Source organism: Urocitellus parryii, chromosome 14 (genome assembly GCF_045843805.1).
Source record: "Urocitellus parryii isolate mUroPar1 chromosome 14, mUroPar1.hap1, whole genome shotgun sequence".
Classification (NCBI taxonomy): Eukaryota; Metazoa; Chordata; class Mammalia; order Rodentia; family Sciuridae; genus Urocitellus; species Urocitellus parryii.
In genome coordinates, this window is record NC_135544.1 from 63,625,187 (window position 1) to 63,697,275 (window position 72,089).

General features: G+C 38.2%; 2 pseudogenes; both read left to right on the forward strand.

Annotated features, from left to right (window-relative positions):
• The first annotated feature begins 224 nt into the window (after nucleotides 1-224).
• LOC144250091 (thyroid receptor-interacting protein 11 pseudogene) lies at nucleotides 225-32,020 on the forward strand (annotated as a pseudogene).
• Nucleotides 32,021-42,787: 10,767 nt separating this feature from the next.
• Nucleotides 42,788-72,089, forward strand: part of LOC144250092 (thyroid receptor-interacting protein 11 pseudogene) — a 31,850-nt pseudogene continuing 2,548 nt past the window's right edge.

Sequence of the window (72,089 nt, forward strand, 5' to 3'; positions counted from 1 at the left end):
CTGGATGCCAGTCCCTGGTCAAAGCGCAGGACAGGCTTCTGAGTTTACAGGCAGGAAGGGATGATTAGTGTTGGTGGAGCCCCAGGAACCCCGCGCTCTGAGGAATTCTGAGCGCTTGGGTCATAATCGACCCCGGCAACGCCGGAGGACGTTCGGGGCAGAGAAGTGGATGGTGATGGACGCGCTTCTCAGAGCTGGTCCGATGGATCACTGAAGTGGCCACGATGTGGTCCTGGTTTGGAGGCCTGGGCTCAGGCTTGGGCCACTTCTTGGGTCAGGTGGGGAGCAGCTTGGCTTTCCTCACCGGCCAGAGCTCCACCTTCAACAGGGAAATGCTTCTGGATGACTTAGGAGACCCAGAAGCAGCTTTACATCATTGTTCGAGAAAGGAAATGGAAACTACTGATTCCACACTAAGATGTGAGAATGAAGGACCGAAAAAGTGCTGTACTGACCTGGAAGAAAAGCATGAAGCATCAGAGCTACAAATAAACCATCAGTCTGTAAGTTCCCAGAATCAACTGCCACAGAAAGAGGTAGAGATCAGCCATCCTAAAGCAGGACAGATTGTACTGCAAGATCAAATGTTCCAACTACAGGCAGCTGCTCAATCAGTACGCTCGGGAGCTTGTGGTGTACCAACAACAACTGCACCGGCTCCGTTCGGTTCCCTGGTCGGTAGTCATTTTTCAGCCTTTCGTGATGATGACACGGACTTTAGTGACATAATTTTATCACAACAAGAAACAAACGGATTACCAACTGAAGTTGCAAAACATGAATCTGAAGTTGGCCACTCGAGGCAGATTGCTGAGGCTCAGGGAACGCACCATTCTGACTCAAGTGAAATCTGCAAAGTACTAAATACTATCAAGACTCTTCAACCAAACCAAAGTCCAGACATATATGATCATCAGCATGAAATTTCAGTTTGGGAGCAGAGTTCTACTGTGGCAGAAAAGGGAAGAACCCTTCCTCAGCATTCAGCAGTGGAAGAAGTGTTCAGGCTTCAACGAGCCCTGGCTGATGCGGAGAAGGAAATCGTGAGACTAAATGGTTTAAACCAGGATAACCGTCTTGCTGAAGACAATCTGAAACTTAAAATGCATGTTGAAGCTCTAGAAAAAGAGAAGTCATCATTGAGTCAAGAAAAAGAGGAACTTCAGATGTCACTGTCAAAACTGAGCCGTGACTATCAAGTCATGAAAAACAGAGCTTCAACGGACATGAATTTGAATGTACAATTACTAGACTTAAAACTTCACTTGAAGGCAAAGGAGGAAGAACTGAATCAGACTATCAATGAAAAGAAAATGCTGATGGCTGAGTTAGAAGAACTGGATCATCGGAATCGGGAAGCTACAGAGCACATGATTTTGATACAAGATGAGCTATCAAAACAACAAAATGAAGGAGACCTTGTCATCAAGAAGTTGGAACAAGATCTAGATGATGAAAAAAAGAGAGTTCATCAACTTGAGGATGAGCAAATGAACATATCCCAAGAGCTGCATGTGCAGAAGGAGAAGTTAACTGAGAATGCACGGAGCCTCAGTGATTTGCGTTTAACCAAGCAGAAGCTTGAAGGAAAAGTAGAAGATTTAGTAGATCAGCTAAATCAGTCACAAAAAAATAGTTCAAACATCCAGCAGGAAAACCTTGGGCTTAAGGATCACATTAGACAACTTGAAGAGGAGCTGTCTGGGTTTAAGAGTAAGTATCGAACCTCTCTGAATGAAGACTCTAACAGTCATTGTAAGGATGACATGCCTAAAGAACGAGAAGCTGAAGCTAGCAACCTTTCTGAAGAGGAACAGCTCAATGAAAACTTAACGAAAGTTGCTGTTGAACTCAAGACGGAAAATGAAATGTTGATTTTAGCACGTGACGATGTAAGGCGTAAGTTGGAAGAATCTATTGCTGCTTACAATCAAATCTCTCAAGAAAAAGACACTATCACGGAGACTCTCAAAAGAGACAAAGAAGAGACTGAAGCCAAACTGCACCAGGCAGAAAAAAGACTGTTGGAAGAAGCAAATAATCACAGGCAGACTATTCAGGAACTCTCCAATGCACATGATTGGAATACCTCGGCCTTAAAGCTGAAACACGAATGTGCAGTTCAACTCAATCAAGAGAAGGACTTTGAAATAGCAGGACTCAAAAAGAATATTGAGCAAATGACTGCTGATGAAAAAGAAACTGAGGAAATTTTGGCATCTTATATAGAAGAAGAGGAGCGATTGACACAAGTCATAAATGAGAAAGAAGTTTTTATTGAAAAACTCGAAGAAAAAATTTCACAACTACAAAAGGATTTACATAAGTGTTCTCAGGCCTTAAGAGAAAATGAAACTTTAAGGCAATCCGTTGAAAGAAAGGACAAAAGTCTTACCTACATGAGAGCAGAAAACAACTATCTGCGAGTAGAACTGGAAATACTTACGGAACAGCACAATCAAGCTGCACCAGTGGCTGAGCCTGAAGCTCTTGATGCTATCACAGAACTAGAATTGGAGGTATCTCAACTGAACATAGTCAAAAATCATCTGGAAGATGAAATTCAAGACCATCTGAATATAATTGAAAATCAAAACCAGCATAAAATGCAACTACTTCAGTCTTTACAGGAGCAGAAGGAGGAAATGCATGAATTTAAGTACAAGTATGAGCAGATGAATGCTGCGCATAGCCAGTTAATTTTAGAAAGAGAGGAGGAAATTAAGAACTTGCAGAAAACTATTGAAGAACTAAAAGCCCAGTTGCCTGGAGAGAGAGGAGACGCTCAAACACTGAATTCTGATATTTTTCAAGAGACCAAAGTAAAAATCCTAAGAGAAAACGAGGTTCAACACTTCCAAGAAGAAGAGAAAGCTCTGCATTCTGCTGAACTAGCCAAAGAAAAACAGTCAATAGCTGAATGGAAGAACAAGGCCGAAAAGCTAGAAGGAGAAGTAACATCACTGCAGGAACGTTTGGATCAAGCGAATGCTCTGTGGGATTCTGCTTCCAGGCTGAGAGAAGACTTAGATCTCAAGGAAGAGCAGATGGCAGAACTGAAAAAACAAAACGAGCTCCGAAAAGAAATGCTGGACCACGCACAACAGAAATTGTCGACTTTGGTCAACAGCGCAGAAGGAAAAGTGGACAAAGTCCTCATGCGAAACCTTCTAATCGCTCATTTCCAGATAACAAAAGGCAAACGTCGTCGTGAAGTATTGCAGTTGATGGGGAGCATCCTGGACGTTCCAAAGGACGAAATGGAGCACTTGTTGAATAAAGATTATGGTGGTGTCAGAAAGTGGATGAGGAGTTGCCTTGGAGGGGCTTCAACAAGTGTCCCCAGCACACCTCCGAAACCAAATCAACAACCCCAACCCGTGCTTCATAGTTCTTTTTCAGAACCCCTTTACCAGGAAATGTTAAAGATGGAGCCAAATTAAGAGCTGGCAGAAGCACCAACGGGAATCCACTCTTGGTCCCACGTTCTGCAGCGGTGCCTCTTAGTAACCTCGCTGGAGTTGGACTTGGTGGACCTGGGCGTCCTCTTTTCACACCCACTGCAGATTTCATGCCCACCTTTACACCGTCGCCAGTGTCCCTGCACAACAGGGCCAGAGCTGTACTCCAGGATCTTCTAAATATTTAGCATTATTCTAAAGAAGCCATAACCCTTTTTGATGTTTTACAGCATGGCCTTTTGAAAAAGCACGCATGTGCTTGTAGACAAAAAGAGAAAGCAAAACAGCTGGTATATGTAAGTGTATAGCTACTAGGTATTTTATTTTATTTCTTTAGTTGTTGTTGTTGTTGTGATTTTTTGCTATAGTACTTTTTAAAAAATTTGTTTTGTTTTTTGTAGCACTTTTTGTTTATAGAATTTTGTTCCAATGTAGCAGATAATCATCACCAGTTATCAATTCTGATGTACTTTTGTGAGCCACTGTACAGAGCAGCCTTCTTGAACCACTAGTTCCAACCTCACTTAATGGCATTAAGATAAAAACGATACATGCAATCACAGGAAACGAGAGAAATCCAACCCATAAGAAGGATGTCTCAGATTTAGAGTACATGAAAACCAAATATAATGTTGCAAAACGTTGAGAATATTTAGTTTATCCAAGATAACATTGTACAACTACCAAGCGAAAATTCCAATGGGGAGGACCTAAACAGGAAGCTTAGTGGATAAATTCTAAGATGCTTTGAATCCAAATTCTATGACCCCTATCCATTTTGCTGATTTCCATTTCTCTACGAAAGTCACTTCACATTAATTCAGTTTTCCAGATGATAAATATGTCCAGAAGGAAGAGTATTTTTATGAGGCAACCCCGAAGTGGGATCACATGATCCATTGCCAATGGAAAAGTTAATTAGTAAGAATGTATCATTAAATATCTGGACTGCTTATCTACCTACTATTGGGGGCTCTACAATCGTTCTTATAAACACATTTTATAAAACATTTGATCAAAACAAGTTGGGGAGAGAAATAAGCTGACAACAGTTTTTGGAAGATGAAAAGCTTTACAACAGGAGTAGTTATAACCTTTTGATAAATTAAGGTAAAAGATGAATCAAAAGTTTCTAGCTTAAGTAGGTGAAATCCGAGAAGCGAAAAAGCAGATTGCATAGCACATACTTCTCTGACACCCGTAGTTTCTAAAACCATTCAGAACGTTTTTATTAAAATTAATTTAAACAAAATTTAATATGTTTTTAAATATAAATTATACTATCATTTAATATAAATTAATCTAATTTAAATCAATCTAATTTAAATTAATTTTATTAGTAGTATTATTTAAATTTCTTTTATTAATACGATGGTTTGATTTAAATTTATTTTATTAATTGATATTGCTTATTAACTTATGTTAAATTATAGTATGATTTATATTTAAAAATTCATTAAATTTTATTTAAATTAATACAATTTAACAAAGTAAATTTAACATAATATAGATTGAATTATTTAATATTGACTATATAATTTAATATAAATGTCAATAAAGTTAATTTTAATAAAAATGCTCTTAGTTGTTTTGGAAATTACAGGTGGCAGTGAAGTATTAGCAATGTTATCTTCTTTTTTCTCCTCTTTGATTTTACCTAACTTAAGCTAGAACCTTTTGGTTTATCTTTTGCTTTACTTTACAAAAATAAAAAAAAGGAAGAAAAACACCTAGTAGCTACACACATATCAGCTTTTCCTTTCTTATTTCTAAATTTCACCTTAACATTTACATTATTTTACCAAAATTAAGATGCCATCAGTTGTTAGGCATGAACAAAATCACTGAAACAACAACTGGAGGACGCATCCCAAAGGCACATTGGCCAAGTATTCAAAACATATAAATGTCTGAGAACCGATGAGCTCTGATAGTAAAGTTTCCCACCTATGAAAAGTTTCCCAATGCTATGGAAAATGATGACATTTCTCTTTTTGTGTTTTTTAAGCTGAGAACCAACCTAAGGTATGTTATCAGAAATTGTATGTAACTCAAGTCTTTAAATTTCTTATTTTTCCTGTACTGCAGACAAAGAGGCTCACAATTCCTTGAGCTCTACTAGCATTTCAGTGACAGGAAAAAATTCAATGATGCATAGTTGTTTATTTGCATTCAATGTCTATCAATCTTACATACTTTGGGAAGGGTCACAAGCCACGGCCCTTATGCCTCCTGCTCTATTTCAAAGCCTCCAGCATCAGTTGCAACAATTCTAGGAAACACTGGGAATACTCTATGGTACAAAATGCACAATTACTTTTATTTGAAAGCATCTCTAAGACATGAGTCATTAGGTGACTTTCTTGTTCTAAGTAAATTTACTGAATTATTATTAAGTGATAACACGGTAAGCCAAAATGAAAAATGAAAGCATATGCTTCAAATCAGAGCAAGGAAGAAATAAGAAGGTATGATGTGTGGTAAAAATACACGAACATGCAAATATTATCCAGCCTTCTTACGTCAAATGTCCTCTCTTTTATTTATTTATTTTTTGGAGGTTACATTCTTGCATGATATGCATGGAACAACTTTTGGGGGGATACGATCAGAAATTCAGCACTAAAATCTGCCTTCCTGTAACATCACACGGCTTACTCCCGAGAAGAATATCAAAGTATATATTTGGCTTCGACTTGCCAAATTACTTGGAATCTTATTCCAGTAGACTTCACACGGTTGGGAAAAGCAGAGTTCAGATTTGTCATGAGAGATTTTTATATATTCTGCTCACTCCATTGTGTCTAGGTGAGCCTTTGGGTTTCAATGCCTGGAAACACACTTCTTATATTTCAGAATTGAAGAGCTCTTGGAAACGGCGACCTCACTGCATTCTTGAGAAAAATATGTTATACAGGTACTCAGAAAATTACAAAGATTAATCTAGATCCAAGGTTTTTTTAAGACAAGGGGTTTAATGGAGAACACAGCAAGATAGCCTTAGAAATTTCATACTCCCTGCATTCTTAGGAAAAGCTGCTATATTGTAAAGAATAACACCAAACAGAAAAGTTCCTAAGAAAATATTGTGCTTTCAGTTTCCTTGTCTCATAAATTTTATTAAAGTTTCATTAAAGACCCTGTATTTGCTAGCCTTTTTATTAAATACTTTTTTGAGATATTCTATTAATGTCTATGACTGGATTTTACTTGGTCTCACATGAATGTCGCTCCCTGTGACAAAGGGTACATGGGAGGCAGGCAGGATCAGCCTGTCCTCTCCGAGGCACCAGCTGTCCGAACCAGGCTCTGACAGAGGTAGTGAAGGGCACTAGCGTCTCCTGGACTGAGCGAGAGGGTAAGTATCTGAGTGATATTAATTGTGTATAAATGCCACATTTTTTTTTTATGCATTCATCTACTAAGTTGTTTCCACAATTTAGCTAATGTGAATTTTGCTGCTATAAACATTGATGCGGCTGTGTCCCTGTAGTATGCAGTTTTTAAGTCCTTTGGGTATAGACCAAAAAGAGGGATAGCTAGGTCAAATGGTGGTTCTATTCCCAAATTTCCAAGGAATTGCCGCCAAACTGCTTTCCACCGCCAGTGTAGGAGTGTACATTTTTCCTGAAATCCTCACCAACACTTACTGTTGTTGTCTTCATCATAGCTGCCATTTTCAAAAATCGCTGACATTCTAACTGGAGGGAGGTGCAATTAAACCCCTATCTCTCACCATGCACAAAACTCCACTCAAATGAATCAAGGACCTAGGAATAAAACCAGAGACCTTGCATGTAACAGAAGAAAAAGTAGGCCCTAATTCCAATCATATGGGATTAGTCCCAAAATTCCTTAATGAGACTCCTATAGCACAAGAATTAAAACCAAGTATCAATAAATGAGATAGATTCAAACTAAAAAAGTTTCTTCTCCACAAAACAAACAATCTGGGAGGTGAATAGGGATCCTACATCTTGGGAGAAAAGTTTTGCCCCATCACACATCAGATAGAGCACTAATCTCTAGGGTATAGAAAGAACTCACAAATCTAAATACACACACACACACACACACACACACAAATAAATAAATAAATGAATGAATGAACGAACGAACGAATAAATAAATAAATAAAATAAAATAAAATAACCCATTCAATAAATGGGCCACGGACCTGAACAGACACTTCTCCCAAGATGATATAAAATTAATCAACAAATTTATGCAAATATGCTCATCATCACTAGCACTTAGAGAAGTGAAAATCAAAACTACACTAAGATTTGAGGTTCAATCTTAAAGGCTGAAAATGAGCATGTTTCACCTCTCTTTCTCCTTCTACCACCAAATCCTCATAGAAGTTAGAAAAGGACATTTGAAATGCTCAGTGATCCAAAATAAGAATGAGAATTTCAAGGACTGAACACAAAAATAGATTATGAAAGAGTAGATCAAGTTGAAAAGACAAAAGCAAACATAGAACGTGCAAGGAAACAGTTCACTTGCAGAAGCTGAGAGGTAACAGGCTGCTTCATGCTTTCAGTATTACATACCAGGGATCACAGAGCACAGGACAACAATAAGATAGTTATCTGGGGTACCACACCGTGGGGTACATAGAGCAAAAACATGGGAAACCCTGCAGAATAAAAGGCATCAACTGAACATCCCTCTCTCAGAACCCAAACAAGGAACCACCAACAAGCAGGGGGGAGGGATAGAGAAGAGCTGTGTAATGCACTTAAGAAGCCTGACTGAGGAGCTATACCAAGAAGTTGTACCATGCACACAAAACTACATATCATGTTCAAACACACAGGCTACAGCCACCAAAATTTACCATGCCCTAGACCACAATGAAAACGCCAGCCAATTCCGTAAAGGTGTTATCACACAGGCTGCAATTCCTTGTGCATCTAAAATTAGAAGAATTTTGACTCCTCAAAAAAAAAAAAAAAAAAAAAAATTCCATATACAATGAAATTAGGGCCATAGAAACAATTCCAAATAATTGTTAGATTAAAGCAAAAATCAAGATGGAATTAAATTAAAATACTATAATGGCAGAAGCAACAGGGATTTTAGATATATGTATTTGAAAAGAGATTGAAATCAAACGGCATATGCTTTTAACATAAAAACATAAGAAAATACCTGGATACTGGATAAAATAATGTAAATGTTAAGGCAAAATTTAGAAAAAAACAAAGGAAAAGCTGATGTGTGTAGCTACTGGGTGTTTTGTCTTCCCATTTTTATCTTGGTAAATTAAGATAAAAGATAAACAAAAGTTTCTAGCTTAAGTTAGGCAAAATGAGAGAGCAGACAAAAGTAGAATATATAGCTAATATTTCTCTGATACCTGTAGTTTCTAAAACCACTAAGTGGATTTTTATTAAAATTAATCTTATTAATATTTTTATTATATAGTTCATATTAAATGATTTAATCTATATTAAATGTTATTTAAATTGACTTTGTTAAATTGTATTAATTTAAATGAAATTTAATGAATTTTTAGTATACCGATTTTAAGTCCTTTAGTTATAAACCAATGAGTGGGACAGCTGGGTCAAATGGTGCTTCCGATCCCAGTTTTCCGAGGAATTTTCATACTGCTTTTCAGACTGGCTGCATCAATTTGCAGTGCCACCAGCAATGTATACGTGTACCTTTTCCCCCCACATCCTCACCAACATTTACTGTTGCTTATATTCTTGATGATTGCCATTCTGATTGAAGTGAGATGAAATCTTAGAGTAGTTTTGATTTGCATCTCTCTCATTACTAGTGAAGTTGAACATTTTTTCATATATTTATTGACTGATTGTATTGCTTCTTCTGTGAAGTGTCTGTTCAATACCTTGCCCTTTACATTAAAATATATATATATATATATATATATATATATATATATATATATATATTGTTTATTGCTGGCAAAAATAGAGTATCATTGAATAGTTCCAAAGTTTAGAGACTTCTAAAAAAGTGGCTTTTATAGACTTTCATGAGTTGAAAACTAGTTGTATTTCTAATAGGGTGGAGCTCAGTAATCACTATGTTGCCATCAAGAAAGCCCGGCAGATGTTTGCCCAGTGGAATGAAAGAAAAAAAAAAAAAAAAAAAAACAGAATTGAGAACATCATCCAGGCAAATCAGTAGGCAACTGATTCTAGTTCGAGGCAGACAATTAATCTGTTGACGAATCTACTTTCACAGTTTGTACATAACATTTATGGACTATTATTTTAAATTCTATTTTAAAAATATTTATTATTTAGCCTTTAGTGGACACAACATCTTTATTTTATTTTATTTTTTTTTTTATGTAGTGCTGAGGATCAAACCCCATGCCTCACGCATGCTAGGTGAACGAGCTACTACTTGAGCCATAGACCCAACACTCTCTTAAAGAAATTCTTATTTCCACCTTGCTTCTTTATGATAATGAGAATTCAAATTTATGGGTAATATATCATTCACTGAACAACTTCTCAGTCCAAATCAATCCTTCTACTACTGTATTGTCACTGGAGTGTTATGTTAATCTTCCTACAAACGTGTGCGGAACATTTCATTGATTATGCCAATTCTTAAAGATACAAATGTGCCGAGCCCTAATATCCAGAGTACACAAAGAACTCAAAAAGTAAACATTAAGAAAACAAACAACCCAATCAACAAATGGGCCAAGGACCTGAACAGACACTTCTCAGAGAAGGATACACAATTAATCAAAAAATACACGGAAAAAAATGCTCACCATCTCTAGCAATCAGAGAAATGCAAATTAAAACCACTCTAAGATACCAAATCAGTCCAGTAAGAATGGCAGCCATTAGGAAGTCAAACAACAACAAGTGCTGGCAAGGATGTGGGGGGAAAAGGTACACTTGTACATTGCTGGTGCGACTGCAAATTGGTGCAGCCAATTTGGAAAGCATTATGGAGGTTCCTGGGAAAGCTGGGAATGGAACCACCATTCGACCCAGCTATTCCCCTTCTCGGACTATTCCCAAAGACCTAAAAAGAGCATGCTATAGGGATACAGCTACATCAAGGTTCACAGCAGCACAATTCACAATAGCTAGAATGTGGAACCAACCTAGATGCCAGTCAATAGATGAATGGATAAGAAAATGTGGCATTTGTACACAATGGAATATTACTCAGCACTAAAAAATAACAAAACCATGGCATTTGCAGGGAAATGGATGGCATTAGAGGAGATTATGCTAAGTGAAGTTAGCCAATCCCTAGGAAAGAAATGCTGAATGTCTTCTTTCATATAAGGAGGGGGACTCAAAACAGAGCAGGCTGGAAGAGCATGAAAAGAAGACTACCAATTAGAAGGGACAAGAGGTGGGAGGGAATGGGAGAGAGAAGGGGAATTTCATGGAAATGGAAGGATACCCTCATTGTTACACACAATTACATAGAAGAGGATGTGAGGGGAAAGGGGGGAAAAAAGGAGAGAAATGAATTACAGTAGCTGGGGTAGAGAGAGATTATGGGAGGGGAGGGGACAGAAGGGGGGATAGGGAGGGAATAGGAAAGGCAGCAGAATATAACAGACACTAGTATGGCAGTATGTATAAACCTGCACGTACAGCCAATGTGATCCTGCAAACTGTACACGTGGTAAAAATAAGAATTCATACCCCACTTGAATCAAATGTATGAAATATGATATGTCAAGATCATTGTAATTTTTTCTTAAGCAACCAATAAAAATTTAAAAAAAGAAACGAGACAAGGCCCATATTAAAGAGATTTAAAAATTCTACTGAAATCTATAAGAAAATGTTTGAATGAATCATGAGGTATTAAAAGAAGTACAAACTTAATATCTTGCATAGAATTTATCACCCTATGTTTATAGACTCAAAAAGCTTTCCTTACTTTAACCTTCAACTGTGTTTTAACAAAGCCACATTATTCAGGGCTCTCTACTTCTGGCTTTATTCTTTCTTACTTAGTCTTTTCCCCCATATGAGATCCTCACCACCACAGTCGTCAATGGCTGACCTTGCATTATATTTCAAGGATCACTCTATGTAACATCTTCTCCATTGACTGACTGTATTCAATTGCACTTCATAGCAGGAAATGTATATAACACAGCTTTATGTTGTTCACAATATCTACCACAATACCTTGTACTTTTTGGGCACTGAATATATGTATAAGGATACACTTATGATTACTGGATCCTTTTTGTCACGTGTGCTCGCGAATGAGCCAGGGTTTTCCCTCCATATCCCCCATAGTTTCCAGGAATATTCCAAACATATTGAGAAGAAGAGAAATGCTTTTATTTGGACGGTCAGTTTCGAATACACTAGGTAGGTATCTCTCTCAGATAGAAATACAAAATGACAAACAGCTGTGGTCAGAGTGAACCATGCTAGAAGACCGAATCTGAGTGATCAGAAATGCCTTTCAGCAGGAGGAGCAACAACCACTGGAACCAGATTCAAGCCAAATGGGATAGGTCTTACACTGAAAAAGGATCATTATTTGTGATTTAAAACAATAAACAAACACAGAACACCTAAAGAGAAGGAGGCACCCTGCTATAATTTGGATCTGGAATGTTGCCCAAAGGTCATGTGTTGAAAGCTTGGACCCCAATCCACCAGCATTCAGAACGGACTCTACAGAAAGGTGAATTGAATCCTGAGCTCTAACCTCGTCTGTGGATCAATCCACTGATGGGTTCATGATTGGACAGGACTATCGGGAGTTGGTCAAAACTGTGGGCGGTAGGGCCTAGTTGGAGGGTAGGCCACTGGAGTTGATTCCCTGGAAGGGTACATCATATTCCTCAGTCCTCTCTTCCCCTCACCATTTCCCTGATCTCCATGAGTTGAGAAGCTCTGTTTTGAAGCCAGGCTCTCTGCCATGGTAATCTGCCTCACTTCAGGCCACAGCAATGGAGCCTGAAATTGAACCAAAATAAATATTTACTCATTTAATTTTCTCAGGTATGTTGTCAAAGTGATGAAAAAGTCTTCTAACACACACACACACACACACACACACACACACAGGAGGAATGGTCTAAAGGGAGAAAAGGACACTTGGTATTGTTGATGCCTTCTTCAACAGTAGACACAGCTGGGGTACAGCGTGGATTCTCACTTCAGCAGATGCTAAAAGGGGCTTAAATTTTTATTTTAGTCTTTTATGAGGAGACATTGACTAACACAGGCCTGACTTCTCTCTCAGATTTGGAGATGAATAAGAAGGACCAAGAAGATTTCCTTTTCTAGCACAGGACACAAATGCAGTCACTAGTTTCTGATAGCAATCTGAGTAATTATGTCTACTTGCTCTATCTTGAAGGCAAGAGACATTATGAGGTGATTCATATGATCCTCAGAATCTATTTAACCATTAATTTTCCAAAAATTCTTCCTTTTTTTTAAATTTTATTTCTGCCACCTTGGGGTTTTGTTTCCTGAACAGACATATAGAAAGAACAGCTCAAGGAAAAGAGTCTCCTGAATATGGGCTCTGGGAAGAGAGTAATGGGAGCAAACCCAAACCCCTTCTAAAGGGTAATAAGGAAAATGATCCTAAAGGAAACAAAAAGGCAAATATGAACAAAGTGGCAGCAGGCTCCATTTGTTGGCCACTTTCTCTGCACCAGCCATCAGGTGAGAACTACACACACTATGTTCTCATTTACTGTTCAACTCATGCTTGTGAGAGAGGTTTCATAAATGCATTCTGTCAGTTTAGCTCCAAAATTGCTTTGGTCCCAACTGGTCTGTCTGTTACAGCCCACGTGCTTCCTCTCTTTGCTTTGTCCCCAACTCTACAAAACTGCCTCCTCATTAACTTGTTGGAATTTAAACACCTTGGAAAGCAGGGCCTTATCTTAACTCCTTCTGATCCTTAGAGGTATGGGAATTACATTTAGGATTGTTACTCCATAGTAGAAAATTTCTCAACTTTCTATTTCGCTCTGTACTCTTGAAACCTGGATTATATTTGGCACTGATAAACAACCATAGGTGAAGTGAACATCAACCTATTGGCTCTAAAACAAATTTTTCTTAAGTGAAATTTAAGCGGAATTTTTGAGCACTTAAATAAACTTCAATCAGAATCAACAAGGACCAAATAATATTAAAATGAACTCGAAAATGTATAGATTAACAGCAAAAGTTTACTTTTGGAAAGGGTAAAGATGGTTCTTTAGTGAAATTTAATCCGTATTATAATTTGAATTCTGAGACTGATTAAGACTCTGTGATGGTTAATTTTATATGTTAACTCGTCTGGGCTACGATGCCCAGATACTTGGCCAACTTTTATTCTGGGTGTGTCTGTGCTGGTGTTATGGGGTGAGATTTACTTTTGAATCGGGGACTTTTAGTTAAATAGATTCCATTCTCTAATGTGGAGCGAGACCTCACCTCGTCAACTGAATGCAACTGAATGGGACAAAAAGCCCACCTCTCCCAGACAAGAGGGAACTGTCCAGTGAACTACCTTTGGATTTCATCTACAACATTGATTCTTCCTGGCTCCACAGCACACTGCCTTGGGACTCAAACTGGGACACTTTCCTGGATCTCTAGCTCCTCCCAGCCAACCCTGCCCAATCCTGTGAGCCAATAGCTGACAGGCAAGTGCAGGGAAGAAGCAGAGGCCCTGCAGGGGGTGAGTGTGCTACTGGATGCCAGTCCCTGGTCAAAGCGCAGGACAGGCTTCTGAGTTTACAGGCAGGAAGGGATGATTAGTGTTGGTGGAGCCCCAGGAACCCCGCGCTCTGAGGAATTCTGAGCGCTTGGGTCATAATCGACCCCGGCAACGCCGGAGGACGTTCGGGGCAGAGAAGTGGATGGTGATGGACGCGCTTCTCAGAGCTGGTCCGATGGATCACTGAAGTGGCCACGATGTGGTCCTGGTTTGGAGGCCTGGGCTCAGGCTTGGGCCACTTCTTGGGTCAGGTGGGGAGCAGCTTGGCTTTCCTCACCGGCCAGAGCTCCACCTTCAACAGGGAAATGCTTCTGGATGACTTAGGAGACCCAGAAGCAGCTTTACATCATTGTTCGAGAAAGGAAATGGAAACTACTGATTCCACACTAAGATGTGAGAATGAAGGACCGAAAAAGTGCTGTACTGACCTGGAAGAAAAGCATGAAGCATCAGAGCTACAAATAAACCATCAGTCTGTAAGTTCCCAGAATCAACTGCCACAGAAAGAGGTAGAGATCAGCCATCCTAAAGCAGGACAGATTGTACTGCAAGATCAAATGTTCCAACTACAGGCAGCTGCTCAATCAGTACGCTCGGGAGCTTGTGGTGTACCAACAACAACTGCACCGGCTCCGTTCGGTCCCCTGGTCGGTAGTCATTTTTCAGCCTTTCGTGATGATGACACGGACTTTAGTGACATAATTTTATCACAACAAGAAACAAACGGATTACCAACTGAAGTTGCAAAACATGAATCTGAAGTTGGCCACTCGAGGCAGATTGCTGAGGCTCAGGGAACGCACCATTCTGACTCAAGTGAAATCTGCAAAGTACTAAATACTATCAAGACTCTTCAACCAAACCAAAGTCCAGACATATATGATCATCAGCATGAAATTTCAGTTTGGGAGCAGAGTTCTACTGTGGCAGAAAAGGGAAGAACCCTTCCTCAGCATTCAGCAGTGGAAGAAGTGTTCAGGCTTCAACGAGCCCTGGCTGATGCGGAGAAGGAAATCGTGAGACTAAATGGTTTAAACCAGGATAACCGTCTTGCTGAAGACAATCTGAAACTTAAAATGCATGTTGAAGCTCTAGAAAAAGAGAAGTCATCATTGAGTCAAGAAAAAGAGGAACTTCAGATGTCACTGTCAAAACTGAGCCGTGACTATCAAGTCATGAAAAACAGAGCTTCAACGGACATGAATTTGAATGTACAATTACTAGACTTAAAACTTCACTTGAAGGCAAAGGAGGAAGAACTGAATCAGACTATCAATGAAAAGAAAATGCTGATGGCTGAGTTAGAAGAACTGGATCATCGGAATCGGGAAGCTACAGAGCACATGATTTTGATACAAGATGAGCTATCAAAACAACAAAATGAAGGAGACCTTGTCATCAAGAAGTTGGAACAAGATCTAGATGATGAAAAAAAGAGAGTTCATCAACTTGAGGATGAGCAAATGAACATATCCCAAGAGCTGCATGTGCAGAAGGAGAAGTTAACTGAGAATGCACGGAGCCTCAGTGATTTGCATTTAACCAAGCAGAAGCTTGAAGGAAAAGTAGAAGATTTAGTAGATCAGCTAAATCAGTCACAAAAAAATAGTTCAAACATCCAGCAGGAAAACCTTGGGCTTAAGGATCACATTAGACAACTTGAAGAGGAGCTGTCTGGGTTTAAGAGTAAGTATCGAACCTCTCTGAATGAAGACTCTAACAGTCATTGTAAGGATGACATGCCTAAAGAACGAGAAGCTGAAGCTAGCAACCTAAGTCAAAATCTTTCTGAAGAGGAACAGCTCAATGAAAACTTAACGAAAGTTGCTGTTGAACTCAAGACGGAAAATGAAATGTTGATTTTAGCACGTGACGATGTAAGGCGTAAGTTGGAAGAATCTATTGCTGCTTACAATCAAATCTCTCAAGAAAAAGACACTATCACGGAGACTCTCAAAAGAGACAAAGAAGAGACTGAAGCCAAACTGCACCAGGCAGAAAAAAGACTGTTGGAAGAAGCAAATAATCACAGGCAGACTATTCAGGAACTCTCCAATGCACATGATTGGAATACCTCGGCCTTAAAGCTGAAACACGAATGTGCAGTTCAACTCAATCAAGAGAAGGACTTTGAAATAGCAGGACTCAAAAAGAATATTGAGCAAATGACTGCTGATGAAAAAGAAACTGAGGAAATTTTGGCATCTTATATAGAAGAAGAGGAGCGATTGACACAAGTCATAAATGAGAAAGAAGTTTTTATTGAAAAACTCGAAGAAAAAATTTCACAACTACAAAAGGATTTACATAAGTGTTCTCAGGCCTTAAGAGAAAATGAAACTTTAAGGCAATCCGTTGAAAGAAAGGACAAAAGTCTTACCTACATGAGAGCAGAAAACAACTATCTGCGAGTAGAACTGGAAATACTTACGGAACAGCACAATCAAGCTGCACCAGTGGCTGAGCCTGAAGCTCTTGATGCTATCACAGAACTAGAATTGGAGGTATCTCAACTGAACATAGTCAAAAATCATCTGGAAGATGAAATTCAAGACCATCTGAATATAATTGAAAATCAAAACCAGCATAAAATGCAACTACTTCAGTCTTTACAGGAGCAGAAGGAGGAAATGCATGAATTTAAGTACAAGTATGAGCAGATGAATGCTGCGCATAGCCAGTTAATTTTAGAAAGAGAGGAGGAAATTAAGAACTTGCAGAAAACTATTGAAGAACTAAAAGCCCAGTTGCCTGGAGAGAGAGGAGACGCTCAAACACTGAATTCTGATATTTTTCAAGAGACCAAAGTAAAAATCCTAAGAGAAAACGAGGTTCAACACTTCCAAGAAGAAGAGAAAGCTCTGCATTCTGCTGAACTAGCCAAAGAAAAACAGTCAATAGCTGAATGGAAGAACAAGGCCGAAAAGCTAGAAGGAGAAGTAACATCACTGCAGGAACGTTTGGATCAAGCGAATGCTCTGTGGGATTCTGCTTCCAGGCTGAGAGAAGACTTAGATCTCAAGGAAGAGCAGATGGCAGAACTGAAAAAACAAAACGAGCTCCGAAAAGAAATGCTGGACCACGCACAACAGAAATTGTCGACTTTGGTCAACAGCGCAGAAGGAAAAGTGGACAAAGTCCTCATGCGAAACCTTCTAATCGCTCATTTCCAGATAACAAAAGGCAAACGTCGTCGTGAAGTATTGCAGTTGATGGGGAGCATCCTGGACGTTCCAAAGGACGAAATGGAGCACTTGTTGAATAAAGATTATGGTGGTGTCAGAAAGTGGATGAGGAGTTGCCTTGGAGGGGCTTCAACAAGTGTCCCCAGCACACCTCCGAAACCAAATCAACAACCCCAACCCGTGCTTCATAGTTCTTTTTCAGAACCCCTTTACCAGGAAATGTTAAAGATGGAGCCAAATTAAGAGCTGGCAGAAGCACCAACGGGAATCCACTCTTGGTCCCACGTTCTGCAGCGGTGCCTCTTAGTAACCTCGCTGGAGTTGGACTTGGTGGACCTGGGCGTCCTCTTTTCACACCCACTGCAGATTTCATGCCCACCTTTACACCGTCGCCAGTGTCCCTGCACAACAGGGCCAGAGCTGTACTCCAGGATCTTCTAAATATTTAGCATTATTCTAAAGAAGCCATAACCCTTTTTGATGTTTTACAGCATGGCCTTTTGAAAAAGCACGCATGTGCTTGTAGACAAAAAGAGAAAGCAAAACAGCTGGTATATGTAAGTGTATAGCTACTAGGTATTTTATTTTATTTCTTTAGTTGTTGTTGTTGTTGTGATTTTTTGCTATAGTACTTTTTAAAAAATTTGTTTTGTTTTTTGTAGCACTTTTTGTTTATAGAATTTTGTTCCAATGTAGCAGATAATCATCACCAGTTATCAATTCTGATGTACTTTTGTGAGCCACTGTACAGAGCAGCCTTCTTGAACCACTAGTTCCAACCTCACTTAATGGCATTAAGATAAAAACGATACATGCAATCACAGGAAACGAGAGAAATCCAACCCATAAGAAGGATGTCTCAGATTTAGAGTACATGAAAACCAAATATAATGTTGCAAAACGTTGAGAATATTTAGTTTATCCAAGATAACATTGTACAACTACCAAGCGAAAATTCCAATGGGGAGGACCTAAACAGGAAGCTTAGTGGATAAATTCTAAGATGCTTTGAATCCAAATTCTATGACCCCTATCCATTTTGCTGATTTCCATTTCTCTACGAAAGTCACTTCACATTAATTCAGTTTTCCAGATGATAAATATGTCCAGAAGGAAGAGTATTTTTATGAGGCAACCCCGAAGTGGGATCACATGATCCATTGCCAATGGAAAAGTTAATTAGTAAGAATGTATCATTAAATATCTGGACTGCTTATCTACCTACTATTGGGGGCTCTACAATCGTTCTTATAAACACATTTTATAAAACATTTGATCAAAACAAGTTGGGGAGAGAAATAAGCTGACAACAGTTTTTGGAAGATGAAAAGCTTTACAACAGGAGTAGTTATAACCTTTTGATAAATTAAGGTAAAAGATGAATCAAAAGTTTCTAGCTTAAGTAGGTGAAATCCGAGAAGCGAAAAAGCAGATTGCATAGCACATACTTCTCTGACACCCGTAGTTTCTAAAACCATTCAGAACGTTTTTATTAAAATTAATTTAAACAAAATTTAATATGTTTTTAAATATAAATTATACTATCATTTAATATAAATTAATCTAATTTAAATCAATCTAATTTAAATTAATTTTATTAGTAGTATTATTTAAATTTCTTTTATTAATACGATGGTTTGATTTAAATTTATTTTATTAATTGATATTGCTTATTAACTTATGTTAAATTATAGTATGATTTATATTTAAAAATTCATTAAATTTTATTTAAATTAATACAATTTAACAAAGTAAATTTAACATAATATAGATTGAATTATTTAATATTGACTATATAATTTAATATAAATGTCAATAAAGTTAATTTTAATAAAAATGCTCTTAGTTGTTTTGGAAATTACAGGTGGCAGTGAAGTATTAGCAATGTTATCTTCTTTTTTCTCCTCTTTGATTTTACCTAACTTAAGCTAGAACCTTTTGGTTTATCTTTTGCTTTACTTTACAAAAATAAAAAAAAGGAAGAAAAACACCTAGTAGCTACACACATATCAGCTTTTCCTTTCTTATTTCTAAATTTCACCTTAACATTTACATTATTTTACCAAAATTAAGATGCCATCAGTTGTTAGGCATGAACAAAATCACTGAAACAACAACTGGAGGACGCATCCCAAAGGCACATTGGCCAAGTATTCAAAACATATAAATGTCTGAGAACCGATGAGCTCTGATAGTAAAGTTTCCCACCTATGAAAAGTTTCCCAATGCTATGGAAAATGATGACATTTCTCTTTTTGTGTTTTTTAAGCTGAGAACCAACCTAAGGTATGTTATCAGAAATTGTATGTAACTCAAGTCTTTAAATTTCTTATTTTTCCTGTACTGCAGACAAAGAGGCTCACAATTCCTTGAGCTCTACTAGCATTTCAGTGACAGGAAAAAATTCAATGATGCATAGTTGTTTATTTGCATTCAATGTCTATCAATCTTACATACTTTGGGAAGGGTCACAAGCCACGGCCCTTATGCCTCCTGCTCTATTTCAAAGCCTCCAGCATCAGTTGCAACAATTCTAGGAAACACTGGGAATACTCTATGGTACAAAATGCACAATTACTTTTATTTGAAAGCATCTCTAAGACATGAGTCATTAGGTGACTTTCTTGTTCTAAGTAAATTTACTGAATTATTATTAAGTGATAACACGGTAAGCCAAAATGAAAAATGAAAGCATATGCTTCAAATCAGAGCAAGGAAGAAATAAGAAGGTATGATGTGTGGTAAAAATACACGAACATGCAAATATTATCCAGCCTTCTTACGTCAAATGTCCTCTCTTTTATTTATTTATTTTTTGGAGGTTACATTCTTGCATGATATGCATGGAACAACTTTTGGGGGGATACGATCAGAAATTCAGCACTAAAATCTGCCTTCCTGTAACATCACACGGCTTACTCCCGAGAAGAATATCAAAGTATATATTTGGCTTCGACTTGCCAAATTACTTGGAATCTTATTCCAGTAGACTTCACACGGTTGGGAAAAGCAGAGTTCAGATTTGTCATGAGAGATTTTTATATATTCTGCTCACTCCATTGTGTCTAGGTGAGCCTTTGGGTTTCAATGCCTGGAAACACACTTCTTATATTTCAGAATTGAAGAGCTCTTGGAAACGGCGACCTCACTGCATTCTTGAGAAAAATATGTTATACAGGTACTCAGAAAATTACAAAGATTAATCTAGATCCAAGGTTTTTTTAAGACAAGGGGTTTAATGGAGAACACAGCAAGATAGCCTTAGAAATTTCATACTCCCTGCATTCTTAGGAAAAGCTGCTATATTGTAAAGAATAACACCAAACAGAAAAGTTCCTAAGAAAATATTGTGCTTTCAGTTTCCTTGTCTCATAAATTTTATTAAAGTTTCATTAAAGACCCTGTATTTGCTAGCCTTTTTATTAAATACTTTTTTGAGATATTCTATTAATGTCTATGACTGGATTTTACTTGGTCTCACATGAATGTCGCTCCCTGTGACAAAGGGTACATGGGAGGCAGGCAGGATCAGCCTGTCCTCTCCGAGGCACCAGCTGTCCGAACCAGGCTCTGACAGAGGTAGTGAAGGGCACTAGCGTCTCCTGGACTGAGCGAGAGGGTAAGTATCTGAGTGATATTAATTGTGTATAAATGCCACATTTTTTTTTTATGCATTCATCTACTAAGTTGTTTCCACAATTTAGCTAATGTGAATTTTGCTGCTATAAACATTGATGCGGCTGTGTCCCTGTAGTATGCAGTTTTTAAGTCCTTTGGGTATAGACCAAAAAGAGGGATAGCTAGGTCAAATGGTGGTTCTATTCCCAAATTTCCAAGGAATTGCCGCCAAACTGCTTTCCATATTGGCTGCACCAATCTACAGTCCCACCGACAGTGTAGGAGTGTACATTTTTCCTGAAATCCTCACCAACACTTACTGTTGTTGTCTTCATCATAGCTGCCATTTTCAAAAATCGCTGACATTCTAACTGGAGGGAGGTGCAATTAAACCCCTATCTCTCACCATGCACAAAACTCCACTCAAATGAATCAAGGACCTAGGAATAAAACCAGAGACCTTGCATGTAACAGAAGAAAAAGTAGGCCCTAATTCCAATCATATGGGATTAGTCCCAAAATTCCTTAATGAGACTCCTATAGCACAAGAATTAAAACCAAGTATCAATAAATGAGATAGATTCAAACTAAAAAAGTTTCTTCTCCACAAAACAAACAATCTGGGAGGTGAATAGGGATCCTACATCTTGGGAGAAAAGTTTTGCCCCATCACACATCAGATAGAGCACTAATCTCTAGGGTATAGAAAGAACTCACAAATCTAAATACACACACACACACACACACACACACACACAAATAAATAAATAAATGAATGAATGAACGAACGAACGAATAAATAAATAAATAAAATAAAATAAAATAACCCATTCAATAAATGGGCCACGGACCTGAACAGACACTTCTCCCAAGATGATATAAAATTAATCAACAAATTTATGCAAATATGCTCATCATCACTAGCACTTAGAGAAGTGAAAATCAAAACTACACTAAGATTTGAGGTTCAATCTTAAAGGCTGAAAATGAGCATGTTTCACCTCTCTTTCTCCTTCTACCACCAAATCCTCATAGAAGTTAGAAAAGGACATTTGAAATGCTCAGTGATCCAAAATAAGAATGAGAATTTCAAGGACTGAACACAAAAATAGATTATGAAAGAGTAGATCAAGTTGAAAAGACAAAAGCAAACATAGAACGTGCAAGGAAACAGTTCACTTGCAGAAGCTGAGAGGTAACAGGCTGCTTCATGCTTTCAGTATTACATACCAGGGATCACAGAGCACAGGACAACAATAAGATAGTTATCTGGGGTACCACACCGTGGGGTACATAGAGCAAAAACATGGGAAACCCTGCAGAATAAAAGGCATCAACTGAACATCCCTCTCTCAGAACCCAAACAAGGAACCACCAACAAGCAGGGGGGAGGGATAGAGAAGAGCTGTGTAATGCACTTAAGAAGCCTGACTGAGGAGCTATACCAAGAAGTTGTACCATGCACACAAAACTACATATCATGTTCAAACACACAGGCTACAGCCACCAAAATTTACCATGCCCTAGACCACAATGAAAACGCCAGCCAATTCCGTAAAGGTGTTATCACACAGGCTGCAATTCCTTGTGCATCTAAAATTAGAAGAATTTTGACTCCTCAAAAAAAAAAAAAAAAAAAAAAAAAAAAATTCCATATACAATGAAATTAGGGCCATAGAAACAATTCCAAATAATTGTTAGATTAAAGCAAAAATCAAGATGGAATTAAATTAAAATACTATAATGGCAGAAGCAACAGGGATTTTAGATATATGTATTTGAAAAGAGATTGAAATCAAACGGCATATGCTTTTAACATAAAAACATAAGAAAATACCTGGATACTGGATAAAATAATGTAAATGTTAAGGCAAAATTTAGAAAAAAACAAAGGAAAAGCTGATGTGTGTAGCTACTGGGTGTTTTGTCTTCCCATTTTTATCTTGGTAAATTAAGATAAAAGATAAACAAAAGTTTCTAGCTTAAGTTAGGCAAAATGAGAGAGCAGACAAAAGTAGAATATATAGCTAATATTTCTCTGATACCTGTAGTTTCTAAAACCACTAAGTGGATTTTTATTAAAATTAATCTTATTAATATTTTTATTATATAGTTCATATTAAATGATTTAATCTATATTAAATGTTATTTAAATTGACTTTGTTAAATTGTATTAATTTAAATGAAATTTAATGAATTTTTAGTATACCGATTTTAAGTCCTTTAGTTATAAACCAATGAGTGGGACAGCTGGGTCAAATGGTGCTTCCGATCCCAGTTTTCCGAGGAATTTTCATACTGCTTTTCAGACTGGCTGCATCAATTTGCAGTGCCACCAGCAATGTATACGTGTACCTTTTCCCCCCACATCCTCACCAACATTTACTGTTGCTTATATTCTTGATGATTGCCATTCTGATTGAAGTGAGATGAAATCTTAGAGTAGTTTTGATTTGCATCTCTCTCATTACTAGTGAAGTTGAACATTTTTTCATATATTTATTGACTGATTGTATTGCTTCTTCTGTGAAGTGTCTGTTCAATACCTTGCCCTTTACATTAAAATATATATATATATATATATATATATATATATATATATATATTGTTTATTGCTGGCAAAAATAGAGTATCATTGAATAGTTCCAAAGTTTAGAGACTTCTAAAAAAGTGGCTTTTATAGACTTTCATGAGTTGAAAACTAGTTGTATTTCTAATAGGGTGGAGCTCAGTAATCACTATGTTGCCATCAAGAAAGCCCGGCAGATGTTTGCCCAGTGGAATGAAAGAAAAAAAAAAAAAAAAAAAAAAACAGAATTGAGAACATCATCCAGGCAAATCAGTAGGCAACTGATTCTAGTTCGAGGCAGACAATTAATCTGTTGACGAATCTACTTTCACAGTTTGTACATAACATTTATGGACTATTATTTTAAATTCTATTTTAAAAATATTTATTATTTAGCCTTTAGTGGACACAACATCTTTATTTTATTTTATTTTTTTTTTTATGTAGTGCTGAGGATCAAACCCCATGCCTCACGCATGCTAGGTGAACGAGCTACTACTTGAGCCATAGACCCAACACTCTCTTAAAGAAATTCTTATTTCCACCTTGCTTCTTTATGATAATGAGAATTCAAATTTATGGGTAATATATCATTCACTGAACAACTTCTCAGTCCAAATCAATCCTTCTACTACTGTATTGTCACTGGAGTGTTATGTTAATCTTCCTACAAACGTGTGCGGAACATTTCATTGATTATGCCAATTCTTAAAGATACAAATGTGCCGAGCCCTAATATCCAGAGTACACAAAGAACTCAAAAAGTAAACATTAAGAAAACAAACAACCCAATCAACAAATGGGCCAAGGACCTGAACAGACACTTCTCAGAGAAGGATACACAATTAATCAAAAAATACACGGAAAAAAATGCTCACCATCTCTAGCAATCAGAGAAATGCAAATTAAAACCACTCTAAGATACCAAATCAGTCCAGTAAGAATGGCAGCCATTAGGAAGTCAAACAACAACAAGTGCTGGCAAGGATGTGGGGGGAAAAGGTACACTTGTACATTGCTGGTGCGACTGCAAATTGGTGCAGCCAATTTGGAAAGCATTATGGAGGTTCCTGGGAAAGCTGGGAATGGAACCACCATTCGACCCAGCTATTCCCCTTCTCGGACTATTCCCAAAGACCTAAAAAGAGCATGCTATAGGGATACAGCTACATCAAGGTTCACAGCAGCACAATTCACAATAGCTAGAATGTGGAACCAACCTAGATGCCAGTCAATAGATGAATGGATAAGAAAATGTGGCATTTGTACACAATGGAATATTACTCAGCACTAAAAAATAACAAAACCATGGCATTTGCAGGGAAATGGATGGCATTAGAGGAGATTATGCTAAGTGAAGTTAGCCAATCCCTAGGAAAGAAATGCTGAATGTCTTCTTTCATATAAGGAGGGGGACTCAAAACAGAGCAGGCTGGAAGAGCATGAAAAGAAGACTACCAATTAGAAGGGACAAGAGGTGGGAGGGAATGGGAGAGAGAAGGGGAATTTCATGGAAATGGAAGGATACCCTCATTGTTACACACAATTACATAGAAGAGGATGTGAGGGGAAAGGGGGGAAAAAAGGAGAGAAATGAATTACAGTAGCTGGGGTAGAGAGAGATTATGGGAGGGGAGGGGACAGAAGGGGGGATAGGGAGGGAATAGGAAAGGCAGCAGAATATAACAGACACTAGTATGGCAGTATGTATAAACCTGCACGTACAGCCAATGTGATCCTGCAAACTGTACACGTGGTAAAAATAAGAATTCATACCCCACTTGAATCAAATGTATGAAATATGATATGTCAAGATCATTGTAATTTTTTCTTAAGCAACCAATAAAAATTTAAAAAAAGAAACGAGACAAGGCCCATATTAAAGAGATTTAAAAATTCTACTGAAATCTATAAGAAAATGTTTGAATGAATCATGAGGTATTAAAAGAAGTACAAACTTAATATCTTGCATAGAATTTATCACCCTATGTTTATAGACTCAAAAAGCTTTCCTTACTTTAACCTTCAACTGTGTTTTAACAAAGCCACATTATTCAGGGCTCTCTACTTCTGGCTTTATTCTTTCTTACTTAGTCTTTTCCCCCATATGAGATCCTCACCACCACAGTCGTCAATGGCTGACCTTGCATTATATTTCAAGGATCACTCTATGTAACATCTTCTCCATTGACTGACTGTATTCAATTGCACTTCATAGCAGGAAATGTATATAACACAGCTTTATGTTGTTCACAATATCTACCACAATACCTTGTACTTTTTGGGCACTGAATATATGTATAAGGATACACTTATGATTACTGGATCCTTTTTGTCACGTGTGCTCGCGAATGAGCCAGGGTTTTCCCTCCATATCCCCCATAGTTTCCAGGAATATTCCAAACATATTGAGAAGAAGAGAAATGCTTTTATTTGGACGGTCAGTTTCGAATACACTAGGTAGGTATCTCTCTCAGATAGAAATACAAAATGACAAACAGCTGTGGTCAGAGTGAACCATGCTAGAAGACCGAATCTGAGTGATCAGAAATGCCTTTCAGCAGGAGGAGCAACAACCACTGGAACCAGATTCAAGCCAAATGGGATAGGTCTTACACTGAAAAAGGATCATTATTTGTGATTTAAAACAATAAACAAACACAGAACACCTAAAGAGAAGGAGGCACCCTGCTATAATTTGGATCTGGAATGTTGCCCAAAGGTCATGTGTTGAAAGCTTGGACCCCAATCCACCAGCATTCAGAACGGACTCTACAGAAAGGTGAATTGAATCCTGAGCTCTAACCTCGTCTGTGGATCAATCCACTGATGGGTTCATGATTGGACAGGACTATCGGGAGTTGGTCAAAACTGTGGGCGGTAGGGCCTAGTTGGAGGGTAGGCCACTGGAGTTGATTCCCTGGAAGGGTACATCATATTCCTCAGTCCTCTCTTCCCCTCACCATTTCCCTGATCTCCATGAGTTGAGAAGCTCTGTTTTGAAGCCAGGCTCTCTGCCATGGTAATCTGCCTCACTTCAGGCCACAGCAATGGAGCCTGAAATTGAACCAAAATAAATATTTACTCATTTAATTTTCTCAGGTATGTTGTCAAAGTGATGAAAAAGTCTTCTAACACACACACACACACACACACACACACACACACACACAGGAGGAATGGTCTAAAGGGAGAAAAGGACACTTGGTATTGTTGATGCCTTCTTCAACAGTAGACACAGCTGGGGTACAGCGTGGATTCTCACTTCAGCAGATGCTAAAAGGGGCTTAAATTTTTATTTTAGTCTTTTATGAGGAGACATTGACTAACACAGGCCTGACTTCTCTCTCAGATTTGGAGATGAATAAGAAGGACCAAGAAGATTTCCTTTTCTAGCACAGGACACAAATGCAGTCACTAGTTTCTGATAGCAATCTGAGTAATTATGTCTACTTGCTCTATCTTGAAGGCAAGAGACATTATGAGGTGATTCATATGATCCTCAGAATCTATTTAACCATTAATTTTCCAAAAATTCTTCCTTTTTTTTAAATTTTATTTCTGCCACCTTGGGGTTTTGTTTCCTGAACAGACATATAGAAAGAACAGCTCAAGGAAAAGAGTCTCCTGAATATGGGCTCTGGGAAGAGAGTAATGGGAGCAAACCCAAACCCCTTCTAAAGGGTAATAAGGAAAATGATCCTAAAGGAAACAAAAAGGCAAATATGAACAAAGTGGCAGCAGGCTCCATTTGTTGGCCACTTTCTCTGCACCAGCCATCAGGTGAGAACTACACACACTATGTTCTCATTTACTGTTCAACTCATGCTTGTGAGAGAGGTTTCATAAATGCATTCTGTCAGTTTAGCTCCAAAATTGCTTTGGTCCCAACTGGTCTGTCTGTTACAGCCCACGTGCTTCCTCTCTTTGCTTTGTCCCCAACTCTACAAAACTGCCTCCTCATTAACTTGTTGGAATTTAAACACCTTGGAAAGCAGGGCCTTATCTTAACTCCTTCTGATCCTTAGAGGTATGGGAATTACATTTAGGATTGTTACTCCATAGTAGAAAATTTCTCAACTTTCTATTTCGCTCTGTACTCTTGAAACCTGGATTATATTTGGCACTGATAAACAACCATAGGTGAAGTGAACATCAACCTATTGGCTCTAAAACAAATTTTTCTTAAGTGAAATTTAAGCGGAATTTTTGAGCACTTAAATAAACTTCAATCAGAATCAACAAGGACCAAATAATATTAAAATGAACTCGAAAATGTATAGATTAACAGCAAAAGTTTACTTTTGGAAAGGGTAAAGATGGTTCTTTAGTGAAATTTAATCCGTATTATAATTTGAATTCTGAGACTGATTAAGACTCTGTGATGGTTAATTTTATATGTTAACTCGTCTGGGCTACGATGCCCAGATACTTGGCCAACTTTTATTCTGGGTGTGTCTGTGCTGGTGTTATGGGGTGAGATTTACTTTTGAATCGGGGACTTTTAGTTAAATAGATTCCATTCTCTAATGTGGAGCGAGACCTCACCTCGTCAACTGAATGCAACTGAATGGGACAAAAAGCCCACCTCTCCCAGACAAGAGGGAACTGTCCAGTGAACTACCTTTGGATTTCATCTACAACATTGATTCTTCCTGGCTCCACAGCACACTGCCTTGGGACTCAAACTGGGACACTTTCCTGGATCTCTAGCTCCTCCCAGCCAACCCTGCCCAATCCTGTGAGCCAATAGCTGACAGGCAAGTGCAGGGAAGAAGCAGAGGCCCTGCAGGGGGTGAGTGTGCTACTGGATGCCAGTCCCTGGTCAAAGCGCAGGACAGGCTTCTGAGTTTACAGGCAGGAAGGGATGATTAGTGTTGGTGGAGCCCCAGGAACCCCGCGCTCTGAGGAATTCTGAGCGCTTGGGTCATAATCGACCCCGGCAACGCCGGAGGACGTTCGGGGCAGAGAAGTGGATGGTGATGGACGCGCTTCTCAGAGCTGGTCCGATGGATCACTGAAGTGGCCACGATGTGGTCCTGGTTTGGAGGCCTGGGCTCAGGCTTGGGCCACTTCTTGGGTCAGGTGGGGAGCAGCTTGGCTTTCCTCACCGGCCAGAGCTCCACCTTCAACAGGGAAATGCTTCTGGATGACTTAGGAGACCCAGAAGCAGCTTTACATCATTGTTCGAGAAAGGAAATGGAAACTACTGATTCCACACTAAGATGTGAGAATGAAGGACCGAAAAAGTGCTGTACTGACCTGGAAGAAAAGCATGAAGCATCAGAGCTACAAATAAACCATCAGTCTGTAAGTTCCCAGAATCAACTGCCACAGAAAGAGGTAGAGATCAGCCATCCTAAAGCAGGACAGATTGTACTGCAAGATCAAATGTTCCAACTACAGGCAGCTGCTCAATCAGTACGCTCGGGAGCTTGTGGTGTACCAACAACAACTGCACCGGCTCCGTTCGGTCCCCTGGTCGGTAGTCATTTTTCAGCCTTTCGTGATGATGACACGGACTTTAGTGACATAATTTTATCACAACAAGAAACAAACGGATTACCAACTGAAGTTGCAAAACATGAATCTGAAGTTGGCCACTCGAGGCAGATTGCTGAGGCTCAGGGAACGCACCATTCTGACTCAAGTGAAATCTGCAAAGTACTAAATACTATCAAGACTCTTCAACCAAACCAAAGTCCAGACATATATGATCATCAGCATGAAATTTCAGTTTGGGAGCAGAGTTCTACTGTGGCAGAAAAGGGAAGAACCCTTCCTCAGCATTCAGCAGTGGAAGAAGTGTTCAGGCTTCAACGAGCCCTGGCTGATGCGGAGAAGGAAATCGTGAGACTAAATGGTTTAAACCAGGATAACCGTCTTGCTGAAGACAATCTGAAACTTAAAATGCATGTTGAAGCTCTAGAAAAAGAGAAGTCATCATTGAGTCAAGAAAAAGAGGAACTTCAGATGTCACTGTCAAAACTGAGCCGTGACTATCAAGTCATGAAAAACAGAGCTTCAACGGACATGAATTTGAATGTACAATTACTAGACTTAAAACTTCACTTGAAGGCAAAGGAGGAAGAACTGAATCAGACTATCAATGAAAAGAAAATGCTGATGGCTGAGTTAGAAGAACTGGATCATCGGAATCGGGAAGCTACAGAGCACATGATTTTGATACAAGATGAGCTATCAAAACAACAAAATGAAGGAGACCTTGTCATCAAGAAGTTGGAACAAGATCTAGATGATGAAAAAAAGAGAGTTCATCAACTTGAGGATGAGCAAATGAACATATCCCAAGAGCTGCATGTGCAGAAGGAGAAGTTAACTGAGAATGCACGGAGCCTCAGTGATTTGCATTTAACCAAGCAGAAGCTTGAAGGAAAAGTAGAAGATTTAGTAGATCAGCTAAATCAGTCACAAAAAAATAGTTCAAACATCCAGCAGGAAAACCTTGGGCTTAAGGATCACATTAGACAACTTGAAGAGGAGCTGTCTGGGTTTAAGAGTAAGTATCGAACCTCTCTGAATGAAGACTCTAACAGTCATTGTAAGGATGACATGCCTAAAGAACGAGAAGCTGAAGCTAGCAACCTAAGTCAAAATCTTTCTGAAGAGGAACAGCTCAATGAAAACTTAACGAAAGTTGCTGTTGAACTCAAGACGGAAAATGAAATGTTGATTTTAGCACGTGACGATGTAAGGCGTAAGTTGGAAGAATCTATTGCTGCTTACAATCAAATCTCTCAAGAAAAAGACACTATCACGGAGACTCTCAAAAGAGACAAAGAAGAGACTGAAGCCAAACTGCACCAGGCAGAAAAAAGACTGTTGGAAGAAGCAAATAATCACAGGCAGACTATTCAGGAACTCTCCAATGCACATGATTGGAATACCTCGGCCTTAAAGCTGAAACACGAATGTGCAGTTCAACTCAATCAAGAGAAGGACTTTGAAATAGCAGGACTCAAAAAGAATATTGAGCAAATGACTGCTGATGAAAAAGAAACTGAGGAAATTTTGGCATCTTATATAGAAGAAGAGGAGCGATTGACACAAGTCATAAATGAGAAAGAAGTTTTTATTGAAAAACTCGAAGAAAAAATTTCACAACTACAAAAGGATTTACATAAGTGTTCTCAGGCCTTAAGAGAAAATGAAACTTTAAGGCAATCCGTTGAAAGAAAGGACAAAAGTCTTACCTACATGAGAGCAGAAAACAACTATCTGCGAGTAGAACTGGAAATACTTACGGAACAGCACAATCAAGCTGCACCAGTGGCTGAGCCTGAAGCTCTTGATGCTATCACAGAACTAGAATTGGAGGTATCTCAACTGAACATAGTCAAAAATCATCTGGAAGATGAAATTCAAGACCATCTGAATATAATTGAAAATCAAAACCAGCATAAAATGCAACTACTTCAGTCTTTACAGGAGCAGAAGGAGGAAATGCATGAATTTAAGTACAAGTATGAGCAGATGAATGCTGCGCATAGCCAGTTAATTTCAGAAAGAGAGGAGGAAATTAAGAACTTGCAGAAAACTATTGAAGAACTAAAAGCCCAGTTGCCTGGAGAGAGAGGAGACGCTCAAACACTGAATTCTGATATTTTTCAAGAGACCAAAGTAAAAATCCTAAGAGAAAACGAGGTTCAACACTTCCAAGAAGAAGAGAAAGCTCTGCATTCTGCTGAACTAGCCAAAGAAAAACAGTCAATAGCTGAATGGAAGAACAAGGCCGAAAAGCTAGAAGGAGAAGTAACATCACTGCAGGAACGTTTGGATCAAGCGAATGCTCTGTGGGATTCTGCTTCCAGGCTGAGAGAAGACTTAGATCTCAAGGAAGAGCAGATGGCAGAACTGAAAAAACAAAACGAGCTCCGAAAAGAAATGCTGGACCACGCACAACAGAAATTGTCGACTTTGGTCAACAGCGCAGAAGGAAAAGTGGACAAAGTCCTCATGCGAAACCTTCTAATCGCTCATTTCCAGATAACAAAAGGCAAACGTCGTCGTGAAGTATTGCAGTTGATGGGGAGCATCCTGGACGTTCCAAAGGACGAAATGGAGCACTTGTTGAATAAAGATTATGGTGGTGTCAGAAAGTGGATGAGGAGTTGCCTTGGAGGGGCTTCAACAAGTGTCCCCAGCACACCTCCGAAACCAAATCAACAACCCCAACCCGTGCTTCATAGTTCTTTTTCAGAACCCCTTTACCAGGAAATGTTAAAGATGGAGCCAAATTAAGAGCTGGCAGAAGCACCAACGGGAATCCACTCTTGGTCCCACGTTCTGCAGCGGTGCCTCTTAGTAACCTCGCTGGAGTTGGACTTGGTGGACCTGGGCGTCCTCTTTTCACACCCACTGCAGATTTCATGCCCACCTTTACACCGTCGCCAGTGTCCCTGCACAACAGGGCCAGAGCTGTACTCCAGGATCTTCTAAATATTTAGCATTATTCTAAAGAAGCCATAACCCTTTTTGATGTTTTACAGCATGGCCTTTTGAAAAAGCACGCATGTGCTTGTAGACAAAAAGAGAAAGCAAAACAGCTGGTATATGTAAGTGTATAGCTACTAGGTATTTTATTTTATTTCTTTAGTTGTTGTTGTTGTTGTGATTTTTTGCTATAGTACTTTTTAAAAAATTTGTTTTGTTTTTTGTAGCACTTTTTGTTTATAGAATTTTGTTCCAATGTAGCAGATAATCATCACCAGTTATCAATTCTGATGTACTTTTGTGAGCCACTGTACAGAGCAGCCTTCTTGAACCACTAGTTCCAACCTCACTTAATGGCATTAAGATAAAAACGATACATGCAATCACAGGAAACGAGAGAAATCCAACCCATAAGAAGGATGTCTCAGATTTAGAGTACATGAAAACCAAATATAATGTTGCAAAACGTTGAGAATATTTAGTTTATCCAAGATAACATTGTACAACTACCAAGCGAAAATTCCAATGGGGAGGACCTAAACAGGAAGCTTAGTGGATAAATTCTAAGATGCTTTGAATCCAAATTCTATGACCCCTATCCATTTTGCTGATTTCCATTTCTCTACGAAAGTCACTTCACATTAATTCAGTTTTGCAGATGATAAATATGTCCAGAAGGAAGAGTATTTTTATGAGGCAACCCCGAAGTGGGATCACATGATCCATTGCCAATGGAAAAGTTAATTAGTAAGAATGTATCATTAAATATCTGGACTGCTTATCTACCTACTATTGGGGGCTCTACAATCGTTCTTATAAACACATTTTATAAAACATTTGATCAAAACAAGTTGGGGAGAGAAATAAGCTGACAACAGTTTTTGGAAGATGAAAAGCTTTACAACAGGAGTAGTTATAACCTTTTGATAAATTAAGGTAAAAGATGAATCAAAAGTTTCTAGCTTAAGTAGGTGAAATCCGAGAAGCGAAAAAGCAGATTGCATAGCACATACTTCTCTGACACCCGTAGTTTCTAAAACCATTCAGAACGTTTTTATTAAAATTAATTTAAACAAAATTTAATATGTTTTTAAATATAAATTATACTATCATTTAATATAAATTAATCTAATTTAAATCAATCTAATTTAAATTAATTTTATTAGTAGTATTATTTAAATTTCTTTTATTAATACGATGGTTTGATTTAAATTTATTTTATTAATTGATATTGCTTATTAACTTATGTTAAATTATAGTATGATTTATATTTAAAAATTCATTAAATTTTATTTAAATTAATACAATTTAACAAAGTAAATTTAACATAATATAGATTGAATTATTTAATATTGACTATATAATTTAATATAAATGTCAATAAAGTTAATTTTAATAAAAATGCTCTTAGTTGTTTTGGAAATTACAGGTGGCAGTGAAGTATTAGCAATGTTATCTTCTTTTTTCTCCTCTTTGATTTTACCTAACTTAAGCTAGAACCTTTTGGTTTATCTTTTGCTTTACTTTACAAAAATAAAAAAAAGGAAGAAAAACACCTAGTAGCTACACACATATCAGCTTTTCCTTTCTTATTTCTAAATTTCACCTTAACATTTACATTATTTTACCAAAATTAAGATGCCATCAGTTGTTAGGCATGAACAAAATCACTGAAACAACAACTGGAGGACGCATCCCAAAGGCACATTGGCCAAGTATTCAAAACATATAAATGTCTGAGAACCGATGAGCTCTGATAGTAAAGTTTCCCACCTATGAAAAGTTTCCCAATGCTATGGAAAATGATGACATTTCTCTTTTTGTGTTTTTTAAGCTGAGAACCAACCTAAGGTATGTTATCAGAAATTGTATGTAACTCAAGTCTTTAAATTTCTTATTTTTCCTGTACTGCAGACAAAGAGGCTCACAATTCCTTGAGCTCTACTAGCATTTCAGTGACAGGAAAAAATTCAATGATGCATAGTTGTTTATTTGCATTCAATGTCTATCAATCTTACATACTTTGGGAAGGGTCACAAGCCACGGCCCTTATGCCTCCTGCTCTATTTCAAAGCCTCCAGCATCAGTTGCAACAATTCTAGGAAACACTGGGAATACTCTATGGTACAAAATGCACAATTACTTTTATTTGAAAGCATCTCTAAGACATGAGTCATTAGGTGACTTTCTTGTTCTAAGTAAATTTACTGAATTATTATTAAGTGATAACACGGTAAGCCAAAATGAAAAATGAAAGCATATGCTTCAAATCAGAGCAAGGAAGAAATAAGAAGGTATGATGTGTGGTAAAAATACACGAACATGCAAATATTATCCAGCCTTCTTACGTCAAATGTCCTCTCTTTTATTTATTTATTTTTTGGAGGTTACATTCTTGCATGATATGCATGGAACAACTTTTGGGGGGATACGATCAGAAATTCAGCACTAAAATCTGCCTTCCTGTAACATCACACGGCTTACTCCCGAGAAGAATATCAAAGTATATATTTGGCTTCGACTTGCCAAATTACTTGGAATCTTATTCCAGTAGACTTCACACGGTTGGGAAAAGCAGAGTTCAGATTTGTCATGAGAGATTTTTATATATTCTGCTCACTCCATTGTGTCTAGGTGAGCCTTTGGGTTTCAATGCCTGGAAACACACTTCTTATATTTCAGAATTGAAGAGCTCTTGGAAACGGCGACCTCACTGCATTCTTGAGAAAAATATGTTATACAGGTACTCAGAAAATTACAAAGATTAATCTAGATCCAAGGTTTTTTTAAGACAAGGGGTTTAATGGAGAACACAGCAAGATAGCCTTAGAAATTTCATACTCCCTGCATTCTTAGGAAAAGCTGCTATATTGTAAAGAATAACACCAAACAGAAAAGTTCCTAAGAAAATATTGTGCTTTCAGTTTCCTTGTCTCATAAATTTTATTAAAGTTTCATTAAAGACCCTGTATTTGCTAGCCTTTTTATTAAATACTTTTTTGAGATATTCTATTAATGTCTATGACTGGATTTTACTTGGTCTCACATGAATGTCGCTCCCTGTGACAAAGGGTACATGGGAGGCAGGCAGGATCAGCCTGTCCTCTCCGAGGCACCAGCTGTCCGAACCAGGCTCTGACAGAGGTAGTGAAGGGCACTAGCGTCTCCTGGACTGAGCGAGAGGGTAAGTATCTGAGTGATATTAATTGTGTATAAATGCCACATTTTTTTTTTATGCATTCATCTACTAAGTTGTTTCCACAATTTAGCTAATGTGAATTTTGCTGCTATAAACATTGATGCGGCTGTGTCCCTGTAGTATGCAGTTTTTAAGTCCTTTGGGTATAGACCAAAAAGAGGGATAGCTAGGTCAAATGGTGGTTCTATTCCCAAATTTCCAAGGAATTGCCGCCAAACTGCTTTCCATATTGGCTGCACCAATCTACAGTCCCACCGACAGTGTAGGAGTGTACATTTTTCCTGAAATCCTCACCAACACTTACTGTTGTTGTCTTCATCATAGCTGCCATTTTCAAAAATCGCTGACATTCTAACTGGAGGGAGGTGCAATTAAACCCCTATCTCTCACCATGCACAAAACTCCACTCAAATGAATCAAGGACCTAGGAATAAAACCAGAGACCTTGCATGTAACAGAAGAAAAAGTAGGCCCTAATTCCAATCATATGGGATTAGTCCCAAAATTCCTTAATGAGACTCCTATAGCACAAGAATTAAAACCAAGTATCAATAAATGAGATAGATTCAAACTAAAAAAGTTTCTTCTCCACAAAACAAACAATCTGGGAGGTGAATAGGGATCCTACATCTTGGGAGAAAAGTTTTGCCCCATCACACATCAGATAGAGCACTAATCTCTAGGGTATAGAAAGAACTCACAAATCTAAATACACACACACACACACACACACACACACACAAATAAATAAATAAATGAATGAATGAACGAACGAACGAATAAATAAATAAATAAAATAAAATAAAATAACCCATTCAATAAATGGGCCACGGACCTGAACAGACACTTCTCCCAAGATGATATAAAATTAATCAACAAATTTATGCAAATATGCTCATCATCACTAGCACTTAGAGAAGTGAAAATCAAAACTACACTAAGATTTGAGGTTCAATCTTAAAGGCTGAAAATGAGCATGTTTCACCTCTCTTTCTCCTTCTACCACCAAATCCTCATAGAAGTTAGAAAAGGACATTTGAAATGCTCAGTGATCCAAAATAAGAATGAGAATTTCAAGGACTGAACACAAAAATAGATTATGAAAGAGTAGATCAAGTTGAAAAGACAAAAGCAAACATAGAACGTGCAAGGAAACAGTTCACTTGCAGAAGCTGAGAGGTAACAGGCTGCTTCATGCTTTCAGTATTACATACCAGGGATCACAGAGCACAGGACAACAATAAGATAGTTATCTGGGGTACCACACCGTGGGGTACATAGAGCAAAAACATGGGAAACCCTGCAGAATAAAAGGCATCAACTGAACATCCCTCTCTCAGAACCCAAACAAGGAACCACCAACAAGCAGGGGGGAGGGATAGAGAAGAGCTGTGTAATGCACTTAAGAAGCCTGACTGAGGAGCTATACCAAGAAGTTGTACCATGCACACAAAACTACATATCATGTTCAAACACACAGGCTACAGCCACCAAAATTTACCATGCCCTAGACCACAATGAAAACGCCAGCCAATTCCGTAAAGGTGTTATCACACAGGCTGCAATTCCTTGTGCATCTAAAATTAGAAGAATTTTGACTCCTCAAAAAAAAAAAAAAAAAAAAAAATTCCATATACAATGAAATTAGGGCCATAGAAACAATTCCAAATAATTGTTAGATTAAAGCAAAAATCAAGATGGAATTAAATTAAAATACTATAATGGCAGAAGCAACAGGGATTTTAGATATATGTATTTGAAAAGAGATTGAAATCAAACGGCATATGCTTTTAACATAAAAACATAAGAAAATACCTGGATACTGGATAAAATAATGTAAATGTTAAGGCAAAATTTAGAAAAAAACAAAGGAAAAGCTGATGTGTGTAGCTACTGGGTGTTTTGTCTTCCCATTTTTATCTTGGTAAATTAAGATAAAAGATAAACAAAAGTTTCTAGCTTAAGTTAGGCAAAATGAGAGAGCAGACAAAAGTAGAATATATAGCTAATATTTCTCTGATACCTGTAGTTTCTAAAACCACTAAGTGGATTTTTATTAAAATTAATCTTATTAATATTTTTATTATATAGTTCATATTAAATGATTTAATCTATATTAAATGTTATTTAAATTGACTTTGTTAAATTGTATTAATTTAAATGAAATTTAATGAATTTTTAGTATACCGATTTTAAGTCCTTTAGTTATAAACCAATGAGTGGGACAGCTGGGTCAAATGGTGCTTCCGATCCCAGTTTTCCGAGGAATTTTCATACTGCTTTTCAGACTGGCTGCATCAATTTGCAGTGCCACCAGCAATGTATACGTGTACCTTTTCCCCCCACATCCTCACCAACATTTACTGTTGCTTATATTCTTGATGATTGCCATTCTGATTGAAGTGAGATGAAATCTTAGAGTAGTTTTGATTTGCATCTCTCTCATTACTAGTGAAGTTGAACATTTTTTCATATATTTATTGACTGATTGTATTGCTTCTTCTGTGAAGTGTCTGTTCAATACCTTGCCCTTTACATTAAAATATATATATATATATATATATATATATATATATATATATATATATTGTTTATTGCTGGCAAAAATAGAGTATCATTGAATAGTTCCAAAGTTTAGAGACTTCTAAAAAAGTGGCTTTTATAGACTTTCATGAGTTGAAAACTAGTTGTATTTCTAATAGGGTGGAGCTCAGTAATCACTATGTTGCCATCAAGAAAGCCCGGCAGATGTTTGCCCAGTGGAATGAAAGAAAAAAAAAAAAAAAAAAAAAAACAGAATTGAGAACATCATCCAGGCAAATCAGTAGGCAACTGATTCTAGTTCGAGGCAGACAATTAATCTGTTGACGAATCTACTTTCACAGTTTGTACATAACATTTATGGACTATTATTTTAAATTCTATTTTAAAAATATTTATTATTTAGCCTTTAGTGGACACAACATCTTTATTTTATTTTATTTTATTTTTTATGTAGTGCTGAGGATCAAACCCCATGCCTCACGCATGCTAGGTGAACGAGCTACTACTTGAGCCATAGACCCAACACTCTCTTAAAGAAATTCTTATTTCCACCTTGCTTCTTTATGATAATGAGAATTCAAATTTATGGGTAATATATCATTCACTGAACAACTTCTCAGTCCAAATCAATCCTTCTACTACTGTATTGTCACTGGAGTGTTATGTTAATCTTCCTACAAACGTGTGCGGAACATTTCATTGATTATGACAATTCTTAAAGATACAAATGTGCCGAGCCCTAATATCCAGAGTACACAAAGAACTCAAAAAGTAAACATTAAGAAAACAAACAACCCAATCAACAAATGGGCCAAGGACCTGAACAGACACTTCTCAGAGAAGGATACACAATTAATCAAAAAATACACGGAAAAAAATGCTCACCATCTCTAGCAATCAGAGAAATGCAAATTAAAACCACTCTAAGATACCAAATCAGTCCAGTAAGAATGGCAGCCATTAGGAAGTCAAACAACAACAAGTGCTGGCAAGGATGTGGGGGGAAAAGGTACACTTGTACATTGCTGGTGCGACTGCAAATTGGTGCAGCCAATTTGGAAAGCATTATGGAGGTTCCTGGGAAAGCTGGGAATGGAACCACCATTCGACCCAGCTATTCCCCTTCTCGGACTATTCCCAAAGACCTAAAAAGAGCATGCTATAGGGATACAGCTACATCAAGGTTCACAGCAGCACAATTCACAATAGCTAGAATGTGGAACCAACCTAGATGCCAGTCAATAGATGAATGGATAAGAAAATGTGGCATTTGTACACAATGGAATATTACTCAGCACTAAAAAATAACAAAACCATGGCATTTGCAGGGAAATGGATGGCATTAGAGGAGATTATGCTAAGTGAAGTTAGCCAATCCCTAGGAAAGAAATGCTGAATGTCTTCTTTCATATAAGGAGGGGGACTCAAAACAGAGCAGGCTGGAAGAGCATGAAAAGAAGACTACCAATTAGAAGGGACAAGAGGTGGGAGGGAATGGGAGAGAGAAGGGGAATTTCATGGAAATGGAAGGATACCCTCATTGTTACACACAATTACATAGAAGAGGATGTGAGGGGAAAGGGGGGAAAAAAGGAGAGAAATGAATTACAGTAGCTGGGGTAGAGAGAGATTATGGGAGGGGAGGGGACAGAAGGGGGGATAGGGAGGGAATAGGAAAGGCAGCAGAATATAACAGACACTAGTATGGCAGTATGTATAAACCTGCACGTACAGCCAATGTGATCCTGCAAACTGTACACGTGGTAAAAATAAGAATTCATACCCCACTTGAATCAAATGTATGAAATATGATATGTCAAGATCATTGTAATTTTTTCTTAAGCAACCAATAAAAATTTAAAAAAAGAAACGAGACAAGGCCCATATTAAAGAGATTTAAAAATTCTACTGAAATCTATAAGAAAATGTTTGAATGAATCATGAGGTATTAAAAGAAGTACAAACTTAATATCTTGCATAGAATTTATCACCCTATGTTTATAGACTCAAAAAGCTTTCCTTACTTTAACCTTCAACTGTGTTTTAACAAAGCCACATTATTCAGGGCTCTCTACTTCTGGCTTTATTCTTTCTTACTTAGTCTTTTCCCCCATATGAGATCCTCACCACCACAGTCGTCAATGGCTGACCTTGCATTATATTTCAAGGATCACTCTATGTAACATCTTCTCCATTGACTGACTGTATTCAATTGCACTTCATAGCAGGAAATGTATATAACACAGCTTTATGTTGTTCACAATATCTACCACAATACCTTGTACTTTTTGGGCACTGAATATATGTATAAGGATACACTTATGATTACTGGATCCTTTTTGTCACGTGTGCTCGCGAATGAGCCAGGGTTTTCCCTCCATATCCCCCATAGTTTCCAGGAATATTCCAAACATATTGAGAAGAAGAGAAATGCTTTTATTTGGACGGTCAGTTTCGAATACACTAGGTAGGTATCTCTCTCAGATAGAAATACAAAATGACAAACAGCTGTGGTCAGAGTGAACCATGCTAGAAGACCGAATCTGAGTGATCAGAAATGCCTTTCAGCAGGAGGAGCAACAACCACTGGAACCAGATTCAAGCCAAATGGGATAGGTCTTACACTGAAAAAGGATCATTATTTGTGATTTAAAACAATAAACAAACACAGAACACCTAAAGAGAAGGAGGCACCCTGCTATAATTTGGATCTGGAATGTTGCCCAAAGGTCATGTGTTGAAAGCTTGGACCCCAATCCACCAGCATTCAGAACGGACTCTACAGAAAGGTGAATTGAATCCTGAGCTCTAACCTCGTCTGTGGATCAATCCACTGATGGGTTCATGATTGGACAGGACTATCGGGAGTTGGTCAAAACTGTGGGCGGTAGGGCCTAGTTGGAGGGTAGGCCACTGGAGTTGATTCCCTGGAAGGGTACATCATATTCCTCAGTCCTCTCTTCCCCTCACCATTTCCCTGATCTCCATGAGTTGAGAAGCTCTGTTTTGAAGCCAGGCTCTCTGCCATGGTAATCTGCCTCACTTCAGGCCACAGCAATGGAGCCTGAAATTGAACCAAAATAAATATTTACTCATTTAATTTTCTCAGGTATGTTGTCAAAGTGATGAAAAAGTCTTCTAACACACACACACACACACACACACACACACACACACACAGGAGGAATGGTCTAAAGGGAGAAAAGGACACTTGGTATTGTTGATGCCTTCTTCAACAGTAGACACAGCTGGGGTACAGCGTGGATTCTCACTTCAGCAGATGCTAAAAGGGGCTTAAATTTTTATTTTAGTCTTTTATGAGGAGACATTGACTAACACAGGCCTGACTTCTCTCTCAGATTTGGAGATGAATAAGAAGGACCAAGAAGATTTCCTTTTCTAGCACAGGACACAAATGCAGTCACTAGTTTCTGATAGCAATCTGAGTAATTATGTCTACTTGCTCTATCTTGAAGGCAAGAGACATTATGAGGTGATTCATATGATCCTCAGAATCTATTTAACCATTAATTTTCCAAAAATTCTTCCTTTTTTTTAAATTTTATTTCTGCCACCTTGGGGTTTTGTTTCCTGAACAGACATATAGAAAGAACAGCTCAAGGAAAAGAGTCTCCTGAATATGGGCTCTGGGAAGAGAGTAATGGGAGCAAACCCAAACCCCTTCTAAAGGGTAATAAGGAAAATGATCCTAAAGGAAACAAAAAGGCAAATATGAACAAAGTGGCAGCAGGCTCCATTTGTTGGCCACTTTCTCTGCACCAGCCATCAGGTGAGAACTACACACACTATGTTCTCATTTACTGTTCAACTCATGCTTGTGAGAGAGGTTTCATAAATGCATTCTGTCAGTTTAGCTCCAAAATTGCTTTGGTCCCAACTGGTCTGTCTGTTACAGCCCACGTGCTTCCTCTCTTTGCTTTGTCCCCAACTCTACAAAACTGCCTCCTCATTAACTTGTTGGAATTTAAACACCTTGGAAAGCAGGGCCTTATCTTAACTCCTTCTGATCCTTAGAGGTATGGGAATTACATTTAGGATTGTTACTCCATAGTAGAAAATTTCTCAACTTTCTATTTCGCTCTGTACTCTTGAAACCTGGATTATATTTGGCACTGATAAACAACCATAGGTGAAGTGAACATCAACCTATTGGCTCTAAAACAAATTTTTCTTAAGTGAAATTTAAGCGGAATTTTTGAGCACTTAAATAAACTTCAATCAGAATCAACAAGGACCAAATAATATTAAAATGAACTCGAAAATGTATAGATTAACAGCAAAAGTTTACTTTTGGAAAGGGTAAAGATGGTTCTTTAGTGAAATTTAATCCGTATTATAATTTGAATTCTGAGACTGATTAAGACTCTGTGATGGTTAATTTTATATGTTAACTCGTCTGGGCTACGATGCCCAGATACTTGGCCAACTTTTATTCTGGGTGTGTCTGTGCTGGTGTTATGGGGTGAGATTTACTTTTGAATCGGGGACTTTTAGTTAAATAGATTCCATTCTCTAATGTGGAGCGAGACCTCACCTCGTCAACTGAATGCAACTGAATGGGACAAAAAGCCCACCTCTCCCAGACAAGAGGGAACTGTCCAGTGAACTACCTTTGGATTTCATCTACAACATTGATTCTTCCTGGCTCCACAGCACACTGCCTTGGGACTCAAACTGGGACACTTTCCTGGATCTCTAGCTCCTCCCAGCCAACCCTGCCCAATCCTGTGAGCCAATAGCTGACAGGCAAGTGCAGGGAAGAAGCAGAGGCCCTGCAGGGGGTGAGTGTGCTACTGGATGCCAGTCCCTGGTCAAAGCGCAGGACAGGCTTCTGAGTTTACAGGCAGGAAGGGATGATTAGTGTTGGTGGAGCCCCAGGAACCCCGCGCTCTGAGGAATTCTGAGCGCTTGGGTCATAATCGACCCCGGCAACGCCGGAGGACGTTCGGGGCAGAGAAGTGGATGGTGATGGACGCGCTTCTCAGAGCTGGTCCGATGGATCACTGAAGTGGCCACGATGTGGTCCTGGTTTGGAGGCCTGGGCTCAGGCTTGGGCCACTTCTTGGGTCAGGTGGGGAGCAGCTTGGCTTTCCTCACCGGCCAGAGCTCCACCTTCAACAGGGAAATGCTTCTGGATGACTTAGGAGACCCAGAAGCAGCTTTACATCATTGTTCGAGAAAGGAAATGGAAACTACTGATTCCACACTAAGATGTGAGAATGAAGGACCGAAAAAGTGCTGTACTGACCTGGAAGAAAAGCATGAAGCATCAGAGCTACAAATAAACCATCAGTCTGTAAGTTCCCAGAATCAACTGCCACAGAAAGAGGTAGAGATCAGCCATCCTAAAGCAGGACAGATTGTACTGCAAGATCAAATGTTCCAACTACAGGCAGCTGCTCAATCAGTACGCTCGGGAGCTTGTGGTGTACCAACAACAACTGCACCGGCTCCGTTCGGTTCCCTGGTCGGTAGTCATTTTTCAGCCTTTCGTGATGATGACACGGACTTTAGTGACATAATTTTATCACAACAAGAAACAAACGGATTACCAACTGAAGTTGCAAAACATGAATCTGAAGTTGGCCACTCGAGGCAGATTGCTGAGGCTCAGGGAACGCACCATTCTGACTCAAGTGAAATCTGCAAAGTACTAAATACTATCAAGACTCTTCAACCAAACCAAAGTCCAGACATATATGATCATCAGCATGAAATTTCAGTTTGGGAGCAGAGTTCTACTGTGGCAGAAAAGGGAAGAACCCTTCCTCAGCATTCAGCAGTGGAAGAAGTGTTCAGGCTTCAACGAGCCCTGGCTGATGCGGAGAAGGAAATCGTGAGACTAAATGGTTTAAACCAGGATAACCGTCTTGCTGAAGACAATCTGAAACTTAAAATGCATGTTGAAGCTCTAGAAAAAGAGAAGTCATCATTGAGTCAAGAAAAAGAGGAACTTCAGATGTCACTGTCAAAACTGAGCCGTGACTATCAAGTCATGAAAAACAGAGCTTCAACGGACATGAATTTGAATGTACAATTACTAGACTTAAAACTTCACTTGAAGGCAAAGGAGGAAGAACTGAATCAGACTATCAATGAAAAGAAAATGCTGATGGCTGAGTTAGAAGAACTGGATCATCGGAATCGGGAAGCTACAGAGCACATGATTTTGATACAAGATGAGCTATCAAAACAACAAAATGAAGGAGACCTTGTCATCAAGAAGTTGGAACAAGATCTAGATGATGAAAAAAAGAGAGTTCATCAACTTGAGGATGAGCAAATGAACATATCCCAAGAGCTGCATGTGCAGAAGGAGAAGTTAACTGAGAATGCACGGAGCCTCAGTGATTTGCATTTAACCAAGCAGAAGCTTGAAGGAAAAGTAGAAGATTTAGTAGATCAGCTAAATCAGTCACAAAAAAATAGTTCAAACATCCAGCAGGAAAACCTTGGGCTTAAGGATCACATTAGACAACTTGAAGAGGAGCTGTCTGGGTTTAAGAGTAAGTATCGAACCTCTCTGAATGAAGACTCTAACAGTCATTGTAAGGATGACATGCCTAAAGAACGAGAAGCTGAAGCTAGCAACCTAAGTCAAAATCTTTCTGAAGAGGAACAGCTCAATGAAAACTTAACGAAAGTTGCTGTTGAACTCAAGACGGAAAATGAAATGTTGATTTTAGCACGTGACGATGTAAGGCGTAAGTTGGAAGAATCTATTGCTGCTTACAATCAAATCTCTCAAGAAAAAGACACTATCACGGAGACTCTCAAAAGAGACAAAGAAGAGACTGAAGCCAAACTGCACCAGGCAGAAAAAAGACTGTTGGAAGAAGCAAATAATCACAGGCAGACTATTCAGGAACTCTCCAATGCACATGATTGGAATACCTCGGCCTTAAAGCTGAAACACGAATGTGCAGTTCAACTCAATCAAGAGAAGGACTTTGAAATAGCAGGACTCAAAAAGAATATTGAGCAAATGACTGCTGATGAAAAAGAAACTGAGGAAATTTTGGCATCTTATATAGAAGAAGAGGAGCGATTGACACAAGTCATAAATGAGAAAGAAGTTTTTATTGAAAAACTCGAAGAAAAAATTTCACAACTACAAAAGGATTTACATAAGTGTTCTCAGGCCTTAAGAGAAAATGAAACTTTAAGGCAATCCGTTGAAAGAAAGGACAAAAGTCTTACCTACATGAGAGCAGAAAACAACTATCTGCGAGTAGAACTGGAAATACTTACGGAACAGCACAATCAAGCTGCACCAGTGGCTGAGCCTGAAGCTCTTGATGCTATCACAGAACTAGAATTGGAGGTATCTCAACTGAACATAGTCAAAAATCATCTGGAAGATGAAATTCAAGACCATCTGAATATAATTGAAAATCAAAACCAGCATAAAATGCAACTACTTCAGTCTTTACAGGAGCAGAAGGAGGAAATGCATGAATTTAAGTACAAGTATGAGCAGATGAATGCTGCGCATAGCCAGTTAATTTTAGAAAGAGAGGAGGAAATTAAGAACTTGCAGAAAACTATTGAAGAACTAAAAGCCCAGTTGCCTGGAGAGAGAGGAGACGCTCAAACACTGAATTCTGATATTTTTCAAGAGACCAAAGTAAAAATCCTAAGAGAAAACGAGGTTCAACACTTCCAAGAAGAAGAGAAAGCTCTGCATTCTGCTGAACTAGCCAAAGAAAAACAGTCAATAGCTGAATGGAAGAACAAGGCCGAAAAGCTAGAAGGAGAAGTAACATCACTGCAGGAACGTTTGGATCAAGCGAATGCTCTGTGGGATTCTGCTTCCAGGCTGAGAGAAGACTTAGATCTCAAGGAAGAGCAGATGGCAGAACTGAAAAAACAAAACGAGCTCCGAAAAGAAATGCTGGACCACGCACAACAGAAATTGTCGACTTTGGTCAACAGCGCAGAAGGAAAAGTGGACAAAGTCCTCATGCGAAACCTTCTAATCGCTCATTTCCAGATAACAAAAGGCAAACGTCGTCGTGAAGTATTGCAGTTGATGGGGAGCATCCTGGACGTTCCAAAGGACGAAATGGAGCACTTGTTGAATAAAGATTATGGTGGTGTCAGAAAGTGGATGAGGAGTTGCCTTGGAGGGGCTTCAACAAGTGTCCCCAGCACACCTCCGAAACCAAATCAACAACCCCAACCCGTGCTTCATAGTTCTTTTTCAGAACCCCTTTACCAGGAAATGTTAAAGACGGAGCCAAATTAAGAGCTGGCAGAAGCACCAACGGGAATCCACTCTTGGTCCCACGTTCTGCAGCGGTGCCTCTTAGTAACCTCGCTGGAGTTGGACTTGGTGGACCTGGGCGTCCTCTTTTCACACCCACTGCAGATTTCATGCCCACCTTTACACCGTCGCCAGTGTCCCTGCACAACAGGGCCAGAGCTGTACTCCAGGATCTTCTAAATATTTAGCATTATTCTAAAGAAGCCATAACCCTTTTTGATGTTTTACAGCATGGCCTTTTGAAAAAGCACGCATGTGCTTGTAGACAAAAAGAGAAAGCAAAACAGCTGGTATATGTAAGTGTATAGCTACTAGGTATTTTATTTTATTTCTTTAGTTGTTGTTGTTGTTGTGATTTTTTGCTATAGTACTTTTTAAAAAATTTGTTTTGTTTTTTGTAGCACTTTTTGTTTATAGAATTTTGTTCCAATGTAGCAGATAATCATCACCAGTTATCAATTCTGATGTACTTTTGTGAGCCACTGTACAGAGCAGCCTTCTTGAACCACTAGTTCCAACCTCACTTAATGGCATTAAGATAAAAACGATACATGCAATCACAGGAAACGAGAGAAATCCAACCCATAAGAAGGATGTCTCAGATTTAGAGTACATGAAAACCAAATATAATGTTGCAAAACGTTGAGAATATTTAGTTTATCCAAGATAACATTGTACAACTACCAAGCGAAAATTCCAATGGGGAGGACCTAAACAGGAAGCTTAGTGGATAAATTCTAAGATGCTTTGAATCCAAATTCTATGACCCCTATCCATTTTGCTGATTTCCATTTCTCTACGAAAGTCACTTCACATTAATTCAGTTTTCCAGATGATAAATATGTCCAGAAGGAAGAGTATTTTTATGAGGCAACCCCGAAGTGGGATCACATGATCCATTGCCAATGGAAAAGTTAATTAGTAAGAATGTATCATTAAATATCTGGACTGCTTATCTACCTACTATTGGGGGCTCTACAATCGTTCTTATAAACACATTTTATAAAACATTTGATCAAAACAAGTTGGGGAGAGAAATAAGCTGACAACAGTTTTTGGAAGATGAAAAGCTTTACAACAGGAGTAGTTATAACCTTTTGATAAATTAAGGTAAAAGATGAATCAAAAGTTTCTAGCTTAAGTAGGTGAAATCCGAGAAGCGAAAAAGCAGATTGCATAGCACATACTTCTCTGACACCCGTAGTTTCTAAAACCATTCAGAACGTTTTTATTAAAATTAATTTAAACAAAATTTAATATGTTTTTAAATATAAATTATACTATCATTTAATATAAATTAATCTAATTTAAATCAATCTAATTTAAATTAATTTTATTAGTAGTATTATTTAAATTTCTTTTATTAATACGATGGTTTGATTTAAATTTATTTTATTAATTGATATTGCTTATTAACTTATGTTAAATTATAGTATGATTTATATTTAAAAATTCATTAAATTTTATTTAAATTAATACAATTTAACAAAGTAAATTTAACATAATATAGATTGAATTATTTAATATTGACTATATAATTTAATATAAATGTCAATAAAGTTAATTTTAATAAAAATGCTCTTAGTTGTTTTGGAAATTACAGGTGGCAGTGAAGTATTAGCAATGTTATCTTCTTTTTTCTCCTCTTTGATTTTACCTAACTTAAGCTAGAACCTTTTGGTTTATCTTTTGCTTTACTTTACAAAAATAAAAAAAAGGAAGAAAAACACCTAGTAGCTACACACATATCAGCTTTTCCTTTCTTATTTCTAAATTTCACCTTAACATTTACATTATTTTACCAAAATTAAGATGCCATCAGTTGTTAGGCATGAACAAAATCACTGAAACAACAACTGGAGGACGCATCCCAAAGGCACATTGGCCAAGTATTCAAAACATATAAATGTCTGAGAACCGATGAGCTCTGATAGTAAAGTTTCCCACCTATGAAAAGTTTCCCAATGCTATGGAAAATGATGACATTTCTCTTTTTGTGTTTTTTAAGCTGAGAACCAACCTAAGGTATGTTATCAGAAATTGTATGTAACTCAAGTCTTTAAATTTCTTATTTTTCCTGTACTGCAGACAAAGAGGCTCACAATTCCTTGAGCTCTACTAGCATTTCAGTGACAGGAAAAAATTCAATGATGCATAGTTGTTTATTTGCATTCAATGTCTATCAATCTTACATACTTTGGGAAGGGTCACAAGCCACGGCCCTTATGCCTCCTGCTCTATTTCAAAGCCTCCAGCATCAGTTGCAACAATTCTAGGAAACACTGGGAATACTCTATGGTACAAAATGCACAATTACTTTTATTTGAAAGCATCTCTAAGACATGAGTCATTAGGTGACTTTCTTGTTCTAAGTAAATTTACTGAATTATTATTAAGTGATAACACGGTAAGCCAAAATGAAAAATGAAAGCATATGCTTCAAATCAGAGCAAGGAAGAAATAAGAAGGTATGATGTGTGGTAAAAATACACGAACATGCAAATATTATCCAGCCTTCTTACGTCAAATGTCCTCTCTTTTATTTATTTATTTTTTGGAGGTTACATTCTTGCATGATATGCATGGAACAACTTTTGGGGGGATACGATCAGAAATTCAGCACTAAAATCTGCCTTCCTGTAACATCACACGGCTTACTCCCGAGAAGAATATCAAAGTATATATTTGGCTTCGACTTGCCAAATTACTTGGAATCTTATTCCAGTAGACTTCACACGGTTGGGAAAAGCAGAGTTCAGATTTGTCATGAGAGATTTTTATATATTCTGCTCACTCCATTGTGTCTAGGTGAGCCTTTGGGTTTCAATGCCTGGAAACACACTTCTTATATTTCAGAATTGAAGAGCTCTTGGAAACGGCGACCTCACTGCATTCTTGAGAAAAATATGTTATACAGGTACTCAGAAAATTACAAAGATTAATCTAGATCCAAGGTTTTTTTAAGACAAGGGGTTTAATGGAGAACACAGCAAGATAGCCTTAGAAATTTCATACTCCCTGCATTCTTAGGAAAAGCTGCTATATTGTAAAGAATAACACCAAACAGAAAAGTTCCTAAGAAAATATTGTGCTTTCAGTTTCCTTGTCTCATAAATTTTATTAAAGTTTCATTAAAGACCCTGTATTTGCTAGCCTTTTTATTAAATACTTTTTTGAGATATTCTATTAATGTCTATGACTGGATTTTACTTGGTCTCACATGAATGTCGCTCCCTGTGACAAAGGGTACATGGGAGGCAGGCAGGATCAGCCTGTCCTCTCCGAGGCACCAGCTGTCCGAACCAGGCTCTGACAGAGGTAGTGAAGGGCACTAGCGTCTCCTGGACTGAGCGAGAGGGTAAGTATCTGAGTGATATTAATTGTGTATAAATGCCACATTTTTTTTTTATGCATTCATCTACTAAGTTGTTTCCACAATTTAGCTAATGTGAATTTTGCTGCTATAAACATTGATGCGGCTGTGTCCCTGTAGTATGCAGTTTTTAAGTCCTTTGGGTATAGACCAAAAAGAGGGATAGCTAGGTCAAATGGTGGTTCTATTCCCAAATTTCCAAGGAATTGCCGCCAAACTGCTTTCCATATTGGCTGCACCAATCTACAGTCCCACCGACAGTGTAGGAGTGTACATTTTTCCTGAAATCCTCACCAACACTTACTGTTGTTGTCTTCATCATAGCTGCCATTTTCAAAAATCGCTGACATTCTAACTGGAGGGAGGTGCAATTAAACCCCTATCTCTCACCATGCACAAAACTCCACTCAAATGAATCAAGGACCTAGGAATAAAACCAGAGACCTTGCATGTAACAGAAGAAAAAGTAGGCCCTAATTCCAATCATATGGGATTAGTCCCAAAATTCCTTAATGAGACTCCTATAGCACAAGAATTAAAACCAAGTATCAATAAATGAGATAGATTCAAACTAAAAAAGTTTCTTCTCCACAAAACAAACAATCTGGGAGGTGAATAGGGATCCTACATCTTGGGAGAAAAGTTTTGCCCCATCACACATCAGATAGAGCACTAATCTCTAGGGTATAGAAAGAACTCACAAATCTAAATACACACACACACACACACACACACACACACAAATAAATAAATAAATGAATGAATGAACGAACGAACGAATAAATAAATAAATAAAATAAAATAAAATAACCCATTCAATAAATGGGCCACGGACCTGAACAGACACTTCTCCCAAGATGATATAAAATTAATCAACAAATTTATGCAAATATGCTCATCATCACTAGCACTTAGAGAAGTGAAAATCAAAACTACACTAAGATTTGAGGTTCAATCTTAAAGGCTGAAAATGAGCATGTTTCACCTCTCTTTCTCCTTCTACCACCAAATCCTCATAGAAGTTAGAAAAGGACATTTGAAATGCTCAGTGATCCAAAATAAGAATGAGAATTTCAAGGACTGAACACAAAAATAGATTATGAAAGAGTAGATCAAGTTGAAAAGACAAAAGCAAACATAGAACGTGCAAGGAAACAGTTCACTTGCAGAAGCTGAGAGGTAACAGGCTGCTTCATGCTTTCAGTATTACATACCAGGGATCACAGAGCACAGGACAACAATAAGATAGTTATCTGGGGTACCACACCGTGGGGTACATAGAGCAAAAACATGGGAAACCCTGCAGAATAAAAGGCATCAACTGAACATCCCTCTCTCAGAACCCAAACAAGGAACCACCAACAAGCAGGGGGGAGGGATAGAGAAGAGCTGTGTAATGCACTTAAGAAGCCTGACTGAGGAGCTATACCAAGAAGTTGTACCATGCACACAAAACTACATATCATGTTCAAACACACAGGCTACAGCCACCAAAATTTACCATGCCCTAGACCACAATGAAAACGCCAGCCAATTCCGTAAAGGTGTTATCACACAGGCTGCAATTCCTTGTGCATCTAAAATTAGAAGAATTTTGACTCCTCAAAAAAAAAAAAAAAAAAAAAAAAAAAAATTCCATATACAATGAAATTAGGGCCATAGAAACAATTCCAAATAATTGTTAGATTAAAGCAAAAATCAAGATGGAATTAAATTAAAATACTATAATGGCAGAAGCAACAGGGATTTTAGATATATGTATTTGAAAAGAGATTGAAATCAAACGGCATATGCTTTTAACATAAAAACATAAGAAAATACCTGGATACTGGATAAAATAATGTAAATGTTAAGGCAAAATTTAGAAAAAAACAAAGGAAAAGCTGATGTGTGTAGCTACTGGGTGTTTTGTCTTCCCATTTTTATCTTGGTAAATTAAGATAAAAGATAAACAAAAGTTTCTAGCTTAAGTTAGGCAAAATGAGAGAGCAGACAAAAGTAGAATATATAGCTAATATTTCTCTGATACCTGTAGTTTCTAAAACCACTAAGTGGATTTTTATTAAAATTAATCTTATTAATATTTTTATTATATAGTTCATATTAAATGATTTAATCTATATTAAATGTTATTTAAATTGACTTTGTTAAATTGTATTAATTTAAATGAAATTTAATGAATTTTTAGTATACCGATTTTAAGTCCTTTAGTTATAAACCAATGAGTGGGACAGCTGGGTCAAATGGTGCTTCCGATCCCAGTTTTCCGAGGAATTTTCATACTGCTTTTCAGACTGGCTGCATCAATTTGCAGTGCCACCAGCAATGTATACGTGTACCTTTTCCCCCCACATCCTCACCAACATTTACTGTTGCTTATATTCTTGATGATTGCCATTCTGATTGAAGTGAGATGAAATCTTAGAGTAGTTTTGATTTGCATCTCTCTCATTACTAGTGAAGTTGAACATTTTTTCATATATTTATTGACTGATTGTATTGCTTCTTCTGTGAAGTGTCTGTTCAATACCTTGCCCTTTACATTAAAATATATATATATATATATATATATATATATATATATATATATATATATATATAGTTTATTGCTGGCAAAAATAGAGTATCATTGAATAGTTCCAAAGTTTAGAGACTTCTAAAAAAGTGGCTTTTATAGACTTTCATGAGTTGAAAACTAGTTGTATTTCTAATAGGGTGGAGCTCAGTAATCACTATGTTGCCATCAAGAAAGCCCGGCAGATGTTTGCCCAGTGGAATGAAAGAAAAAAAAAAAAAAAAAAAAAACCAGAATTGAGAACATCATCTAGGCAAATCAGTAGGCAACTGATTCTAGTTCGAGGCAGACAATTAATCTGTTGACGAATCTACTTTCACAGTTTGTACATAACATTTATGGACTATTATTTTAAATTCTATTTTAAAAATATTTATTATTTAGCCTTTAGTGGACACAACATCTTTATTTTATTTTATTTTTTTTTAATGTAGTGCTGAGGATCAAACCCCATGCCTCACGCATGCTAGGTGAACGAGCTACTACTTGAGCCATAGACCCAACACTCTCTTAAAGAAATTCTTATTTCCACCTTGCTTCTTTATGATAATGAGAATTCAAATTTATGGGTAATATATCATTCACTGAACAACTTCTCAGTCCAAATCAATCCTTCTACTACTGTATTGTCACTGGAGTGTTATGTTAATCTTCCTACAAACGTGTGCGGAACATTTCATTGATTATGCCAATTCTTAAAGATACAAATGTGCCGAGCCCTAATATCCAGAGTACACAAAGAACTCAAAAAGTAAACATTAAGAAAACAAACAACCCAATCAACAAATGGGCCAAGGACCTGAACAGACACTTCTCAGAGAAGGATACACAATTAATCAAAAAATACACGGAAAAAAATGCTCACCATCTCTAGCAATCAGAGAAATGCAAATTAAAACCACTCTAAGATACCAAATCAGTCCAGTAAGAATGGCAGCCATTAGGAAGTCAAACAACAACAAGTGCTGGCAAGGATGTGGGGGGAAAAGGTACACTTGTACATTGCTGGTGCGACTGCAAATTGGTGCAGCCAATTTGGAAAGCATTATGGAGGTTCCTGGGAAAGCTGGGAATGGAACCACCATTCGACCCAGCTATTCCCCTTCTCGGACTATTCCCAAAGACCTAAAAAGAGCATGCTATAGGGATACAGCTACATCAAGGTTCACAGCAGCACAATTCACAATAGCTAGAATGTGGAACCAACCTAGATGCCAGTCAATAGATGAATGGATAAGAAAATGTGGCATTTGTACACAATGGAATATTACTCAGCACTAAAAAATAACAAAACCATGGCATTTGCAGGGAAATGGATGGCATTAGAGGAGATTATGCTAAGTGAAGTTAGCCAATCCCTAGGAAAGAAATGCTGAATGTCTTCTTTCATATAAGGAGGGGGACTCAAAACAGAGCAGGCTGGAAGAGCATGAAAAGAAGACTACCAATTAGAAGGGACAAGAGGTGGGAGGGAATGGGAGAGAGAAGGGGAATTTCATGGAAATGGAAGGATACCCTCATTGTTACACACAATTACATAGAAGAGGATGTGAGGGGAAAGGGGGGAAAAAAGGAGAGAAATGAATTACAGTAGCTGGGGTAGAGAGAGATTATGGGAGGGGAGGGGACAGAAGGGGGGATAGGGAGGGAATAGGAAAGGCAGCAGAATATAACAGACACTAGTATGGCAGTATGTATAAACCTGCACGTACAGCCAATGTGATCCTGCAAACTGTACACGTGGTAAAAATAAGAATTCATACCCCACTTGAATCAAATGTATGAAATATGATATGTCAAGATCATTGTAATTTTTTCTTAAGCAACCAATAAAAATTTAAAAAAAGAAACGAGACAAGGCCCATATTAAAGAGATTTAAAAATTCTACTGAAATCTATAAGAAAATGTTTGAATGAATCATGAGGTATTAAAAGAAGTACAAACTTAATATCTTGCATAGAATTTATCACCCTATGTTTATAGACTCAAAAAGCTTTCCTTACTTTAACCTTCAACTGTGTTTTAACAAAGCCACATTATTCAGGGCTCTCTACTTCTGGCTTTATTCTTTCTTACTTAGTCTTTTCCCCCATATGAGATCCTCACCACCACAGTCGTCAATGGCTGACCTTGCATTATATTTCAAGGATCACTCTATGTAACATCTTCTCCATTGACTGACTGTATTCAATTGCACTTCATAGCAGGAAATGTATATAACACAGCTTTATGTTGTTCACAATATCTACCACAATACCTTGTACTTTTTGGGCACTGAATATATGTATAAGGATACACTTATGATTACTGGATCCTTTTTGTCACGTGTGCTCGCGAATGAGCCAGGGTTTTCCCTCCATATCCCCCATAGTTTCCAGGAATATTCCAAACATATTGAGAAGAAGAGAAATGCTTTTATTTGGACGGTCAGTTTCGAATACACTAGGTAGGTATCTCTCTCAGATAGAAATACAAAATGACAAACAGCTGTGGTCAGAGTGAACCATGCTAGAAGACCGAATCTGAGTGATCAGAAATGCCTTTCAGCAGGAGGAGCAACAACCACTGGAACCAGATTCAAGCCAAATGGGATAGGTCTTACACTGAAAAAGGATCATTATTTGTGATTTAAAACAATAAACAAACACAGAACACCTAAAGAGAAGGAGGCACCCTGCTATAATTTGGATCTGGAATGTTGCCCAAAGGTCATGTGTTGAAAGCTTGGACCCCAATCCACCAGCATTCAGAACGGACTCTACAGAAAGGTGAATTGAATCCTGAGCTCTAACCTCGTCTGTGGATCAATCCACTGATGGGTTCATGATTGGACAGGACTATCGGGAGTTGGTCAAAACTGTGGGCGGTAGGGCCTAGTTGGAGGGTAGGCCACTGGAGTTGATTCCCTGGAAGGGTACATCATATTCCTCAGTCCTCTCTTCCCCTCACCATTTCCCTGATCTCCATGAGTTGAGAAGCTCTGTTTTGAAGCCAGGCTCTCTGCCATGGTAATCTGCCTCACTTCAGGCCACAGCAATGGAGCCTGAAATTGAACCAAAATAAATATTTACTCATTTAATTTTCTCAGGTATGTTGTCAAAGTGATGAAAAAGTCTTCTAACACACACACACACACACACACACACACACACACACACAGGAGGAATGGTCTAAAGGGAGAAAAGGACACTTGGTATTGTTGATGCCTTCTTCAACAGTAGACACAGCTGGGGTACAGCGTGGATTCTCACTTCAGCAGATGCTAAAAGGGGCTTAAATTTTTATTTTAGTCTTTTATGAGGAGACATTGACTAACACAGGCCTGACTTCTCTCTCAGATTTGGAGATGAATAAGAAGGACCAAGAAGATTTCCTTTTCTAGCACAGGACACAAATGCAGTCACTAGTTTCTGATAGCAATCTGAGTAATTATGTCTACTTGCTCTATCTTGAAGGCAAGAGACATTATGAGGTGATTCATATGATCCTCAGAATCTATTTAACCATTAATTTTCCAAAAATTCTTCCTTTTTTTAAATTTTATTTCTGCCACCTTGGGGTTTTGTTTCCTGAACAGACATATAGAAAGAACAGCTCAAGGAAAAGAGTCTCCTGAATATGGGCTCTGGGAAGAGAGTAATGGGAGCAAACCCAAACCCCTTCTAAAGGGTAATAAGGAAAATGATCCTAAAGGAAACAAAAAGGCAAATATGAACAAAGTGGCAGCAGGCTCCATTTGTTGGCCACTTTCTCTGCACCAGCCATCAGGTGAGAACTACACACACTATGTTCTCATTTACTGTTCAACTCATGCTTGTGAGAGAGGTTTCATAAATGCATTCTGTCAGTTTAGCTCCAAAATTGCTTTGGTCCCAACTGGTCTGTCTGTTACAGCCCACGTGCTTCCTCTCTTTGCTTTGTCCCCAACTCTACAAAACTGCCTCCTCATTAACTTGTTGGAATTTAAACACCTTGGAAAGCAGGGCCTTATCTTAACTCCTTCTGATCCTTAGAGGTATGGGAATTACATTTAGGATTGTTACTCCATAGTAGAAAATTTCTCAACTTTCTATTTCGCTCTGTACTCTTGAAACCTGGATTATATTTGGCACTGATAAACAACCATAGGTGAAGTGAACATCAACCTATTGGCTCTAAAACAAATTTTTCTTAAGTGAAATTTAAGCGGAATTTTTGAGCACTTAAATAAACTTCAATCAGAATCAACAAGGACCAAATAATATTAAAATGAACTCGAAAATGTATAGATTAACAGCAAAAGTTTACTTTTGGAAAGGGTAAAGATGGTTCTTTAGTGAAATTTAATCCGTATTATAATTTGAATTCTGAGACTGATTAAGACTCTGTGATGGTTAATTTTATATGTTAACTCGTCTGGGCTACGATGCCCAGATACTTGGCCAACTTTTATTCTGGGTGTGTCTGTGCTGGTGTTATGGGGTGAGATTTACTTTTGAATCGGGGACTTTTAGTTAAATAGATTCCATTCTCTAATGTGGAGCGAGACCTCACCTCGTCAACTGAATGCAACTGAATGGGACAAAAAGCCCACCTCTCCCAGACAAGAGGGAACTGTCCAGTGAACTACCTTTGGATTTCATCTACAACATTGATTCTTCCTGGCTCCACAGCACACTGCCTTGGGACTCAAACTGGGACACTTTCCTGGATCTCTAGCTCCTCCCAGCCAACCCTGCCCAATCCTGTGAGCCAATAGCTGACAGGCAAGTGCAGGGAAGAAGCAGAGGCCCTGCAGGGGGTGAGTGTGCTACTGGATGCCAGTCCCTGGTCAAAGCGCAGGACAGGCTTCTGAGTTTACAGGCAGGAAGGGATGATTAGTGTTGGTGGAGCCCCAGGAACCCCGCGCTCTGAGGAATTCTGAGCGCTTGGGTCATAATCGACCCCGGCAACGCCGGAGGACGTTCGGGGCAGAGAAGTGGATGGTGATGGACGCGCTTCTCAGAGCTGGTCCGATGGATCACTGAAGTGGCCACGATGTGGTCCTGGTTTGGAGGCCTGGGCTCAGGCTTGGGCCACTTCTTGGGTCAGGTGGGGAGCAGCTTGGCTTTCCTCACCGGCCAGAGCTCCACCTTCAACAGGGAAATGCTTCTGGATGACTTAGGAGACCCAGAAGCAGCTTTACATCATTGTTCGAGAAAGGAAATGGAAACTACTGATTCCACACTAAGATGTGAGAATGAAGGACCGAAAAAGTGCTGTACTGACCTGGAAGAAAAGCATGAAGCATCAGAGCTACAAATAAACCATCAGTCTGTAAGTTCCCAGAATCAACTGCCACAGAAAGAGGTAGAGATCAGCCATCCTAAAGCAGGACAGATTGTACTGCAAGATCAAATGTTCCAACTACAGGCAGCTGCTCAATCAGTACGCTCGGGAGCTTGTGGTGTACCAACAACAACTGCACCGGCTCCGTTCGGTTCCCTGGTCGGTAGTCATTTTTCAGCCTTTCGTGATGATGACACGGACTTTAGTGACATAATTTTATCACAACAAGAAACAAACGGATTACCAACTGAAGTTGCAAAACATGAATCTGAAGTTGGCCACTCGAGGCAGATTGCTGAGGCTCAGGGAACGCACCATTCTGACTCAAGTGAAATCTGCAAAGTACTAAATACTATCAAGACTCTTCAACCAAACCAAAGTCCAGACATATATGATCATCAGCATGAAATTTCAGTTTGGGAGCAGAGTTCTACTGTGGCAGAAAAGGGAAGAACCCTTCCTCAGCATTCAGCAGTGGAAGAAGTGTTCAGGCTTCAACGAGCCCTGGCTGATGCGGAGAAGGAAATCGTGAGACTAAATGGTTTAAACCAGGATAACCGTCTTGCTGAAGACAATCTGAAACTTAAAATGCATGTTGAAGCTCTAGAAAAAGAGAAGTCATCATTGAGTCAAGAAAAAGAGGAACTTCAGATGTCACTGTCAAAACTGAGCCGTGACTATCAAGTCATGAAAAACAGAGCTTCAACGGACATGAATTTGAATGTACAATTACTAGACTTAAAACTTCACTTGAAGGCAAAGGAGGAAGAACTGAATCAGACTATCAATGAAAAGAAAATGCTGATGGCTGAGTTAGAAGAACTGGATCATCGGAATCGGGAAGCTACAGAGCACATGATTTTGATACAAGATGAGCTATCAAAACAACAAAATGAAGGAGACCTTGTCATCAAGAAGTTGGAACAAGATCTAGATGATGAAAAAAAGAGAGTTCATCAACTTGAGGATGAGCAAATGAACATATCCCAAGAGCTGCATGTGCAGAAGGAGAAGTTAACTGAGAATGCACGGAGCCTCAGTGATTTGCATTTAACCAAGCAGAAGCTTGAAGGAAAAGTAGAAGATTTAGTAGATCAGCTAAATCAGTCACAAAAAAATAGTTCAAACATCCAGCAGGAAAACCTTGGGCTTAAGGATCACATTAGACAACTTGAAGAGGAGCTGTCTGGGTTTAAGAGTAAGTATCGAACCTCTCTGAATGAAGACTCTAACAGTCATTGTAAGGATGACATGCCTAAAGAACGAGAAGCTGAAGCTAGCAACCTAAGTCAAAATCTTTCTGAAGAGGAACAGCTCAATGAAAACTTAACGAAAGTTGCTGTTGAACTCAAGACGGAAAATGAAATGTTGATTTTAGCACGTGACGATGTAAGGCGTAAGTTGGAAGAATCTATTGCTGCTTACAATCAAATCTCTCAAGAAAAAGACACTATCACGGAGACTCTCAAAAGAGACAAAGAAGAGACTGAAGCCAAACTGCACCAGGCAGAAAAAAGACTGTTGGAAGAAGCAAATAATCACAGGCAGACTATTCAGGAACTCTCCAATGCACATGATTGGAATACCTCGGCCTTAAAGCTGAAACACGAATGTGCAGTTCAACTCAATCAAGAGAAGGACTTTGAAATAGCAGGACTCAAAAAGAATATTGAGCAAATGACTGCTGATGAAAAAGAAACTGAGGAAATTTTGGCATCTTATATAGAAGAAGAGGAGCGATTGACACAAGTCATAAATGAGAAAGAAGTTTTTATTGAAAAACTCGAAGAAAAAATTTCACAACTACAAAAGGATTTACATAAGTGTTCTCAGGCCTTAAGAGAAAATGAAACTTTAAGGCAATCCGTTGAAAGAAAGGACAAAAGTCTTACCTACATGAGAGCAGAAAACAACTATCTGCGAGTAGAACTGGAAATACTTACGGAACAGCACAATCAAGCTGCACCAGTGGCTGAGCCTGAAGCTCTTGATGCTATCACAGAACTAGAATTGGAGGTATCTCAACTGAACATAGTCAAAAATCATCTGGAAGATGAAATTCAAGACCATCTGAATATAATTGAAAATCAAAACCAGCATAAAATGCAACTACTTCAGTCTTTACAGGAGCAGAAGGAGGAAATGCATGAATTTAAGTACAAGTATGAGCAGATGAATGCTGCGCATAGCCAGTTAATTTTAGAAAGAGAGGAGGAAATTAAGAACTTGCAGAAAACTATTGAAGAACTAAAAGCCCAGTTGCCTGGAGAGAGAGGAGACGCTCAAACACTGAATTCTGATATTTTTCAAGAGACCAAAGTAAAAATCCTAAGAGAAAACGAGGTTCAACACTTCCAAGAAGAAGAGAAAGCTCTGCATTCTGCTGAACTAGCCAAAGAAAAACAGTCAATAGCTGAATGGAAGAACAAGGCCGAAAAGCTAGAAGGAGAAGTAACATCACTGCAGGAACGTTTGGATCAAGCGAATGCTCTGTGGGATTCTGCTTCCAGGCTGAGAGAAGACTTAGATCTCAAGGAAGAGCAGATGGCAGAACTGAAAAAACAAAACGAGCTCCGAAAAGAAATGCTGGACCACGCACAACAGAAATTGTCGACTTTGGTCAACAGCGCAGAAGGAAAAGTGGACAAAGTCCTCATGCGAAACCTTCTAATCGCTCATTTCCAGATAACAAAAGGCAAACGTCGTCGTGAAGTATTGCAGTTGATGGGGAGCATCCTGGACGTTCCAAAGGACGAAATGGAGCACTTGTTGAATAAAGATTATGGTGGTGTCAGAAAGTGGATGAGGAGTTGCCTTGGAGGGGCTTCAACAAGTGTCCCCAGCACACCTCCGAAACCAAATCAACAACCCCAACCCGTGCTTCATAGTTCTTTTTCAGAACCCCTTTACCAGGAAATGTTAAAGATGGAGCCAAATTAAGAGCTGGCAGAAGCACCAACGGGAATCCACTCTTGGTCCCACGTTCTGCAGCGGTGCCTCTTAGTAACCTCGCTGGAGTTGGACTTGGTGGACCTGGGCGTCCTCTTTTCACACCCACTGCAGATTTCATGCCCACCTTTACACCGTCGCCAGTGTCCCTGCACAACAGGGCCAGAGCTGTACTCCAGGATCTTCTAAATATTTAGCATTATTCTAAAGAAGCCATAACCCTTTTTGATGTTTTACAGCATGGCCTTTTGAAAAAGCACGCATGTGCTTGTAGACAAAAAGAGAAAGCAAAACAGCTGGTATATGTAAGTGTATAGCTACTAGGTATTTTATTTTATTTCTTTAGTTGTTGTTGTTGTTGTGATTTTTTGCTATAGTACTTTTTAAAAAATTTGTTTTGTTTTTTGTAGCACTTTTTGTTTATAGAATTTTGTTCCAATGTAGCAGATAATCATCACCAGTTATCAATTCTGATGTACTTTTGTGAGCCACTGTACAGAGCAGCCTTCTTGAACCACTAGTTCCAACCTCACTTAATGGCATTAAGATAAAAACGATACATGCAATCACAGGAAACGAGAGAAATCCAACCCATAAGAAGGATGTCTCAGATTTAGAGTACATGAAAACCAAATATAATGTTGCAAAACGTTGAGAATATTTAGTTTATCCAAGATAACATTGTACAACTACCAAGCGAAAATTCCAATGGGGAGGACCTAAACAGGAAGCTTAGTGGATAAATTCTAAGATGCTTTGAATCCAAATTCTATGACCCCTATCCATTTTGCTGATTTCCATTTCTCTACGAAAGTCACTTCACATTAATTCAGTTTTGCAGATGATAAATATGTCCAGAAGGAAGAGTATTTTTATGAGGCAACCCCGAAGTGGGATCACATGATCCATTGCCAATGGAAAAGTTAATTAGTAAGAATGTATCATTAAATATCTGGACTGCTTATCTACCTACTATTGGGGGCTCTACAATCGTTCTTATAAACACATTTTATAAAACATTTGATCAAAACAAGTTGGGGAGAGAAATAAGCTGACAACAGTTTTTGGAAGATGAAAAGCTTTACAACAGGAGTAGTTATAACCTTTTGATAAATTAAGGTAAAAGATGAATCAAAAGTTTCTAGCTTAAGTAGGTGAAATCCGAGAAGCGAAAAAGCAGATTGCATAGCACATACTTCTCTGACACCCGTAGTTTCTAAAACCATTCAGAACGTTTTTATTAAAATTAATTTAAACAAAATTTAATATGTTTTTAAATATAAATTATACTATCATTTAATATAAATTAATCTAATTTAAATCAATCTAATTTAAATTAATTTTATTAGTAGTATTATTTAAATTTCTTTTATTAATACGATGGTTTGATTTAAATTTATTTTATTAATTGATATTGCTTATTAACTTATGTTAAATTATAGTATGATTTATATTTAAAAATTCATTAAATTTTATTTAAATTAATACAATTTAACAAAGTAAATTTAACATAATATAGATTGAATTATTTAATATTGACTATATAATTTAATATAAATGTCAATAAAGTTAATTTTAATAAAAATGCTCTTAGTTGTTTTGGAAATTACAGGTGGCAGTGAAGTATTAGCAATGTTATCTTCTTTTTTCTCCTCTTTGATTTTACCTAACTTAAGCTAGAACCTTTTGGTTTATCTTTTGCTTTACTTTACAAAAATAAAAAAAAGGAAGAAAAACACCTAGTAGCTACACACATATCAGCTTTTCCTTTCTTATTTCTAAATTTCACCTTAACATTTACATTATTTTACCAAAATTAAGATGCCATCAGTTGTTAGGCATGAACAAAATCACTGAAACAACAACTGGAGGACGCATCCCAAAGGCACATTGGCCAAGTATTCAAAACATATAAATGTCTGAGAACCGATGAGCTCTGATAGTAAAGTTTCCCACCTATGAAAAGTTTCCCAATGCTATGGAAAATGATGACATTTCTCTTTTTGTGTTTTTTAAGCTGAGAACCAACCTAAGGTATGTTATCAGAAATTGTATGTAACTCAAGTCTTTAAATTTCTTATTTTTCCTGTACTGCAGACAAAGAGGCTCACAATTCCTTGAGCTCTACTAGCATTTCAGTGACAGGAAAAAATTCAATGATGCATAGTTGTTTATTTGCATTCAATGTCTATCAATCTTACATACTTTGGGAAGGGTCACAAGCCACGGCCCTTATGCCTCCTGCTCTATTTCAAAGCCTCCAGCATCAGTTGCAACAATTCTAGGAAACACTGGGAATACTCTATGGTACAAAATGCACAATTACTTTTATTTGAAAGCATCTCTAAGACATGAGTCATTAGGTGACTTTCTTGTTCTAAGTAAATTTACTGAATTATTATTAAGTGATAACACGGTAAGCCAAAATGAAAAATGAAAGCATATGCTTCAAATCAGAGCAAGGAAGAAATAAGAAGGTATGATGTGTGGTAAAAATACACGAACATGCAAATATTATCCAGCCTTCTTACGTCAAATGTCCTCTCTTTTATTTATTTATTTTTTGGAGGTTACATTCTTGCATGATATGCATGGAACAACTTTTGGGGGGATACGATCAGAAATTCAGCACTAAAATCTGCCTTCCTGTAACATCACACGGCTTACTCCCGAGAAGAATATCAAAGTATATATTTGGCTTCGACTTGCCAAATTACTTGGAATCTTATTCCAGTAGACTTCACACGGTTGGGAAAAGCAGAGTTCAGATTTGTCATGAGAGATTTTTATATATTCTGCTCACTCCATTGTGTCTAGGTGAGCCTTTGGGTTTCAATGCCTGGAAACACACTTCTTATATTTCAGAATTGAAGAGCTCTTGGAAACGGCGACCTCACTGCATTCTTGAGAAAAATATGTTATACAGGTACTCAGAAAATTACAAAGATTAATCTAGATCCAAGGTTTTTTTAAGACAAGGGGTTTAATGGAGAACACAGCAAGATAGCCTTAGAAATTTCATACTCCCTGCATTCTTAGGAAAAGCTGCTATATTGTAAAGAATAACACCAAACAGAAAAGTTCCTAAGAAAATATTGTGCTTTCAGTTTCCTTGTCTCATAAATTTTATTAAAGTTTCATTAAAGACCCTGTATTTGCTAGCCTTTTTATTAAATACTTTTTTGAGATATTCTATTAATGTCTATGACTGGATTTTACTTGGTCTCACATGAATGTCGCTCCCTGTGACAAAGGGTACATGGGAGGCAGGCAGGATCAGCCTGTCCTCTCCGAGGCACCAGCTGTCCGAACCAGGCTCTGACAGAGGTAGTGAAGGGCACTAGCGTCTCCTGGACTGAGCGAGAGGGTAAGTATCTGAGTGATATTAATTGTGTATAAATGCCACATTTTTTTTTTATGCATTCATCTACTAAGTTGTTTCCACAATTTAGCTAATGTGAATTTTGCTGCTATAAACATTGATGCGGCTGTGTCCCTGTAGTATGCAGTTTTTAAGTCCTTTGGGTATAGACCAAAAAGAGGGATAGCTAGGTCAAATGGTGGTTCTATTCCCAAATTTCCAAGGAATTGCCGCCAAACTGCTTTCCATATTGGCTGCACCAATCTACAGTCCCACCGACAGTGTAGGAGTGTACATTTTTCCTGAAATCCTCACCAACACTTACTGTTGTTGTCTTCATCATAGCTGCCATTTTCAAAAATCGCTGACATTCTAACTGGAGGGAGGTGCAATTAAACCCCTATCTCTCACCATGCACAAAACTCCACTCAAATGAATCAAGGACCTAGGAATAAAACCAGAGACCTTGCATGTAACAGAAGAAAAAGTAGGCCCTAATTCCAATCATATGGGATTAGTCCCAAAATTCCTTAATGAGACTCCTATAGCACAAGAATTAAAACCAAGTATCAATAAATGAGATAGATTCAAACTAAAAAAGTTTCTTCTCCACAAAACAAACAATCTGGGAGGTGAATAGGGATCCTACATCTTGGGAGAAAAGTTTTGCCCCATCACACATCAGATAGAGCACTAATCTCTAGGGTATAGAAAGAACTCACAAATCTAAATACACACACACACACACACACACACACAAATAAATAAATAAATGAATGAATGAACGAACGAACGAATAAATAAATAAATAAAATAAAATAAAATAACCCATTCAATAAATGGGCCACGGACCTGAACAGACACTTCTCCCAAGATGATATAAAATTAATCAACAAATTTATGCAAATATGCTCATCATCACTAGCACTTAGAGAAGTGAAAATCAAAACTACACTAAGATTTGAGGTTCAATCTTAAAGGCTGAAAATGAGCATGTTTCACCTCTCTTTCTCCTTCTACCACCAAATCCTCATAGAAGTTAGAAAAGGACATTTGAAATGCTCAGTGATCCAAAATAAGAATGAGAATTTCAAGGACTGAACACAAAAATAGATTATGAAAGAGTAGATCAAGTTGAAAAGACAAAAGCAAACATAGAACGTGCAAGGAAACAGTTCACTTGCAGAAGCTGAGAGGTAACAGGCTGCTTCATGCTTTCAGTATTACATACCAGGGATCACAGAGCACAGGACAACAATAAGATAGTTATCTGGGGTACCACACCGTGGGGTACATAGAGCAAAAACATGGGAAACCCTGCAGAATAAAAGGCATCAACTGAACATCCCTCTCTCAGAACCCAAACAAGGAACCACCAACAAGCAGGGGGGAGGGATAGAGAAGAGCTGTGTAATGCACTTAAGAAGCCTGACTGAGGAGCTATACCAAGAAGTTGTACCATGCACACAAAACTACATATCATGTTCAAACACACAGGCTACAGCCACCAAAATTTACCATGCCCTAGACCACAATGAAAACGCCAGCCAATTCCGTAAAGGTGTTATCACACAGGCTGCAATTCCTTGTGCATCTAAAATTAGAAGAATTTTGACTCCTCAAAAAAAAAAAAAAAAAAAAAAATTCCATATACAATGAAATTAGGGCCATAGAAACAATTCCAAATAATTGTTAGATTAAAGCAAAAATCAAGATGGAATTAAATTAAAATACTATAATGGCAGAAGCAACAGGGATTTTAGATATATGTATTTGAAAAGAGATTGAAATCAAACGGCATATGCTTTTAACATAAAAACATAAGAAAATACCTGGATACTGGATAAAATAATGTAAATGTTAAGGCAAAATTTAGAAAAAAACAAAGGAAAAGCTGATGTGTGTAGCTACTGGGTGTTTTGTCTTCCCATTTTTATCTTGGTAAATTAAGATAAAAGATAAACAAAAGTTTCTAGCTTAAGTTAGGCAAAATGAGAGAGCAGACAAAAGTAGAATATATAGCTAATATTTCTCTGATACCTGTAGTTTCTAAAACCACTAAGTGGATTTTTATTAAAATTAATCTTATTAATATTTTTATTATATAGTTCATATTAAATGATTTAATCTATATTAAATGTTATTTAAATTGACTTTGTTAAATTGTATTAATTTAAATGAAATTTAATGAATTTTTAGTATACCGATTTTAAGTCCTTTAGTTATAAACCAATGAGTGGGACAGCTGGGTCAAATGGTGCTTCCGATCCCAGTTTTCCGAGGAATTTTCATACTGCTTTTCAGACTGGCTGCATCAATTTGCAGTGCCACCAGCAATGTATACGTGTACCTTTTCCCCCCACATCCTCACCAACATTTACTGTTGCTTATATTCTTGATGATTGCCATTCTGATTGAAGTGAGATGAAATCTTAGAGTAGTTTTGATTTGCATCTCTCTCATTACTAGTGAAGTTGAACATTTTTTCATATATTTATTGACTGATTGTATTGCTTCTTCTGTGAAGTGTCTGTTCAATACCTTGCCCTTTACATTAAAATATATATATATATATATATATATATATATATATATATATATATTGTTTATTGCTGGCAAAAATAGAGTATCATTGAATAGTTCCAAAGTTTAGAGACTTCTAAAAAAGTGGCTTTTATAGACTTTCATGAGTTGAAAACTAGTTGTATTTCTAATAGGGTGGAGCTCAGTAATCACTATGTTGCCATCAAGAAAGCCCGGCAGATGTTTGCCCAGTGGAATGAAAGAAAAAAAAAAAAAAAAAAAAAACAGAATTGAGAACATCATCCAGGCAAATCAGTAGGCAACTGATTCTAGTTCGAGGCAGACAATTAATCTGTTGACGAATCTACTTTCACAGTTTGTACATAACATTTATGGACTATTATTTTAAATTCTATTTTAAAAATATTTATTATTTAGCCTTTAGTGGACACAACATCTTTATTTTATTTTATTTTTTTTTTTATGTAGTGCTGAGGATCAAACCCCATGCCTCACGCATGCTAGGTGAACGAGCTACTACTTGAGCCATAGACCCAACACTCTCTTAAAGAAATTCTTATTTCCACCTTGCTTCTTTATGATAATGAGAATTCAAATTTATGGGTAATATATCATTCACTGAACAACTTCTCAGTCCAAATCAATCCTTCTACTACTGTATTGTCACTGGAGTGTTATGTTAATCTTCCTACAAACGTGTGCGGAACATTTCATTGATTATGACAATTCTTAAAGATACAAATGTGCCGAGCCCTAATATCCAGAGTACACAAAGAACTCAAAAAGTAAACATTAAGAAAACAAACAACCCAATCAACAAATGGGCCAAGGACCTGAACAGACACTTCTCAGAGAAGGATACACAATTAATCAAAAAATACACGGAAAAAAATGCTCACCATCTCTAGCAATCAGAGAAATGCAAATTAAAACCACTCTAAGATACCAAATCAGTCCAGTAAGAATGGCAGCCATTAGGAAGTCAAACAACAACAAGTGCTGGCAAGGATGTGGGGGGAAAAGGTACACTTGTACATTGCTGGTGCGACTGCAAATTGGTGCAGCCAATTTGGAAAGCATTATGGAGGTTCCTGGGAAAGCTGGGAATGGAACCACCATTCGACCCAGCTATTCCCCTTCTCGGACTATTCCCAAAGACCTAAAAAGAGCATGCTATAGGGATACAGCTACATCAAGGTTCACAGCAGCACAATTCACAATAGCTAGAATGTGGAACCAACCTAGATGCCAGTCAATAGATGAATGGATAAGAAAATGTGGCATTTGTACACAATGGAATATTACTCAGCACTAAAAAATAACAAAACCATGGCATTTGCAGGGAAATGGATGGCATTAGAGGAGATTATGCTAAGTGAAGTTAGCCAATCCCTAGGAAAGAAATGCTGAATGTCTTCTTTCATATAAGGAGGGGGACTCAAAACAGAGCAGGCTGGAAGAGCATGAAAAGAAGACTACCAATTAGAAGGGACAAGAGGTGGGAGGGAATGGGAGAGAGAAGGGGAATTTCATGGAAATGGAAGGATACCCTCATTGTTACACACAATTACATAGAAGAGGATGTGAGGGGAAAGGGGGGAAAAAAGGAGAGAAATGAATTACAGTAGCTGGGGTAGAGAGAGATTATGGGAGGGGAGGGGACAGAAGGGGGGATAGGGAGGGAATAGGAAAGGCAGCAGAATATAACAGACACTAGTATGGCAGTATGTATAAACCTGCACGTACAGCCAATGTGATCCTGCAAACTGTACACGTGGTAAAAATAAGAATTCATACCCCACTTGAATCAAATGTATGAAATATGATATGTCAAGATCATTGTAATTTTTTCTTAAGCAACCAATAAAAATTTAAAAAAAGAAACGAGACAAGGCCCATATTAAAGAGATTTAAAAATTCTACTGAAATCTATAAGAAAATGTTTGAATGAATCATGAGGTATTAAAAGAAGTACAAACTTAATATCTTGCATAGAATTTATCACCCTATGTTTATAGACTCAAAAAGCTTTCCTTACTTTAACCTTCAACTGTGTTTTAACAAAGCCACATTATTCAGGGCTCTCTACTTCTGGCTTTATTCTTTCTTACTTAGTCTTTTCCCCCATATGAGATCCTCACCACCACAGTCGTCAATGGCTGACCTTGCATTATATTTCAAGGATCACTCTATGTAACATCTTCTCCATTGACTGACTGTATTCAATTGCACTTCATAGCAGGAAATGTATATAACACAGCTTTATGTTGTTCACAATATCTACCACAATACCTTGTACTTTTTGGGCACTGAATATATGTATAAGGATACACTTATGATTACTGGATCCTTTTTGTCACGTGTGCTCGCGAATGAGCCAGGGTTTTCCCTCCATATCCCCCATAGTTTCCAGGAATATTCCAAACATATTGAGAAGAAGAGAAATGCTTTTATTTGGACGGTCAGTTTCGAATACACTAGGTAGGTATCTCTCTCAGATAGAAATACAAAATGACAAACAGCTGTGGTCAGAGTGAACCATGCTAGAAGACCGAATCTGAGTGATCAGAAATGCCTTTCAGCAGGAGGAGCAACAACCACTGGAACCAGATTCAAGCCAAATGGGATAGGTCTTACACTGAAAAAGGATCATTATTTGTGATTTAAAACAATAAACAAACACAGAACACCTAAAGAGAAGGAGGCACCCTGCTATAATTTGGATCTGGAATGTTGCCCAAAGGTCATGTGTTGAAAGCTTGGACCCCAATCCACCAGCATTCAGAACGGACTCTACAGAAAGGTGAATTGAATCCTGAGCTCTAACCTCGTCTGTGGATCAATCCACTGATGGGTTCATGATTGGACAGGACTATCGGGAGTTGGTCAAAACTGTGGGCGGTAGGGCCTAGTTGGAGGGTAGGCCACTGGAGTTGATTCCCTGGAAGGGTACATCATATTCCTCAGTCCTCTCTTCCCCTCACCATTTCCCTGATCTCCATGAGTTGAGAAGCTCTGTTTTGAAGCCAGGCTCTCTGCCATGGTAATCTGCCTCACTTCAGGCCACAGCAATGGAGCCTGAAATTGAACCAAAATAAATATTTACTCATTTAATTTTCTCAGGTATGTTGTCAAAGTGATGAAAAAGTCTTCTAACACACACACACACACACACACACACACACACACACACACAGGAGGAATGGTCTAAAGGGAGAAAAGGACACTTGGTATTGTTGATGCCTTCTTCAACAGTAGACACAGCTGGGGTACAGCGTGGATTCTCACTTCAGCAGATGCTAAAAGGGGCTTAAATTTTTATTTTAGTCTTTTATGAGGAGACATTGACTAACACAGGCCTGACTTCTCTCTCAGATTTGGAGATGAATAAGAAGGACCAAGAAGATTTCCTTTTCTAGCACAGGACACAAATGCAGTCACTAGTTTCTGATAGCAATCTGAGTAATTATGTCTACTTGCTCTATCTTGAAGGCAAGAGACATTATGAGGTGATTCATATGATCCTCAGAATCTATTTAACCATTAATTTTCCAAAAATTCTTCCTTTTTTTTAAATTTTATTTCTGCCACCTTGGGGTTTTGTTTCCTGAACAGACATATAGAAAGAACAGCTCAAGGAAAAGAGTCTCCTGAATATGGGCTCTGGGAAGAGAGTAATGGGAGCAAACCCAAACCCCTTCTAAAGGGTAATAAGGAAAATGATCCTAAAGGAAACAAAAAGGCAAATATGAACAAAGTGGCAGCAGGCTCCATTTGTTGGCCACTTTCTCTGCACCAGCCATCAGGTGAGAACTACACACACTATGTTCTCATTTACTGTTCAACTCATGCTTGTGAGAGAGGTTTCATAAATGCATTCTGTCAGTTTAGCTCCAAAATTGCTTTGGTCCCAACTGGTCTGTCTGTTACAGCCCACGTGCTTCCTCTCTTTGCTTTGTCCCCAACTCTACAAAACTGCCTCCTCATTAACTTGTTGGAATTTAAACACCTTGGAAAGCAGGGCCTTATCTTAACTCCTTCTGATCCTTAGAGGTATGGGAATTACATTTAGGATTGTTACTCCATAGTAGAAAATTTCTCAACTTTCTATTTCGCTCTGTACTCTTGAAACCTGGATTATATTTGGCACTGATAAACAACCATAGGTGAAGTGAACATCAACCTATTGGCTCTAAAACAAATTTTTCTTAAGTGAAATTTAAGCGGAATTTTTGAGCACTTAAATAAACTTCAATCAGAATCAACAAGGACCAAATAATATTAAAATGAACTCGAAAATGTATAGATTAACAGCAAAAGTTTACTTTTGGAAAGGGTAAAGATGGTTCTTTAGTGAAATTTAATCCGTATTATAATTTGAATTCTGAGACTGATTAAGACTCTGTGATGGTTAATTTTATATGTTAACTCGTCTGGGCTACGATGCCCAGATACTTGGCCAACTTTTATTCTGGGTGTGTCTGTGCTGGTGTTATGGGGTGAGATTTACTTTTGAATCGGGGACTTTTAGTTAAATAGATTCCATTCTCTAATGTGGAGCGAGACCTCACCTCGTCAACTGAATGCAACTGAATGGGACAAAAAGCCCACCTCTCCCAGACAAGAGGGAACTGTCCAGTGAACTACCTTTGGATTTCATCTACAACATTGATTCTTCCTGGCTCCACAGCACACTGCCTTGGGACTCAAACTGGGACACTTTCCTGGATCTCTAGCTCCTCCCAGCCAACCCTGCCCAATCCTGTGAGCCAATAGCTGACAGGCAAGTGCAGGGAAGAAGCAGAGGCCCTGCAGGGGGTGAGTGTGCTACTGGATGCCAGTCCCTGGTCAAAGCGCAGGACAGGCTTCTGAGTTTACAGGCAGGAAGGGATGATTAGTGTTGGTGGAGCCCCAGGAACCCCGCGCTCTGAGGAATTCTGAGCGCTTGGGTCATAATCGACCCCGGCAACGCCGGAGGACGTTCGGGGTAGAGAAGTGGATGGTGATGGACGCGCTTCTCAGAGCTGGTCCGATGGATCACTGAAGTGGCCACGATGTGGTCCTGGTTTGGAGGCCTGGGCTCAGGCTTGGGCCACTTCTTGGGTCAGGTGGGGAGCAGCTTGGCTTTCCTCACCGGCCAGAGCTCCACCTTCAACAGGGAAATGCTTCTGGATGACTTAGGAGACCCAGAAGCAGCTTTACATCATTGTTCGAGAAAGGAAATGGAAACTACTGATTCCACACTAAGATGTGAGAATGAAGGACCGAAAAAGTGCTGTACTGACCTGGAAGAAAAGCATGAAGCATCAGAGCTACAAATAAACCATCAGTCTGTAAGTTCCCAGAATCAACTGCCACAGAAAGAGGTAGAGATCAGCCATCCTAAAGCAGGACAGATTGTACTGCAAGATCAAATGTTCCAACTACAGGCAGCTGCTCAATCAGTACGCTCGGGAGCTTGTGGTGTACCAACAACAACTGCACCGGCTCCGTTCGGTTCCCTGGTCGGTAGTCATTTTTCAGCCTTTCGTGATGATGACACGGACTTTAGTGACATAATTTTATCACAACAAGAAACAAACGGATTACCAACTGAAGTTGCAAAACATGAATCTGAAGTTGGCCACTCGAGGCAGATTGCTGAGGCTCAGGGAACGCACCATTCTGACTCAAGTGAAATCTGCAAAGTACTAAATACTATCAAGACTCTTCAACCAAACCAAAGTCCAGACATATATGATCATCAGCATGAAATTTCAGTTTGGGAGCAGAGTTCTACTGTGGCAGAAAAGGGAAGAACCCTTCCTCAGCATTCAGCAGTGGAAGAAGTGTTCAGGCTTCAACGAGCCCTGGCTGATGCGGAGAAGGAAATCGTGAGACTAAATGGTTTAAACCAGGATAACCGTCTTGCTGAAGACAATCTGAAACTTAAAATGCATGTTG